Source organism: Anastrepha obliqua, chromosome 3, assembly GCF_027943255.1.
Source record: "Anastrepha obliqua isolate idAnaObli1 chromosome 3, idAnaObli1_1.0, whole genome shotgun sequence".
NCBI lineage: Eukaryota > Metazoa > Arthropoda > Insecta > Diptera > Tephritidae > Anastrepha > Anastrepha obliqua.
This window is the reverse complement of record NC_072894.1, coordinates 130092747-130164835: the sequence shown is the minus strand read 5'-3', so window position 1 is coordinate 130164835 and position 72089 is coordinate 130092747. Positions and strand designations below refer to the sequence as shown.

Here is a 72089-nt window from a genome sequence, read left to right as displayed (position 1 = left end):
ACCGCAGCCCTAAAAGTACAAAAGTTGCCAGCTCTACGGCTCGACGTTCGTGCGTGCCTCCCGAGAGATTTGGCGTACACAAAGCCACAGTTGGATCAGTCAATGAGGATTGTGAAAAGTCAAAAAGTCGCTGCGATCACCTACATATGAATGTATGCATGTACGTACTATACGTCACAGCTCCCATTTGCGAAAATTCTGCTCATCTTTTGCTTACCTGCTCACCGGTAGTCTGCTTGGTTGCGATTTCCAATTAACCGCCTCAAAATTCAGTTCCGATATGAGGATTTATGTCGTTTTTAATATTGTGTGAGTGTATTTTTTTTCAGTACTCTGCATGAGTATGCGTGCATATGTATATGTGTGTGTTATTCTTGAGCGATTTGTCAGCTCAGCTGGTAGTCTTGGTGTTGTGCCTTTCCTGGGTTTAATTTGGATTAGTTACTTCTTACTACTTTGTATGTGTGCGTGCGTGCGTGTGCGGTTGTATTTGTTATTTTATTTGAGTTCATGCGAAAAATGTTGATTAATTGCTTTTAATTGTTTTATTGTTCATTTGCATTCTATTTTGACACTAATCTGTATGGATCATCGGAAAGTCAAAAGATTTAACGTTTCTACTCGTACAATACTTGCAAAGAAATATGGAAATATCCCTGCAGGAAAAAGCCAACTAGTATGAAAACACTCTGGTTCAGATCCTGGTATTTAATAGAGGAAATCAAACTAGTTCGTTATTGACTAGAAAAATACCAGTAGTAAAATTATCAATTCGCCTGCAAATTAGTGAATGATTGAGAATATTGGTTTGGCACAAAAAAAAACGAATGTAATTAAGATGAATGAAAAAGGGATATGTTTCGCCATTCTATCTGTTCTATAAAAATATTAAAAACGTGTTTAGCAAAAGTAAAGAGTGATCAATTCAGAAGTATCAGATTTGAAATTTAAATAAAACAACGAAAATTCAAACTAATTCATGAAATTTATTTTTTAAAGATAATCCTATCAAATGTTGGCCGCAGCTGCGTCGTTATTCGGTCATCCGTAAGCACTAATTTTGAATGACTTGCAGGAAGACCTCGGTCGGTATGTCGTGAATAACTCTAGTAATGTTGGCTTCCAACGCCTCAAGCGAAGCTGGTTTATCCGCAAAGCAGTTAGACTTTACATATATATATATTAGGGCGGGTCGATTTAAAAATCGCTCATTGCTCTGTGAAAATCGTATTCTAAGGATCAAAATAAGAAACTTTGCCGTAGGAACCATACCTCTAAAACGAGTTCTGATGTCCCCCAATTTAAAAATATCACCATTTTTGGCCTTTGCATGAAAAAATCAGCTAAATGGCTATGTTTTTTCTTTATTTTTATTTATTTATAATAATATTTATTATTTATTTATAATAATGTCTATTTTTTCTCTTAAGAAATTTATTTAGTCAGAACATATCGTCCCCTTAGTATAACAATAGCCTATGAGCACATAGGCTATTATTTTTTTATTGAATTTTTGGATTCTCCATCGTCGATTTTATATGTGGTCAAAATTTTGTCAAATTCTAGTTCCACAAAGTAGGTCAAAACATCAGTCAAAAATAATAAATATTTACAGACATAAGGAGATTTGAGTGAGAGCTACTTTCGACAAAAAGTTTGAAATTCATTTTCTCAAAACATCAAAAAATTTATAAGCTATTTTAATACTAAGGGGACGATATGTAAATGAAAAAATTAATTTAAGTGAGCTATAGAAAAGAAACTAAAAAGTTCGACCCAAATTGGGGGACATCAGAACTCGTTTTAGAAGTATGGTTCCTTCGGCAAAGTTTCTTATTTTGATCCCTAGAATATGATTTTCATAGTGCAATGGGCGATTTTTTTTGGCTCCCCACAAATCGACCCGGCCTAATATATATATATAATTGGCGCGTACACCCTTTTTGGGTGTTTGGCCGAGCTCCTCCTCATATTTGTGATGTGCGCCTTGATGTTGTTACACAAATGGAGGGACCTACAGTTTCAAGCCGACTCCGAACGGCAGATATTTTTATGAGGAGCTATTAGAAAAATGTTTTTCTTAATTTTGGTGTTTTCACCGAGATTCGAACCGGCGTTCTCTCTGTGAATTCCGAATGGTAGTCGCGCACCAACCCATTCGGCTACGGCGGCTGCCTACATACCCCCTCAAATAAATGTCCAAAGATGTGATATCACATGGTCATGGTGGCGAAACCTGTGGTCCGAGACGAGAGATAAATTGCTGACCGAAACAACGACGTAGTAAATCCATTAATTCACGGGCTGTATGGTAAGTAGCGCCGTCTTGGTAGAACCAGGTAAGATTAACTTATAGTATAACTAATATACTTTTTTAATGTTTTTCTAGTTACTGTAGCTGAAAGTAGTTTAATTTAATTTTAAGGATTTACATTTCGTAGGACATCGTTGAAAAAAGATAGAACTCATACCGGTCGAGCTGAAAGGTGAAGTGTGGTATTGTAGTTCACAATTAGTATTTTTACCGACGGGGATGCTAAGAGAACTTCGGAGTTGCATACAACTTTTGCAAACTTGTCGTAAAGAAGAGATGAATGGCGTTTAACAACATACATATTTATATTACATACATAACAAAACAAATTGAATTTTTCAGAATTTAATTCTAATATGTAAATGTCTTGCATATCTTTAATTTATCTTCAGATCATAGCTTCTTCTTTAGCTCAAGTGGAATTGGTGTGTAGTCCAGCGTCTCAATGTATCGCGTTGCTTTCTCGCCCATTTAGCGGGTTGTCCTCCATGAGCTTTTCTGCAGTATCACCGTCTTTTTTGGCTTTATTTGAGTTTTCAGTGGTTCCATGTTGGCATGCAAGTAACCAAAGGTGGCATGGGGAAAATGAAATACACAAAGCGTTAAACTTCAAATTTTATAAACCAATTGTAAAGATTGAAGGAAAGATACAAATACTTTAGGCGATTCTCATTAGCGAGCCGCATCTTTCAAACTGTATGGAAATTTCTAAGGCCCATAGCTTCTCTCCAGTTAATTGAGGGTTTCAAGCGCATGTTTTGTGTATCAAATGTTTTTATGAGCCTGCTGGAAACTGCAGAAGCTGTTAAGCTAAAAATGTCGTAACTGTTATTCTTCAGCTATAACGCTGAACATTGCCTAGCCGCTTTCAAGGAGGAGAGGAGGATCAGAGTATGAAATAGTAGCATTAGGGCTTACACTTCACAGTCTTCAATATCACTTTTTTTTGATTTTTTTGTTCATGTTTTTTTTAATTTATAATTATAATTCATGTACTTATATTTACACAGGTTAGTGCAAGCATAGTTCCACAACGACCGCATTCACCAGATTGAGCTAAATGCAACTCCAGATTATTCAACAAAAACAAAAAAAACATTCCGAGAATGCCGTTCCCAGTCTATAGAAAATATTCAGCTCAAATTTCTGCACGAAATGAAGAACAAGATAAATTAAGAATTGTCCTTTGGAACTCTAACGGTCTAAGCCAACATGCACTGGAACTAAAAACATTCCTAAAAAACAATAACATAGACGCAGCTCTAATATCTGAAACACATTTCACAGATAGAAATTATTTAAACATTCCTAACTATACTATTTATCACACCAATCACCCTGCTGACAAGGCACATGGTGGAACGGCAGTAATTATAAACAAAGACATTAAATGCATTGATGTGAACCACTATAGACAGGACTACTTGCAAGCGACATCTATACAAATTGAGGACTTTAGTGGTAACTTAACCCTTTCTGCCATATACTGCCCCCCTAAACATAAAAATTCTAAGACACTATACTTTGACTTTCTTAAAACTCTTGAAGGATGTTTTATTGCAGGCGGAGATTTCAACGCAAAGAATACCTTATGGGGATCCAGAATAACAAACACGAAAGGAAAAAATCTTTACGATGCAATAATAGAAAATAAAAGTGACTTTTTAAGCTCTGGAGAACCAACTTACTGGCCAACTGATATGCGGAAGCGACCTGATTTAATTGACTTTTATATTACGAAAGATATTAAAAGTGCGCAACTGGAAATAAATCCAAGCTTTGACCTCTCATCTGACCATTCTCCAATATTCTTAAGCTATGAAACCAGTCCTATCCTAAACTACAAGACACATAAATTTTACAATAATTATACGAACTGGAACTATTTTCGTGAAATTATGGAGCAAAGCCTTAACATAAAAGTCCCCCTAAAGAGCGAAAAAGAAATAGACTCCGCAATTGCATACTTCAATGACAGTATAGTGTATGCAACAACAACTTCCACACCTATAATCAAGATGAGTAACAACAAACACAAATTACCCCATAAAATCTTGGAAAAAATCAGAGAAAAACGAAAACTAAGGCAACAATGGCAATCTACACGCTCACCAGATATCAAAAAAAGGCTGAATATAGCAGCAAAAGAAATTAAAGATATATTAAAAGTGGACAAGGACGAAAAATTTCAAAAATATATCGCATCACTGGGAGCTACTAGAGCTACAAACTATACACTATGGAAGGCCTGCAAAAAAATCTAAAACGCGGTTATGCACCAACCCCCTCTAAGGACAAGTACAAATTCTTGGGCGAAAACACCAAAAGAAAAAGCAAAAATACTCGCTGATCATTTTAAAAAAACATTTACAAATCAACATGACAACCAAGACATTGACAATTCTGAATTTCATGCCCACCTCACAAATAACATAAATATTCCAAACAAGAAAATAACTTCAAAAGAAATTCGTATAGCAATTGAGACAAAAATCGGCGTAAATAAATCCCCAGGATATGACGGAATTACAGGAAGGATTCTAAAGGAGTTACCTGACAAAGCAACTCTGTACTTAAGAAATGTATTTAACTCAGCATTACGAATGAAGTATTTTCCACTGCCTTGGAAGGTTGCTGAAATCATCGCAATACCCAAACCTAACAAAGATGCCTCTGAAGCTTCTTCATACAGACCAATTAGTTTATTACCATCATTATCTAAACTTTTTGAGAAGCTTATACTTGACCGCCTTGACCCCATACTACAGGCGCGAAACTTATTTCCCTCACACCAATTTGGATTTCGTAGAAAACACTCAACAATAGAACAGGTACATAGAGTAACAAATAAAATATTATCAGAAATTGACAAAAGAAATACATGTGTTGCTGTGTATCTTGATGTAGCGAAAGCTTTCGACAGCGTGTGGCACAAGGGTTTAATATTTAAACTTAAACAGTATCTTCCACTCGACTACTATTTGTTAACGAAAAGCTATTTAGCAAACAGATTCTTTTATGTGAAATATAGAGACAAATGCTCTAATATTCAGCTCATGGAAGCCGGTGTACCTCAGGGCAGTGTACTAGGGCCTGTACTATATGTGCTGTACACAGCTGATATTCCCCTGCCTGCAAGTATCGACATGATAGCAACTTTTGCAGATGACACCGTCCTATTGGCAACTCATAAAACCTTAGAAGCAGCAACAAACAAGTTACAACAAATTTTGAACAAAACACTAACATGGTTTAATGCTTGGGGTATACAAATCAATAGTGGCAAAACAATTCATGTAGTTTATTCCAACAAGAAAGTAAGACACAAGAATCTGACAATAAACCACTCACAAATCCCAATAGACACCAAAGCAAGATACCTTGGAATGACTATTGACTCCAAACTTCTCTGGAAAGAACATATTACGATGAAAAGAAATGAGGTAAAAAACAAATTCCGACAACTATATTGGCTACTTGGCAGGCGCTCGAAACTGTCATTGCTGAATAAAATACTTATATACAAAACTGTGATTGTGCCAATCTGGGCATACGGCATAGAAATCTGGGGTACTGCAAGCAAAAGTAACATTAACATTATTCAACGACTACAATCAAAAATACTCAGAACTATAACCAATGCACCTTGGTACATCCCAAACGAAGACATTCATCGCGATCTCAACATCGAAACAGTAGCAGAAATCATCCGCAAACGCAGCACAAATCATATTGTCCGTTTAATGAACCACTCCAATAATGACATGCGACAACTCCTAACAGCAGAAAGGGCAAACTCTAGGCGGCTCAATAAAGGAGGCAAAAAAAAAAAAAATTTAGCAAAAGGAGTGTTAAAACTGTTTCAAAAATTGAAGGGCGATGAATCTGAAGTAGACGAGGTAAGTTTGGAAGGCCAACCTTCCAATTAATATTAAATAAAGCTTGGCAAACATTTTTTATTATGTTTAGAAACTATTTTTACCATGAAATGGCAAACCGCCGAGTGTATTTCTGCCTTAACAAAGCTCCTCGTAAAACCCCTTCGCCGATCGGAGTCGGTTTAAAACTGTAAGTCACCTAACAGATAGCCAATTATTTATTATTATTTTTATATCGTTATTATAATCTTCTTTCGATCCTCAATCCCTTGTGGGACGTAGGGCATCAACCACGCCTGCGCGCCATCTTTTGCGACGCTTGGCAATGTACTAGAATTAACCCCAGCTCTTCCCGATGCTTCTAGCTTCTCTTTCGACTGTTCGCCTCCCACTTGCCCTTGGTCTACCAGGCTTGCAGGCAGCATTTGCAATAGGATTCCACTCAAGTTGCTTTTCGGGCGTACAGCGAGCGGGACATACAGTTGACAGATATAGACATATGTAGTTCTGCTTCTCATACGATGTGTTTGATGTATATCTATCAACTATAATCAGAAAAATTAAATAGTTTTCAAACTATATATAAACTCACTAAAGGTCACTAGACATTATTCCCACAGCTTTTTAGCATTAAATAATACATAGCAATTGGATATTCTCACATCAGAATTCGGTAGAGATGAATGTAAATTGGCAAATTTGTGAAATATCAAAATCAATGTGGAGCATAATCGATAATCCAAATAAAAACTACATTGAGAGCAGACACAAATATTTCCCTCACAAAGTGGCAAGAGCAGCAAACAAAGAAACTGAAACAGATTTCGTGCAATTGGGATGCAGGAATCGCCAGCTTCTTTCACTCTGAACCGCTGTACCATTGACGAAATTTGCTAAGGACGTAGATACTCGCAGTGTATTTGTGCAGTGAGTCTATTAGCATAGTCGATAGACTGTGTTGGAATAGGCCATTGTGCTTTGCACACCGCACCTCTAACGATTGGCGGAGTGAAGAGAAATTTACATCGTAAATTTCCAACGCTAACATTTACTACACTTTTGAAGCGATTGAGCTGAATTTATCTGACAATGACAAGCGATTTGCTGCATATGTTCATATGCATGAGTGTGAGTGTATAAGTGCCTATATACATACATATGGAGACACATATACGAATTGATGGCTAGTGCTATCAGGAAATTCCTCTCAAAATGAGCTAAGTTCACCAGAGGGATTCCTATACTTACTTGTCTAACAAGCCTTTCGTATCGTTGGTGAGCTGCTTACCATGCGACGACATTGACACCGACACCACTACACCTCGCAACGGGAGCAACCTCCGTTTGTCACTTCAACGCTGTCAGCATTGATGATATTCGCGCTGCCTATCAATACCACCACCAATAACAACAACCACACTCATCAACGGCAAATATTTGGAACGAGTGCCTCGAGTAAATATGTCCTTGCGAACATGAAGTTTTCCCAATAGGGAAACTAGGTAGGGGGTGTAGTAGGAGTGGAGTAGGGTAGGATTAGGGAGCGTTAGAGAAACTGCAAATTCGAAATCGATAAATGATAAAAATCAACAAAACTTCATGGTTGGTTGGCAGTTTGTGCGCGCGTTCATGAAGCGTTTTATAGTTTTCGACGCTGCGAATACAGCAACAGTAGCGGAATAGCAGGAGCAGCAAAAGTAGCAGCACACTTCATATACTCACAAAGCACTCTAGCACACCACACATACACAGACACATATGCTTGTATATGTATATGTGTGCATGCGAATGTATGGATAGATCCCCAATCGCCTTACTTACTGCTACAATTTATCTGCCTTTGAGGGCATAAGTGGTTGTGTACGCCCGTGTGTGTGTGTGAGTGTGTATGTCGTACTTCCATGGCGCATTTGACGCCATTTTCTGCTCTGAGCCAAATGTTCAAACAATAGATATCCAGCCGTTTGTTGTTGTAATAGCTTTTAGCTCCACTACACTGACTGCTACTGCTGCTGGTGCTGCTGCTTTTAACTCGTTCGGGGTGGATAAGTTTTGAAATATTGAGTATGGATGCCATTCATTCGGATAAAGCTGTGAAGATAGCCAAGTCCAAGTTCTTTTACTGCAAAGTGAATGGTCTGTCCTTTAGCTGGGCGCATGTAATGAACACACACACATACATACATACATATGTATGTAATATATGAACACAGATACATAGGTTGAGATGTTACTAGTTTTAAGTGAGCCTCCGACCATGATTAGGTTGTGTTTGCTCGAATGTATTGATGTGCATTGATACATACATTTGGGTGTATGTATGTGTGGATACGTTGACTCTATGATTACATTTTATGCAATGGGTTTTTTATGACATTTGATTTTATGTTTGTTTGTTATTGGAAATACTTATGCCTATATTTGTATATTTTGCTTAGCATTGACTGAAATTTTATTATCCTATCAGCGTTTTATTGCTTTTAAAAAGCATCATAAATCCTTTGTACTTCTAATGTAATACTGATGTAATATTTGTAATCACTTTTATGCGTTCATATTTTCATAGTCTGTAAGTTTTCAATTTAAACCTAAAATAATCTTTGGTACAACTGAAGATAATGAAAAAAGGTAGAGACTGAGAAAATATTTGAGTAAACGAGAGGTGGGTTTCTAGCACTTTTGAAAAAAATAATAATAATAACAATAATAGTAGCAATAATTAGCGTCAAATTATAATCCCAAACGTTAAATCTCGCTTTTTGTATTCATACACGGGTCACATAGCAAATGTATATTTCTTGTCCTTTGCGCTTTTCTAGCCATTTTCCTGGCAAATTCCAATTTCATGTCCCAAAACGATGCATCTTGAAAGACTATTCAAGAATATTCTGAGAGTGGTTAACTAAGTTCAGGAGCGCCAATGCCATTTCAACATTTCACACCCCAGACTGATGGAAGATGATGATTTAGCTTAATGATCTCGTGTTATTCGCCTACAAATTCCAAAGGCTCAACGATTTTAATATAACTTCGCAGTTTGGCACTAAGAGCATCAGTTCGACTAGAACGTAAAATTTAGATGAAAAACTTACTTCATTTTATTTTTCTTTACTAAGCGCACGATCATCTCGCTGCTATGTTAAAAATCACAATACTCGCCCCTGACGATAGAAAAACTCGCACGTGATTGTCGAGAAGTCACAGTTTGACTATTTTCAACGGTCAGCAATGAATAATGTGTATAAAATACCAACGATATTCGCCTTAAGGGTCTTGGAAAAGTGACTTGACTGGATACACTACTGCAGAATCAGTTGAAAGAACCACATAAATGAACTCGTATTCCATACACGAAAGTATTAATTAGATACTCGAATGCAAATAATAAAATATATTTACTATACAAATTGATTTTTACTTTAGTTTCTCAAAAAACGATCATCGCCATAATAGAGCCATATATTCACACGCACACAACTTTCCTTTGCACCATTCGCTCTTCATCCCATTTACTTTTGTGCATGTCTGTATGTATGCCCAACCTCCGCTTCTCCTGCGCCTTTACATCGAGACAAGTGGCATTAAAAGTGCTGACAATAAGTTCAAAATGACACACTCGAAAAAACCCAGCCACAGCGAGTCCATAACTACCAGCAACATCGCCGGCAGCCATGAACTGGTTGGAGTAACCAGAATACCATAAAATAATTCACCACACCATGGCATTGGACTGAGAAACCGCCGCGGGGAGTAAGCAAACTGAAGCAGACGTAGAGAATATATCCGACAACAATAAACTACGCGCCGCATACGAAAAATATTGCAACTGTTGAGTGGCTTAGCAATGGTTGAGTTAATGAGTGACGCGAGTGAATGAGTGGAGTTTGCGTGACCACGCCTTCGTGCCCTTCGCTATGATTTTGTATGGCCGCTCATGAAAGACCAAAAGCTGGTTAAAGAAAAAAATTTCATAAATAATCTGTTGGCTCTTTTAATGCGCAGGTCTCGGCAGTGTTTCATTACCACAATGTTCCTAGGGTCGCTTTTATAGCTTGAACAGGTACCAGAGAACTACTGCGCACGTACTGAATGTTGTAGGTGTATTTGTTGTAAATTGTTCTTACACAATTCATGTTGTTTCATTACTTTAATTTTTAATTGGAAGGGCAAGAGGAAGTGGTAGTGGAAGGCGAAACTGTTCGTGCATGAAAATGAGCATAAAATGTTCCCAACAACAAAAGCACCAGCACACTTCGTCGACGAGAGTGGCAGCAGTAGCAGCAACCACACACAGCAATAACAACAAAGAAGCCAACGTCAACGACAGCGACGATGGAGTCCATTTTGAGTTTATTGTTTGATGATTTGAACATTTTATATGTTTTCGTGTTGCTTGTAGTTGCTGTTATTGTTATTATTGTTATTTCGTGCTTGAATATTTTTTTAAGTTATTTGTTCTTGTTGCTGTTATATTTATTTCATGTATGTAGTTTTTAATAACTCTTTTGCCGTTATTATTTTTGTTTATTTTTTTCGTGGTATCTGTTTTGGTGGTGTTTGTACATACATACATACGTAAATATGTGTATACATACATATATCCCCGAAAATGCTTTAATGTGAAAGTAGTGTGTTTACGAGGGACGTTCGAAGAGGTTTGGTATAAGCTAGAAAATTAAATTAAGATGTGAGTTTAGCTAAACGATTATTCAACTACATAAAATACCTTTTTACTAACAATAAAGCTGGAGTAAGAAACCCCAGTTTCGGAGCGGCTCTTAGTATTGGGTTTTATCTACCTTGCTATAGAATCTCGTGCTGAGCTAGATTCTGCTTAAAACTAAAGGGCCTTTCGAAAGACGCGCCTAGATGTTTTTAAAATAAAACATGTAAAAATTTAGATTATTTCAGATAATTTCAGTCGCTTCATGAACGCCTAATTGTCGAGAACGTCCAGATATCGATGTTGAAGGTGGTTTGGCAACACTTTCCACTACGGCAGCAAAATTCTCAACAGAACGTCCAGTTTTTGGTCTGTCAGTTCTTTTTCTATCCTCGGCAGAACCAGTTTCTTCACATTTTTTCATCAATCTCTCAATTGTCGACTCATTCGGGCAATTATTTTCTCAAAACAAATTACGAATTTTGATATGTGCTTTTCTTAATGATCAACAATTTTCTTAATAAATTTCAATAATTTTAACGCGTTCTCCTATAGTGTAAAATTGATAAATGTCAAAGATGACAAAAAAAGATACCGTCCAGGAATTTTGCACTACTGACTTCTAGGAGCCACTTTTGAATAGCCAATCTATATGGGTCTCAGAAGGTGGTGGTGTGTCGGAAAACGAGAAAGACAAGTGGCCAAGATAAATGTCTGAGTGCGAACTTGAGGTATCGAGGTCTTTCGCGTTTTCTGTTTTCACAAGCTGGAAAGAGGGCCCCGACTTGGTGACGTGCAGCGCTGGCTGGCCTTTCAGCCAAAAAGTCTGCAAATTCTTGATATGGAGTAGCGCTATTAGAATATGACTAATCTAGACATCTGTAGGCGGCCGCCGTAGCCGAATGGGTTGGTGCGTGACTACCATTCGGAATTCACAGAGAGAACGCCGGTTCGGTCGCCCCTCGGCAGGCAAAAACCTCCGAGTGTATTTCTGCCATGAAAAAGCTCCTCATAAAAATATCTGCCGTTCGAAGTCGGCTTGAAACTGTAGGTCCCTCCATTTGTGGAACAACATCAAGACGCACACCACAAAGGAGGGAGCTCGGCCAAACACCCAAAAAGGGTGTACGCGCCAATTATATATATATATAATCTAGACATCTGTAGACCATCGAGTTCAATTTAGCCATCACTCGAGGAATTAAAAACTTGAGATCTTACCAGGAATTTCAGAATTAAAAATAAGTCTTCTACCAGTTATGGAGACCCGCATGGGGATATCGATGGAAGTTGCAGAGAGGCATTCTGAATTACCCGCTTTTCGAAGAAAGAGCTGCAGGATAGCTGAAGTGACTGATTGAATTTTAATAGAAAATATGGGAATGATTTAAAGATATTTTATGATGGTACAAAGGATCCTTTTTTTGCTTTTTAGTCTCTGCAGAAGCTCGCTATTGAACTCCTTTTAAGAGGAGTCCATCTAACCTAACTTCACCCTTTACCTTCTCTTGACTTTGCATTCTCTGGAGTTCAAGCTGTTAAACAAACATGCAATATATACATATGTGCATATGGATGTGTATACTTATACCATGCACTCTATATGGCCTTAAATAATATCTGAAAAGCAAACCGAGTGCAAACAAATGGAGCGTAAAACATTTTGCAAATCTTCTTTGTGCATAATTTCAATCATTGTCAAAAGCAATACCCATGCGTTCTTATGCGGCATTGGCATAACTCACACAAAAGTCACATACAGTCAGAAACATGTACATACGTACATACATTTAATATAAAATTTCGCATGGCCAGCCATATAAGCATAAAAATTCGAACATCTGCAATTAATCCGCATGCGAGCAGAGCGTCACAGTTTCCGAACAAACGAAAAAAAGCAACAGCAATTTACCAATAAGTGAAGCACAAATAATTTTCCCCTATTTAGTGTGGAAAAACAGGCAAAGTTAAGGAGAAGACAATAAAAAAGTGTCGCACAAATGAAAGTCAATTGAATTTTATGCATTCGTTTTTTCGCGCTATTTACCACGTATTTTTTGCTACGGGGTGCATTTTTTATCAATAATTTCGTTTGGTAAATTTGCAACAAAAAATATTATATGACGACGCGAAACAAGTGAAGAGAATGCAAAGGATGTTTGTGTGATGTTAAAGAAAGTTAGATGACAATAAATGGCGTCGCAAGCAAATTCAAATAATTTTCTCGAAAAACTTAGAATTATGCATCATAAATACTTATGCAATTGTACATACACATATACGCAAATACATACATACACCAATAAGTTCATGCTGACGTCTTTGCTTGCCAAATTTATGGCCACAGCGTAACTAATACAATGAACTGCCAGTTTGCCACCGTTAAGCCAACAAATCAGCAAACATTGAGACTCTCATGGTCGCAATTAAATGGAATATCACTACTGAACTAGCCACTTTCCTGCTCATCCATGTCCCACGTCCGATTGTCATTAACATCCTCCTCCTTTGTTCTGCACTTTTACGAGTTGGGCATTCAGTCAAAAATGCAATAATTTCACGAATTTGCCCATCACTTCTTTGTTATTGGCACTAGTGCACTTATATTTGTGCGTATGGATATATGTGCGTAGATATGTATAGTATGCCCAACCCAAACTTGAGTGAGCTCAACAACTCGGATACTCGACCAAAAAGTATCGCAGCCCAGCCCATTAAATTAAAAGTCCATAAAATAAATGGTTTTAATGGCCTGCAATGTTGTCTCCTTTATTTTTTCCCAAATATCTACTCGTATGCGTATATATATGTGCATATGTGTATGTAAGTATGAATGGTTGATGCAGCACACCATTTCAGGGATTATTTCAGAGCTGCATTGCGTACGTATTTGTCCATTACTACTTTCTGGAGACTTTAGCGCTAAACCTAAGTGGAATATGCCAGGAGCCACATAATAATTCAGTTATGCGTTCATGAAAGCTTAAAATGTATTTTGAGAACGAGAGAAGTTCAAGAAAATAGACTTTTTGCACTTTATTGCATCGCTTTATTAAGGGAATGAACACTAGATGAGTATAAAACTTGAATTTTGAAGATTGAGAAAGTATAGATTGGATATGAGAATAAGTGTGTGGCCCCTATTATGAGTTAGATTCGATCTTCGATATTCGTTGGTTGTCGAAGATCGAAAATCGAATGTCAATTTGGTATTATGAGCGGTGCAGCCCTGTCGAAATTTTCGTTGAATACCGAATTTAGAGTCGAATGCAATTTTGCTTTCGATTGTGTTGCGTATTGTGGGTAAACTTGTTAAAATGTAAGTTGTTTGCGATTATTTATGGTTTTATAGTAACCAAATAATAAATATATACTAATTTTGTTAATTTTATGCAGGTCGAAAGTCGTGAGTACCAAACAGCAATTAGAAAGGCTAGTTTCATTAATGGAAGAGAATCCATATTTCGCAAAAGGGATTTGCACCAAAGTTCAAGCAGCAAAAAAATGGGAGGAATTTACAACGGAGCTGAATTGCTTGGGACCACCAGTTAGACGGCAGCAAAATGGATTAAGGTTAATAATGGTTTTTTTTTTGTGATGTTTATAGAAATACATTTTTATTTTCCCTTGGCAGGTATGGGCTGAAATACGTAGAGGAACTGAAATACATATTTGACGAATAATTGAATAATGAAAATTTATAACAAAAATAAAACAGAAACTGTGGCGTAAAGGTTTCTATTTAATACTTTTTAGATTTTTCTATAATATTCTAAGAATTTCATTTCTTATGTTTTCTGCTTCTCCGTTATTTGGCTCCACTTCAATATCTTCAGCATCATCGTTGAGGGTCTCATCGGATAACTCTTCATCCGGAAGTTGAACATTATAAAACAAGCAAATGTTGTGCAAAGCTGCACACACATTAATAATTTGTGTTGCTTTTTTTGGAGAATAGTGAAGAGCTCTTGGCTCGGGTGCACTGCTGCAACTGGTTTTCTGTACTGGACGGTAGGTTCATAAACGCCTCTTTAAATGATCTAAAGTTCTTTAAAAATCTGTAACGAAATTTCTGTAATATTAAGTACATCAACACATTTTGAAAATTCTAAACGTACTCAGTGGAAGCCATTTCTAGGGGGTTGGATGCGCCCCTCAACTGTTTTCTACTTCTTGCTAGTTCCGCTAATCTTTCATCGTCCGATAAATCGTCGAACCACAACTCCGTTGTACTCATTTTCACAAAAAATACTTTTTTTAACTTTTAAAAATGTTGTTAGCAAAGAATTTCAAAACAATCGTTTTTTCTTTTATTTTGATTTGCTGTATCAGCTGAGAAAAAATTATCTATTGTAAATGCGTCGAGCGATCGAAATTCACAATAGTCCTATTCTTCAACGAATGAGCACCATAATACCAAATGAAAATTTGTTCGATCAGCACTTTCGACTACAGTCGAAGATCGAATGTTGCTCATAATAAGGGCCTGTATTTTCAGTTTTTCAGCTAAACCTTAAGTAAAAGGAGAAGTGGTTGAACTTCCTAAGTGAATAGCTCGAGATACTCGTGCAAAATCATCATCGAAATGATGCATGAAATGTGGAGATCGATGTTTCGAGTTTGCGTAACATAGTACCCGCCACAGTAATCACAATCTCGTCGATTTACAGGATAGTGATAGATAAAAGCCTTTCTTTCAAAGTACACTTCGAGAGAGGTGATGGAAGTAGACAGGCTTAGCTTGGTTTCAGATGACCACTTGAGGGTAGCGCACTACCACAACGCCTATGAAAAAAAAACATAATTAAACACCGTACGACGAAGAAAACCATGAACGAAGAAAGTCATAAACTTTTGGTCAAATCTTACCTAATATCAGGTGCCGAGGGGATTTCATTTGAGCTAAAAATGATTTATAATAGAAGCAACGACACAACACGAGTGAGCATCTCTCTCGGATGGAGAAAAGCTGACTCACGGTGAGTGTCCGCCCAAGAAAGGGCTTATAGAAAAAACTTTTCCTATCATTTTGGGGTTTTACGCACGAATATTCGAACCTACGCACTCCCCAATGGTTGTGACGCACCAACCTATTCGGCTACAGCGGCCCCTTATATGTGTAGTTGTGTGTAAACTTTAGTACACGTTTAAATTGAATTCCATCGAAAGGCTCCACTACAACTATCTCGTCCGAAGCTCCGTATTAATTGATTGTCATCTCGCGTTCAAAGTGGTGCCCCGAGTTCATGGTCGCCAGGCCAAAGCCAATGGCAAAATGCTCTCTATTACGGAATTCATGGACTAAATTCAATTACTGTAAGTGAACAAGCAGCTGCTGTAACAGAAAATTATAATCTGAAAGACAAACAAAAAGTTCATAATTCCTAGGATAATTAATCCGCAAAGTCAACAAACAGTTACTATCGAAATTGAAAGTCAGAAAAATATGTTTCCTCATCAACACTCACCCCAAAATCTACCAGTTCCAATTTATGTAGAAGAGATCCCAGCAAGAGATAAATAAAATATCAATTACTGAAATCATTTACGACAAAATTAATTGCATTAAAATCAGTATAATAATCGAGCAGCAATTGAAAGAGAGCAAAAGAGGGAAGATATAAAAGGACAAATTACTGGCCGTTTTGTAGCGCCGAATCATAAATAGTTAACGTCAAATGCTTTGCTTTTAAAAGCGCATTCATCACACGAAAACTCGCCATGCAGCAATTAAAGAGCGCAAGAAAGGAGCTCAAGTATCTGCTGCCTGCATTGGCACTGCCAGTCAGTTAGGCGCTCAAGGATAACACATCAGCCGATTGTCGACTAGCTGGCTCGATGTGTTTGTGTGTGTGTCATTTATTCACCCATTCATGAACAAAAAGTCATTGAGGTGCGAAATTAGCAGGGATAATGCCAATTAAAGGAAGCAGTAGCTGAGCAGGCGCAGGCGCAAGCGCAGAACCACTAAGGTCGCTATTCCGCACATGTATATGTGTGTATGTATGTATGTATGTAGGGATGTGAAGATGTCCTCTGCACTTCATTCATTCAATAAAATCCAATTGTTTGTCGGAATTTGTGAATTATGCGGAAATAAAAGACCAACTACGCAGCGAAGCGGGCAATCTGGTTCAATTGCCTGCACATGCGCTGAGAGATGGGGTACAATCGAATGCAAAATCACACGCGCAGTCGATGTAGTGGAAGAGGAGTGGAAAAGTGTGAGTACGAATGAGAAAGGAGAACCACTAAAGGTGCTACTGCGTCGAGGGCGCGGTCGGATTGCTTTGGCAAAACACGTACTCCAGTAGCGAATGATGGCAGTGGTAATGGCAGCGGCTGCGATTTTGATGGATCACCGTCAACTAATTAGGTTGCCTGTCGTCCTTGCTTACCTAGATCCTGTATGCAGGCTGCATGAAGTGAGTAACAGTTTGCGATGTGCTACTGTCCAAATCACACTGACAAGCTAATAGGTAGAAAGTGTGTCTGTGTGTGTAATGAAAATGCAGTTAATTCTATTTGGTGACAAAAATATGAAAACAGACAATTTTTGAGAATGCACGCTAAAAAATTATGTCACGTTGGCGCATAAGGAATTTGTTTTTTATATGGAAAATCTTACAACCGGTCAGTGTCTAGATGAAACTTATTTCCATAAAATTGTATCATAGGCGACCTACCTCCCTTCTGACTTAGAGCCTTTGCGAATATGTAAAATTATCACATTTAAGTGTGGGCCACTTGTCCACAACTATCGATGTGCCCCGAAAATTGCACGGTTTGTTATGGAAGGGAGCCTTATTTAAGCCTTCAATCAAATACAATTGGATCTTGAAAACCAATGAGTATAGAGAATAGAACACCTCTAAATTATTTTTTATTCCCAAGACAGCGGGATCTGGTCTGGAAGATATTTAAGTTCAAGAAGACGATTCAAACTGACGACCCGCGACACCATCGAGTTATCGAAGTATGTACAAGGAGTCCTTCAAAATCATGAATGTGACCTTGGGTAATTGTTATATACCATATGTATAGGTGTTTTGCCTACCTGTGGTGTGTGTCATGATGCTTTCCACAAATAGAAGGGCCTACAGTTGTATGCTGCCTCTGAGCGGAGGATAGTTTTTTATGAGTAGATTTTGCATTGCAGAAATACACTCGGAGGCTTGCTATTGTCCGCCGAGAAGCGATCGACATTAGAAACAACTTTTTATATCAGTTGGCATTTCAATCTCAAACCTGTACCACCGTTGGCCATCACCCTCCAGTCCAAAGCCTCTTCTTCTTTTTCTCTCCCCGTTTGGTTGTTTTCTGTATGACATCAGAATAGATGAATTTTGATTCCATGCCCAAGTGGACCCCTCGCGTGATTAGACATTTATCCTAACCTAACCTAACTTCCGAATGGTATTCATGCGCCAACCCATACAGCTACGGCGGTCGAAGCTAATTGATATGGAAACCAACATGTAGCGCCGCGTGTTTCTTTGAGAGCTCCGTAGTCAGGAAATCTTTCGGTCCTTTACCCATTTACAGCTCTCGTACGAAATTTTTCCCAGTGTACTCGTACTCCTGTTTCCCACCCCTTATTACTCATCACATTTAAATGCCATAAAATGTGTCTCCCTCTTTAAGCCATACTCGTATCATTCACCTCCCCTAATGACATTGCCAACAAAGCGAATTAGCTGGCACAAATTGCCTTTCATGCACTGTCAGTCCCTCATCAACAATGTCCACGTACATGCAATACATACATACATACATACTCACATACATGCACATACGCACAATCCATGCCATTCAATTGTGCGAAAACGAATATACTTTGGGTTAGAGGATTTTTTTATTGTTTTGTAAATTAATTTTCCCAATTGACTTCTGAAATCATATGCCTTGAAAGAGTACAATAACAAAAAACAAAAGCAGTGTAACAGAAAGTCAAGAAAGTATGAAACGCATGCGCAGTTCTTTACATTTCATTTTCGTGCATTATATTGTTGGTGTAATTTATTAATTTTTTTTAAGCGCTTTGCAAATGCAGATCATTTCATGTTCATCATTAACTGATCACAAGGATATCAAATGCAGAAATACAAAACAAGCGGAAATAAATATAATTAGGGGTTGTTTGGTTCACGAAAGCAGTCGGGTAAGTCGTAAGACGGGTGTCGCTTGGATTTTTAATAACCTAATCCCTGTCGTTCTGGGCAATAATTAATTTAATTCTGCCATCAACAGATGGTAATACGCAGAAGTCCTGGATATATTTAAATGTTCATCTTCCCTTTTGAGGTGGGGTGGGGTGGGCTGTTATGCGCTTTTGTGGTCGTTTTGACTTTTCGAAAGATAAAAAACTAAGCAGAAATCAGGTAAAAGATCAATCAAGGAGATAAGGAAATATTTGTTTTTTTTTTTTTTGTTTTGAATGAAAATTCATACAGATTATATAAAAATCCTTATAAAAAATTAAAAGAGGTTGTCTGTAAAGTCGGTTTACTGACGATAGTTTAACGTGATAACGTCATAAGAAAATACTGATTGAATGGTTGCATTTTTCAAAAGAAAATTTTAATTTTATTTGTTTGATAGATATTTTGTATGGATATAGAGAATGAGTTAACATTAACATAACATAATATACTTTAACATAACATGACATAACATAACATAGCATAACATAACATAACATAACATAACATAACATAACATAACATAACATAACATAACATAACATAACATAACATAACATAACATAACATAACATAACATAACATAACATAACATAACATAACATAACATAACATAACATAACATAACATAACATAACATAACATAACATAACATAACATAACATAACATAACATAACATAACATAACATAACATAACATAACATAACATAACATAACATAACATAACATATATTAACATAACATAACATAACATAACATAACATAACATAACATAACACAACATAACATAACATAACATAACATAACATAACATAACATAACATAACATAACATAACATAACATAACATAAAATAACATAACATAACATATATTAACATAACATAACATAACATAACATAACATAACATAACATATATTAACATAACATAACATAACATAACATAACATAACATAACATAACATAACATAACATAACATAACATAACATAACATAACATAACATAACATAACATAACATAACATAACATAACATAACATAACATAACATAACATAACATAACATAACATAACATAACATAACATAACATAACATAACATAACATAACATAACATAACATAACATAACATAACATAACATAACATAACATAACATAACATAACATAACATAACATAACATAACATAACATAACATAACATAACATAACATAACATAACATAACATAACATAACATAACATAACATAACATAACATAACATAACATAACATAACATAACATAACATAACATAACATAACATAACATAACATAACATAACATAACATAACATAACATAACATAACATAACATAACATAACATAACATAACATAACATAACATAACATAACATAACATAACATAACATAACATAACATAACATAACATAACATAACATAACATAACATAACATAACATAACATAACATGCTGTTCAAGCAAGGTAACGACGCATGAGCAAGATAACGACGCATTTTTTGGCGCGTGCAGCCAGCTACATAGAATTATAAGACGTTATCACGTCAAAAAATAATAATAACATTAAAACAACAGGTATTATTAACAAACTTGGTTTTATTTTAAATTCTTCAAGTAAATCAAATTAATAAAAATCAATAAGAAGGCATATGCAAATACAAATACATGAATTTATATATGTACATATGCGCATATACATACATACACATATACGCTCACTTAAGTAGGAGAGAGCAAGGTGTCGAACGTTGCCGTTCGTGTGCTTTGTTTGCTTTGTCGTTCGTTCCGCGCTTTCGCTTGCAGTTCATTCAAGGTAACGGCAATGAGTAAGGTAACACTAATGAGCAAGGTAACGACACATTTTTTCGTGCGTGCAGCCTGTTAAATCGAATTATAAGACGTTACCACGTCAAAAACCTTCTGTCATTCGGAGGCGTTTTAAAACTGTAGGCCCCTGCATTTGTGGCAAACTGTTAAGACGCATCCCACAAAGAGGAGGAGGAGCTCGTTCAAACACCCAACAAGGGCTACGAGCGCCAATTGATATTATTTTATTATGGCCTCCACTACTATGGAAGGTCCCTCCGTTTGTGGCAAAATATCAAGAAACACATCACAAGTAAAAATAGAAGGAAATGTGTTGGTTGTGATTAACAAGACTTTAGTGAATTATTCTATTTGGAATTACTACGTCAAGTGCTTCTGAACTTGAGTGAACTTTTTCAGCATCGAGTTCATTTAAGCCATCGATCTGAAATCACTTCCTTCATCATGATTATCGATGTATTCTCAAAATTAGCAAAGCAAAGATTTTTGGTTCCGTCGGTGGAAGAAATACTTTTTATTGAACACATTTGACCACCAGCTTGAAACATGAAAATGTATATTAATGGTCAACGAAACCCTCGCTGCTACTAGAAATACCGAAAAAATTTGCTTGCCAAAATCGATTTCTTTTTCCAGAATACCCCGGACGATCTCCAAGAACGATTCCTCTTAGGATGTCAGTATAAGTGGTTTGGGGAGATTCTACGTACACAAAACGCCTTCCATTCATTAACAGTTCCGGGCAGTACCAACAATTTTTGGTCATTGCTAAACTTACGCAGAATAGACTAGAAGCGGAAAATCCATTTTGTTGGCGTATGCAGTACCAGCAGAGAGCTCTCAGACAGCCTCACTCACAGCTGCTTGTGAAGTCCAGTTTACACTGAAATTTGCCTTGCCGCTTTAAATATCTCTGTCATTTGTTTTTGTTAATTTCGTGCCATTTTCGGCAAGACTTCGATTAGCTACTATTTAGACGCATCTTTGTTCAATTAGAAAATAAAATTTCCACCTACTTTCGTGTTATTTTAAAATATGGCACTGAAACTGTTTAAAGAAAATTGTAAAAATTTGTAAATATTTGCATTTTTTTCAATCGCGCCAATGATTCGCCATTTAGCTCCTGCCTGACGCAATTTTTCATTTCATTCGCTTTATATTCTTTTCCCCCGAATATCCGAATAGCAACTCATACATTTACAATTCAATTTTTCGTTTATGATTTATGTAACTTTCAATGTTTTTTCTCCACTTTGGCATATCCCCACCTTCAATGTGTTGCGTTGATTTCTTTGCTTTCTTACAGAATATTTCGAATGCCTTGGCATTTCATAAGGAAATTTACATACTGTTGTTCCATCGAATATGCTTATCTATAAAAGCTGTGCGTCCCAGTGAACGTCTGCTGCGTCCAAACGAAGTTGTTGGTGGGCTGGTCGCTATGGCACAACTACCAAACCACCAGCGTCAATCTCAATAGTGAAACGGGTGAGGTAAAGGAGGTGGCGATGGCAAATTGAATTCTTTGCATATGAATTTGAATTGTGAAATGGTGGATAGTGCTTGGTGATTGGTGTATGGAGAGCTGCCCCACGTTGAGCAGCCTTGCGCTGGAGGCCTGGGTAGTTATCAGTCGGCACAGTCGACGTATGGCAGCAGCTCGAATAAATCATACAAAACGATGATGAAATCATGCGATACCAGTAATCATACGAGAGGGGAGTGGTGGGGCACGGAGGTGGTGGTACTGGTCGGTTACAATTTGGTTACTTATACGACGATGTGATTACTCATGTGTACGGGGCCTGTGGGGATTCAGCCTGCGTAAGAGGCAATTTTGTAAATAAAATAATACATGCACACCTACACGCATACATATTTATATTCTTTACATATAAATTTTATAAATATATTAATTCTATACATGCATATAAATAATATATAAATAAAAAGGAAAAAATGTAAACTATTTTTTGGCACGCGGCGGGTCCGTTGCTTAGTCTAAAGAGTTCAGCCCAATAAAATTTGTATATAACTTTCTAGCAGAGTCGAGGAAAAATTTTTAGTTGCGATTTTTTTTTATTAAATTATTATGATTTCTTTTTAAGTAAAATTATTAATTTATACTTTGTGTTGTTCCTAGTAAAGTGGAACCAAAGCATGAAAATACCGCAATACCGCTCGAATTGTGTCTGCAATGCAAATACCTACGGTACGCTTGCACTTACAAATCCTTCCTTAACCCTCGCTCACATCAACGTGTGATTTGAGTCCTATGAGAAAAACGTGTGCCTATAACTCATGCATTGCTTTCGCGAATCTGGCGATTTCGCCTGGCCACCACCACAATCACTTGCCTGTCGGCTGATTTATAGCGCTATTTAGATTGCGTTCGAAATTCAGCGTACAACAACAACAAAAAAACCATTTCAGGGGTTCTGTGATGGGTATAAATCGAAACTAAAATGATTTATAAAAAACACCACATAAAAATAAAAAAGTATGCCAGCGAAAAACTACAAGTTACCGTTAAGGTCCAATAACTTCGACCTCTTTGCTGAATTATTACAGTTTTTGGCTATGGAAAAAACAGAAAATTCATTTTCGTATACAAAACTAACTGCTTTTTAGTGCACTTTCGCACAGTTGCAAACATGCAAAGCCTTGATGATATCCTTCCAACTATGGCAAGCGTTCGCTTACTGTATAAGTAAATCCGCGAAATTCGCCAACTGCCGCATCATCCACCCATGCAATCGAGCAAAATACAGAGCTATTAAAAAATTCGTCGCACTTTTATGCGAATTCAAAATTAAAAGTTATTTTATCTATTTCAAATGTTTACAAATTCATACATACATGCAAATCAGTATGTCACCGAACGCAGTGAACGCTGTCATATTTGCCGTGAAATTGCAATTGCCCGCACAGTGCGCGGCAAATGCCATTAAATGCGCCAATTTGCATGCAACCATTCCAAGCTCAATTTCGCCTCCGCCCTACACTTAGACACTCCCGCCCACTTAAGTACGATTCTAATGCTTGATTGACTTCTGCGCTGTCGGCAGTATCCTTTCGCATGTCCTTTGCATATCTGCACCACCTGCAATTGACAGCCGAGCATAATGGCGCTAAGCTTCACGGCTTAGTGCTGTTGTCTGCACTCGACGTCTCCTCAACTGGCAATTGCTTGCCTATAACTACTCCAGTTATGTGCAATTGGCTTCCTGACATTTCTTAGCTCATTTCCATCTCGATTGCTCTATCGATTGCGATTTGCGCATCTGTGGCGTAACGTTTTTAAATATGTAATTCATAATGTTTATCGCTGTTCCATTTGCATTGATTTCAACTGTTCGACATAGATTTATGCAGATCGCTTTTTGTGCATGTATTTGTGTGCATGTATGCATTAGTATGTGTGCATTAGAGGGGAGGGTGGAAGTGCTTCTCGTCGTCTTCATCTCGTTGTGCGGGCAATTGAATTAACGAATTGATATCTGCGCTTTATTTTCATTACTCCTCCATTGAACATTTCTATTGAATGTGTTCTTGTGTGCATGTATGCATATATGTAGCTGGACTGTGAATACTGCTTTATTGTCCACCTTCAACGTTAATTGCATGTCCGACAAACTCATATTTCATAGCTTATAGTCCATATTTCCACTTAATTTTATCCATTTCCAGAATGGAGTAGGGAGATGTGTTAATATTAATTAATTCGCATAAATTTGCGATATCCATTAAAAAAAAAATAACCTTTTAATGTATGAATCTAAGTAGCTGCGTATTCAGAGTTCATTTGTCTTCTTTCCTGAGTAGTTTCAGCACGAAAGACACGAATATGAAAGCAAGCTTGAGATGACTGATTTAGTTTAAGTGCCAGCTAAGAAGCCAGCTAACAGGCATCATTTACATTGTTGATGTCAAATTCTACTATATACGTTTTTTAAGCTATAAAACAATTAAAAACTATGTAGATATGACTGTCAAATACATATAGGGGGACCAATTTAGAGGCATCGAATTTTAAATTGAAATAAAACAATGAACATGCAAAGCGATTGGGCAATATTTATTATTTTTGTGTAGAACCATTCATAACAGATGCTTTCCATTTCAATTCATCCGGGCTATTCGGGTCATGTTCTTCGATTTCGATTTAACTGAAATATGTTGCTCTCTGGTCAAAATAATGAGACTCGTATTTTTTTGTTCGCCCGAAAAAAATTTTTTTTAAGAGTTATCGGCAATTTTGTTTTTCGGCTCAAACTCGCTTTTTTTTTAATTATATAAGAAAATTTTTTTTTTAAATGCTCATAACTCAGTCAAAAATGAACCGATTTTAATAATTCTGGATTCAAAATGATCGTAATTACTTACACGAGCGACTTCATGTAGAAACAATTGCAAAAAAGTAGTTAAAAATTTTTTATTTAGCAAAAAAGAAAAAAAATTGAATTTTTTTCGAAATTCAATATTTCAAAAAGTGTATTTTTTTTTTTGTTTATAACTTTTTCCAAATCAAAAGGACATCTCAAACTTTAATTGAGCTGAATGCCTAGTAGCTAAAATGCGTTGTTTTTGAGTAATGAATTTTTGAGTAAAAACCCTGTTTCGCACTTTTTTTTTTTTTGCAAAATAAAACATTTTGAACTTCTGTTTTGCAATTGTTTCTACATGAAGTCGCTTGTGTAAGTAATTACGATTATTTTGAGCCCAGAATCATTCAAATCGGCTTATTTTTGACTAAGTTATGAGTAATTAAAAAAAATTTTTTCGGGCGAACAAAAAAATACGTGCCTCATTATTTTGACCAGAGAGCAACATATTTCAGTTAAATCGAAATCGAAGAACATGACCCGAATAGCCTGGTTGAATTGAAATGGAAAGCATCAACATTTACTTTTTGAAGATAGTCCCTTTCAAATGATACGCCGTAATCTTCGGTTATCCGTAAACACCAATTTTGAATGGCTCGGTGTAGGACATCGGTCAGTAGCTCGTGCATAACTTTAGTAATGTTGGCCTGCAACGTTAAGGCTTGGCCAATCCACAGGTCCGAGACGAGAGATTAATTGCTCACCGAAACCACGACGCAGTAAATCCTCTGTTTCTTTGTGTGGTAAGTAGCATAGTCTTCTTGGAACCAAATGTTGTGGGGCAAGGGCTTCAATTTCCGACATCTAAAAGTCGTTTCCCACGGCGCGATAGTACTCGCCATTCACTGTGGCATAGGCACCAGCCTCGTTTTTGAAGAAATGTAGGCCGATGAATCCTCCAGCCCATAAGCCGCATCAAGCGGTTGTTTTCAGTGGATTGAATAGCTTCGGGTGGCTCTTCGACCCAAATACGGCAATTTAGCTTATTAACGTAGCCATTAAGCCAAAAATGGGATTTACGCCATAAGTTGGTCTGAGCGCACGATTAACACTTTTCACAGAGCGTAGATTTTCGTAATAGAATTGTACGATTTGTAAATGTTGTTGAGGCGGAAGTCTTTCCATGATGAAATGTCAATGCGTACTAAGAAAATGATGTATTTAGTTTGGCAGTAGTCACGCGTGATCTGTCAAAAAACTCTATGGGAAAAATACCTCCAATCTGATCATTCTTTATATTTTCATAAAAAAAATATTAGAATTAAATGAGAAACCATTAAATTGTCAAAACTTCTTAATATAGGCAATATAGTAAAAAAAATAGGGAAAAAGGAGAAGAAAAGTTGAAATCGTAAAATTAAAGTTCACCCACCACACTTCATTCCGTATACTTTCAATCAAGTTATTACAGAAAATTCACTTCAATCTATTATTTTTAATTTTCATAAGTTTTCCCTCAAGCTGCTAAGTAGCGCACATTTGTACATTTCCTTTGTCACGATTCTACACTTTCGCTTACATAGTCAATAATTAATTTTGGTTACAATAAATTCAGTTTTCTGCTGATATTACAAATAATATTTAATCAAGTACAGCAACACAAATGCGCAGCATATCATAAACCATTCGATCACAGCCATTGAAACCAATATACTCGCAGTCAATGTACAAGTCTAAGCTCACACATATACAAGTGGGTATTCACACATACACATAGTTTCATTTGTCATTTTAGCTGATACATCCAATATTAACACAAACGTGATATCATGAAATGGCGTTGCCTCTAATAATATTGCCACGAATTTGCTAATCGGCTCAATCTTTATTGATATCGCCAAAGTTGTTGTACACGCAACCCATACAAGCACTTAAATAATAACGCACATGCGTACATATTCAAATGGGCACATATTTATTCGCATTAGAACTTGTATAAGCAGATTAATTATGCGACTTTTGCGCCAATCGCCTCGCCTCTGAGTTTAATTGGCTTTTGGGGGAAAGTGGATTGCGCAAATTCTGGTTGTTTGTATTCGGGGAAGTTAGTCGAGCGCGGCGAGGGAGGAAATGAACCCGATTAGGTGTATGGTCTGCTAGATGAGCATTAATATTTTTATTACCACCATGGAAGTGCTATACTTGAGCTCTGATTGCTGTTGTGATTATGGCATTTGTGTATGTGTTTGTATAGCGAGGATGTACTTAGATATACTTAGCATGTACACATACACACGTACGCTCATGAGTGAGTGTGTGCCTGATTACATATGCACATTTATAAAATATGCGTAATGTTCATTACATGTAAATATGGGCCGTGTGCACGGGTGTCTAATTATACCATAAAACATTAGTCGCTAAATGAACCAAGCGTGGTCCTTTGTGGACTCTGCTCAATTACTACCTCGTACATAAATGTTTATACGCATACATATACATATATGGAATGCGTCTGCTTATTTATGTGTGGGCGCCGAGCTTGGCTGAGGGGCTTACTATTACCTTGGTTGAGCATAATTTAAATGAAAAATATCAGATATGTATACCCTAGCGCAGAGATGATAAGTATGTGTTTATCAGCATATGTATATGTATCAGCATATATACCCATTCATATATTATAGGCTATACTTCGATACTCAAATATCAAATGATAGAAAAAGTTTTTTCTAATAACGATCGCTCCTCGGCAAGCAATGGCAAACCTCCGAGTGTATTACGGCCATGAAAAAGCATCTTATAAAAAATCAGCCGATTGGAGTCGGCTTAAAACTATAGGCCTCTCCATTTGGGTAACAACATCACGACGCACGCCACAAATAGAAGGAGGAGCTCGGCCAAATACCCAGCAAAGAAAGTTTTCCTTGAAAGTAGTGAGGGTTAGGATAGGTTAGCCAGGTTGCTTGTCTAAGACAAGACACTCGTTATCCCTAAGGCTCTTTGTGACATTTGCATTTAGTTTCCATCCCCTAGTCCCTCCAATGAGACATTTTGCAAATTTCCCTGTTCTTCAAAGAAATAATCACCAATATAAAGGGTGTTTTTTTAGAGGTTAGGTTTTCAAGTTGGCACTACTTTTTTCGTAGATGGTCTTTTTGACAGCTGTCACTTGGTTTATGCTCAGTTTGGTTTGCCATTTCATAATGAATAGACTTACGCCTGAACAACGTTTGCAAATCGTGCAAATTTATTACGAAAATAATGGTTCGGTTCCCGCGACGCATCGAAGAAAATTTTGTTCAGCGATGAAGCTCACTTTTGGTTGAATGGGTATGTCAATAAGCAAAATTGTCGCATTTGGAGTGAACATAATCCACAAGCCATTGCTGAGACGCCGTTACATCCTCAAAAAGTCACTGTTTGGTGTGCCCTATGGGCAGAGGGAATCATTGGTCCATATTTCTTTAAAAATGAAGCCGGCCATAATGTTACAGTCAATGGAGAGCGCTATAGAGCTATGATTAACGACTTTTTCGTGCCTGAATTGGACGATGTTGATGTGGACGACCTTTGGTTCCAACAAGACGGCGCTACATGCCATACAGCCAACGCAACAATCGATTTATTGAAGGAAACTTTTGGTGAGCGCATTATCTCGCGCCGTGGACCTGTGGCGTGGCCTCCAAGATCGTGCGATATAACACCGCTGGACTATTTCTTGTGGGGCTATGTGAAGTCACTTGTCTACGCAGATAAGCCCGAGACGATTGACGTCTTGGAAGTGAATATTCGGCGCGTTATTGCTGACATACGGCCCCAATTGCTGCAAAAAGTGGTCGAAAATTGGGCCTCTCGGCTGGAATTTATTCGAGCCAGCCGCGGCGGCCACTTGCCCGAAATCATTTTTAAAACATAATGGCAAACCCTTATCTTTATAATAAAGCTAAATTCTTGGCCATACCATTAAATTATATACGTTTTATTTCATCTTGAAAACCTAACCTCTAAAAAAAACACCCTTTATTTGGCACGGCTTCTTTGGAGTGCAGGATATTCACAGAGAAATTCACAGTAGCAACTCAATTTCTTCACTTCTTCAACTTCACAACTCCTGCAGAAACCATTGTGAGGTACATCCATTCTACTGGCTAGAGTGCCAATAGTGCAATGACCCGTTATAACATCTGTGAGAGCGCTGGTAGTTGATCTGTTGAATTCAAGCAGGCATTTTAGTCAGAGCGCTCGGGCGGCCCTGCAGTTAGTAGTCAGAGACCACCTTCTAATGGTTTCAGCGATTACCCTCAAGTCAATCGTAGTATACAGTTCGCTTAGAGGAATGTTTACGTTTTCTACCACTCGCTGAAGATCAAGCTCAGAGACTTCCCTTGCACACTCATCCGATCTTTCATTTTCCCTTCACTCCAAAGGTGCCGGAGACACAGAACAAAATGTGTTGCTGTATTGTTGCGCGCTGAGGCCAGTGCCTTGATTGCTGTTTGACTATCAACAAAAATGGTAAGACTCCGGCAAACCTAGTCCATTAGTCTTATCTTTTTTGCTGTTTTGTCTATAACGTCAAGATCCAAGGCGCAAGACGCTACACCGGTCTGGGAATCTAAAGGAGCAATTCAAGGATAATTGTTCCGAATACACTCCCGATCCAGTACCATTGTCCATCTTTGAGCCATCAGTATAAATATCAACTGATTTCACTCTGGTATACCAATCCTTTCTGTCGGGCATTCTTATTTTATAGTCTTTCCTTTTCATATTCTTTACGCATATCGAATATGCAAGTAAACTTATCTAAGTCAGCTGTAATGATTTTTCGGAGAGGCGGTAGAATAGTAGAAAAAGAAAAATGGTTTTTTCACGCCGAAGTTATAGGGGAGAATGGGGAGTTGTGAGACGGGTTTTGTTTTTGGACCCGTATTACTCAAAATCTTAATATTCTGCATATGTCAACGATGGAATCTTTAGTCAATGAATACTGGAAGCTATTGGTATGGCCTATTTAACAAAACTACAGTTTTCCTTAAAATTAAAATTGTATATAATAATATAAAATATAATACAAAATACAAAAATGTGGGGAGTTGTGAAACACCATGGTTTAAATCAATAAAAATGATTTCTTTTAGTTGTTAGTTCTTTATTAAGATGAAAAATAAAAAAGAAAAGACAATTGTTATAAAAAAGTGTATAAAAAATGCAATGCCATCAATCTGATGATTCGCAGTGAGAACATGTATAATAACCAATTCGTAAATTGGTACTCTTTAGGTGCACAGCTCGATCGCATACATTGCAATGAATGGAGTTGTTTCTGCTTAATTTTTTCGGCATTGCACCTTTGCAGATGATGCAAAAATGATATATATACAAACAATGCATGAATATTGCGAGGGACTTATGAAAGATGCGTTAAAATGTCGAAAAAAACGGTGTCTCACAACTCTCCACATTTGTTGTCTTACAACTCCCCAAATCTTTTTTTTATAAATGGCCGCGTAGTCATAAACACGTCGAACGTTCATGCCCAAATGAATGTGTAAATTCAAAGCTAATAGGACAATTAATAATTTGTATATATTAACATTTGCAATTTGCTTCAACAACTGATCGAATGTATCGCAAAACAAATGATGAAAAAAACTTACCGAGAAATTCCAAAACACAGTAACTGGAAAGACGCGTCAAATGCGTGTAAATATGACCAATGCTAGCTGAAAAGTGAGATCGCATCGAGAACACTTGTTGACACTTAAAATCGAATGTAAACAAATGAATAATGCCGAAAGGTAACAATGTCTCACAACTCCCTGTGTCTCACAACTCCCCATTTTCCCCTACCAATAACGAAAGAATATAATTACTTGGGTGTAAAGCTAACATCAAAACTCAGTTTCAAGCAACATATAGAAAATAGAAATGTTCTAGCGAAAAATAGCATAAATGCAACTTGGCGCACATTTCTTAGTAAAAATAAAATTAAGTTGTCGGCAAAATGGAAACTGTTTTAGCGGTGACTAGAGAAACTCATTGTTTGAAGAAGTAGACAAAATTCAACTTTATTTTTTAAAAAGGGTACTTCATCTCCCGAGTAATACGCCATCTTATTGCATTCTCTTGGATACAAATGCTCCAAGTTTTCATTTGTATACACTGCACCTTCATTTAAAGATTTTAGAAAAACAGATATTTTGGGTTGAAGAAATTAGTAATCTGGCACAAAAGTTATATATAATATATATAACATGTAACTTGGGCACTTCAAATAAAAGAGAGTGGAATAGAAATATAATTTCAATACTAGAAAATCTTCATGATTCGAATATTCGAACTTAATGCGAAAGGGCACACCAAAGCACTCGATTATATAAGGAATTAGACCATAACAACGCCAGAAGCTATTTAAACGATAATACTGGAATCTATAAAATTATGTGGACTATGAAAGCGAGATGTGATTTAATATACTTGGGAAGCCAAAGGGATTTAAATTGCACTTTATGTAACTTAAATGAATTAGAAGACATCACACATTTCTTAAGAAAATGCCCGATACTTAAAAGAATTCGTCAAAGATTTTTTGGTAAATAAAATTTAAACCGAGATGAAATCATAGAAATTTTAAATGGTATTGGCCCTTCTGGATATAATAACTTATTTAAGTTCATCACTGGTGCTATAGAATATAGAAAATTAATTTTAAACGAATTCAATACATAGTACCATAGTAACATATGTAAAATGTAAGATTTATTTTTTTTTTTTTTTGGGTCCGAAAAACGACCTAGTGTCACTGTCGTACGTTCTAATGTTAATGATTAAAAATTAAATGTAATGTGTATTTAAAAAAAAAGTCGAATAATAAATAATAATAATAAATAAATAATAATAAATAGTCTTTCCTTTCATTTGTAGTCAACTAAGCGAACTTTTTCTCCAATTCGTTCACCGATTTGAATTTTAGGTACGAAATATGATTTTCTTGCAGGAAACATATTTATTATCGGTAAAAGGATGCATTTATCACACTCCAAATTAATTGAAAGAAGGCAAATGTTGCCAACTTTGACCACAAAAATATTTTTACAAATTCGCATTCATTAACCCATTCTTTAGGTAATTCAATATAACTTAGCAAAAATAATTTGTTTGTTTACTGTACATTTCAGTTCGTGACACGAGCACACACAAACACGTTAGTTCACAACTTTTTAGTGCCTGAGTAGTTTGAGAGCTTTGGCTGGCGAGTGGGGCAATTAATTAGCATAAGACATCCACTGTATATGAAAAGGGCTGCCCAACACACTCACACCAACTTTAATTTCCACATATGTAATTAGTAAAGTGTCGTAAAACTTCAATTTGCCCATTCGGAAAGGCTAAAGCTGTTTTTATTGCATTGGTGTGGTAAAGGGATGTTTGCGCCAAGTGAATACTCACCAACTTACCACTTTGGCAACACTTTGACTGTCGCCGCTACACCAAATCGTAAGCAAATTCAGTAAATTACCTACAAATGCAAATGTAAAATTAACCCAACCGCTGCGCTCCCCACACCCAGCTACTCCACTAGCACAAACATCCTCTAACTCACACATCAACCACATTTTACTTTGCACAACTCTAAAAGCTCACATATTCCAATAAATGTACATACAATAATGTAAATATATATGTACAAATGTATGTATGTATGTGTATAACTACATATGAAATTGGCAATTCATTCCTTTAGAAATAATTAAGATGTATGAGTATGAAAGTGGTAAGTATTTCGAACGCATGTTGGATTTGTTAAAAGGATAATATTTCTTAGTTGCTACCATGTGTGTGTATGTGTGTGTGTGGGAAACTGTTCTCCGCAGCATGTAAGGCCAGTCATTGGCATGAAGCGACGCCATTGCACTCTTCTCTTTGTTCTAGTGTTGTTGCCATTCTAATTCAATTACCACACACATACATACATACTGCATGCATACGTTTGTATGTGTTCACATGGCATTAAATGGCACTAAAAGCCTTGTCAACAGCAAGCCCAACCAGTCACACACGAAACTCGTAAAAGCTGCTTCAGCTCTAACGCATATGCGCCAAAAAAGGAGAAAAAAGTCCAAGTGCGAATTAGTTCGAGTCGCGGTGGGTGTTCGCATGTATGTGAGCTGCTCGGCTTCAACTCTAGCAAGAGTTTTCTTAATTCTACCCATTTCGGCTTCGAGCTGCAGAATTTTTGCCCAATTTTACTGTTATGTATGTTTGTATGAATGTTGGTTTGTATAAAGGAATATGAGAAATTCCTTAGTTTTAGGTAGTGAGGCCAAGAAGAAGCTCTTACAATATACTCAGATGGAAAGTTTGTTTCAGTAGATTGTATTTGTTTTTTAAACCCAAACTATAAATTTAAATAAATGAGCCTAGCTGAAGTTTGCTTTAAGTGGAATAACAACAAACTATATGTACGAGAAATGCTGCTGGAGTGACACTCCCTTTCCGTATATACCTATATCGGGGTCGTTCAGGTAACATAGAACTGACTGTCGTGGGAACGCCGATCTGCCACCTCTTCAGCATAGTACTAATCTCGCGTTTCGCATGAAATGGGTGTCAAAATCCATACAAATTTTATAGCTGTGAAATATAGGTCAAATTTCATATGTATCTCAAGGTAATGTATATTAGTACTCAGTGGATTGCTCAGATCTACTCGCCCAAATAAGTTTGAATGTTCCTAATAGAGTACTTCGCTCTTATAATCCATTTTATGTTCTAACTATCTCCGTTTTGCCCCTCTTGGGGTCGTGATCTTGATTTTATTCTATTCTATTCTATTATTTCTCAAATAAACTATATATTTAATTTTAGATCGCACCCCTCGGCAGGAAATGTCAAACGTCGAAGTGTATTTCTGCCATGAAAAAGCTCTTCATGAAAAATATCTGCCGTTCGGAGTGGGCTTAAAACTGTTGGTCCCTCCAACATCAAGACGCACACTACAAATAGGAGGAGGAGCTCGGCCAAACACCTAACGGAAGTGTACGCGCCAATTATTTATTTTTTTAATCTACTCAATACTTTAACGTGGGCCAATACTTTCAAGTGGACTCCGTTCTGCTGCAGCTAAGCAAATGAAATTTGGGTACACAATTTTCCATGCCTGATCCAGATAACATTTAAAAACCTGTCGTCGCGTGCACCAGGCACAAAAAGTTCAGTTATAACTGAATTTAGATTTCCTGGCTTATTTTTGGTAGTTTCATTCACTCCACATTCTAATTACTAATTCACAGCTCACACGCAAAATTGTCAAAATTCAAATACCGCAAAGTGTAAGTAAAACAAAAAGGGTAATAAAGATGCTGGTAGTAAAATATTTCGCACACAATGAAGATACAAATATCTCCCAAAACACTAAAAGCGATTGGCACACACACATCTCTACGCATTCTACATACTAAGTAAGCATCTCCCCTCTCACATTTCACCTTCATTGCTTCTCTGTGTACTGTCAGTTGGTATATTGCAGTCGCTGCCAATTTCAAGATGATTTAGTTAATTTGTTTACAGTGTGGTGTCGTAATTTTGTCGCTGACTGTTGACATATGAAAATTACGATTTAGGAATTACCAAAGACAATTAGAGAGTGGGGTAAATTGTTGGGAGCTGCAGCAAGAGCAGCAAGGTGGAACGAGAAAGACTTCATTTTTGTGTGTACGTAGAAATTGTTAGTTTGGTTTCGAAAATATAGTGTTGGCAAACAACTCTTGGACATTTGTGGTTAACGCCTAAATTGAATTTAAAATCTTTTTTGGCAACTGAGTAAGAGGGGAAGAAGAAGAAATATGTTTGATATGCTTAAAATAGCAGTAATTTAAAACATGTAGATTTAGACTCGCACAAAAATAATTTTAGGTGGATAAAAAGGCTTGGCCGGCAACTCATTTGAAAATGTTTAATTTACATTAGGACAAAATTTAATATTGTATTTATATATTTTAACTAGCGGACCCAACAGGCTTCGGTCTGTCAAATAGATTTTGAATGTGTCAGTTTATATTTCGACTTTAAGACGTTTTTACTCTGCTGACCCTCACACACCGCCCTATCATCATGGTGACGGTTCTGTTCAGGAGAATTAAAGAAACGTGTCAGCTCGGGTGACCTAAGTATCTTCGCTTCCATGAGCTTTGGCCACCCCTTGGGGACCCACTAAAAACCCCGACTGGGATGTTTGCTAGAGGGCTTCAAACTAAGAGGGGAACTTACGGTTCAAACCTGATTGAAAAATAATCTAAAGGGATAGTGGGAACCTAACGGTGACAAATACTTATAAAGTGGGTGCTTCAATGACAAAACGTAGAGATAATTAATAATATTATTTTTATTAACATAGGGCTAATAACCGATATAATAAAGAATAATGGAATAAAACGTATATAAGTATTTTCAGTAATCTTCTTCTTCTTCTTAATTGGCGCTATAACCGCTTACGCGGTTTTGGCCGAGTTTAAGAAAGCGCGCCAGTCGTTTCTTTCTCGTGCTAACCGGCGCCAGTTGCACGCAGCAAGTGAGGCCAAGTCCTTCTCCACCTGATCTTTCCAACGCAGAGGAGGCCTTCCTCTTCCTCTGCTACCACCAGCTGGTACCGCATCGAATACTTTCAGAGCCGGAGCGTTTGTATCCATTCGGACGACATGCTGTGAACACTTTCTTGGAAAAGTTCGAAAATTTCTGTTTAATGCACATTTGGTAGGTTAGGTTAGGTTAAAGTTTAATAAAACTAAATGTTTCGTGGCAAGTCAGTAAAGCTTATATTTGTTATGCCGTGTTTATGTTTTGTTATCTCTTTTGTTCGTTGCGTTCTGGAGGTTTTCAGTTGTAAAGGAACTTTATAATTTTCACTGAAAATACGAAATACAAACGAGGTAGTTTATATCGAAAAATCATTAAAATAAATCACTTCGTTTACAGAGAATTCACCTTGTAAATTAAGCTCAGTTTAAAAAATAGACCAATATATTCTATTTTTTTTGCTCGCACTTATTATTTTATAGTACTTTCTTAACTTTCTAGCATCGGCAGATCCACTTAATGAGAGCAGTGGATAGGAACAGAGCGGAAGCGTTACCTGAGCTTCAGGAGCTCTTAACGACCTTTTTTCAAACTTATTGGGTATTTTTGTTGAAATGTCGCACTTATGGATTGTTGTATGCACATCCCGATGTTTGTTGTAGCTGTAGTTTGAACCACAGTTTGGATTAACTACTTCGTAGCAGCAATATCAACAAAAACATTGCTCTGCTCCCGGCACTACAATACCTGCAATCTACATTACATTATTTTTCGGCTCAATCATTAGCAATGGGAGTAGTAGCAGAGCAAAAGAAGCGAAACTGCGCTCGCTTTAGCGGTAACTGGAGCTCCGGCCGACTCCAAGTTTTTTGCTACTACTCTAACTACAGAGAGCACTTAAATTTCTTTGATTATTACTCTGAGCTACTAGCAGTCACAAAATGTAGTTTGAAACGGAATAAAACAGTTGATTCCGCGTTTTGCGCTACCTCCTCTACTACTAATCTATGCAAGTTTAGAGCAGTAGAGAGGTCAAAAATTAAAACCAGCAAATAGCGAAGCAATTTCAATCCCAAATATGAACAACCTGGTGTTTATTGTAGTTGTACTTTCTATTTTACCTTTTCGTAAGTCATACAGAGGGAGAATATTAAGCATAAGCTACCTCCCTTCGTGTCCATTATATATATAAAGGGAGATTTTTTAAGAGCTATAGGAAAGTTTTCAAAAACACATGCGTAAAATTCAGAAAAATCCATGAAATGTTTATTTAAATCGATAGTAGAGTCTATATAATATAATTTAATGTTTGAAGATTATTTCATGCAAATGTTGACCGCGACTGCGCTTCAAATGGTCCATCCGCTTAGTCCAATTTTGGCAGACTCTTTCCAATGTTTCGGCCGGTATCTCACATATAAATGCTTTACTGTTGTCTTCCAATGCGTTAATTGAAGCAGGCTTGTCTGAATAGACATGAACTTTAACAGAGCCTCACAAAAAATAATCTAAAGGCGTTATATCGCACGATCTGGGTGGCCAATTGACAGGTCCCCAACGTGAAATAAAATGTTCACCGAACTCGCCTCTCAACAAGTCATGCAAGTCAAGCTCTTGCATTTTGGGCAAAAAAAAGTTGTATATCATTTCACGGTAACGCTCACCATTCACTAACTGTGAATTGTGTTACGATTAGCAGCATCTTTGAAGAAGTACGGCCCAATGATACCTCCAGCCCATAAACCGCACAAAACTGTGACCTTTTCTGGACACATTGGCAGCTCTTGCAATTCTTCTGGCTGATCTTCACTCCAAAATCGACAATTCTCCTTATTTACGTACCCATTGATCCAAAAATGAGCTTCGTCGCTGAACACACTTTTTTGATAAAAAATTCAATGATTTGCAAGCGTTGTTCGTTTGTAAGACGATTCACGGTTAAATTATAGACTAAACTGAAGATGTTTGGCAATGAAACAAAACACGAAACGTGCGTCAGCTGTTTAAACCAACTAATTAAAAAGATAATAGCTAAAAAATCACCCTTTACTATATATAATTGGCGCGTACACCCTTTTTGGGTCTTTGGCCGAGCTCCTCCTCCTATTTGTGGTGTGTGTCTTGATGTTGTTCCACAAATGGAGGGACCTACAATTTTAAGCCGACTCCGAACGGCAGCTATTTTTATGAGGAGCTTTTTCATGGCAGAAATACACTCGGAGGTTTGCCATTGCCTACCGAGGGGCGACCGCTATTAGAAAAATGTTTTTCTTAATTTTAGTGTTTCACCGAGATTCGAACCTACGTCCTCTCTGTGAATTCCGAATGGTAGTCACGCACCAACCCATTCGGCTACGGCGGCCGCCATTGGAGGCCTTTAAAAAAGCGAATATATTTTTTTTATTCCAGAAATAGTATAAAACATGTAGTTTATATAAAAAAAAAAAATTTGGTTTTGTACTACAATCATATATTTTAATTTCTTATCCTACTAAACCGATTTATTTTAGCTAGTCACGAGGCATTCTAATTAATTTGTGACTGTCGGGATCATTAACAGTAACTGTAAGTTCCGATAAAATGTCATAGCCTAAGTTAATTTCTTTATTTATGTGAAAGTAAGGACCCGATTCAGCTGAAATGAAAGTGAAAATAAAAAAATAAATAAATTTTTTTTTAAATATCAAGCGGGTTACGTTATACTAGATGGTAAAATAGAGGCAAAAAACAATTATACGTTTCAAACAAGAAATAAAGAAAGTACATGTTTCGGCTGGCAGAAAAAGAATTTAAAAAATCAAGGCGTTTCACACTTACACTCCATTATAACGGGTGATCAATCATGAGGTGCTTTTTTCAATAGTTAAAAAAAAAAACAAAAATGTAAATTATGTTCAAAACCTTTATTTATCATTTGAAAGGACATTCTTTGACATTTACTTTTTGAATATGACTTCATTCAAATGTTGGCCGCAACTACGCTTAAGGTGGTCCATTCTGAAGGTCCAATTTTCAATCACTCGTTCGAGCATTTCGACTGGTATGTCGTGAATAACACGCGTAATGTTGGCTTCCAGAGCTTCAATCGTAGCTGGTTTATCAGCATAGACCTTGGACTTCACGAATCCCCAAAGAAAAAAGTCCAAAGGTGTGATATCACAAGATCTTGGTGGCCAACTCACAGATCCTAAACGTGAAATCAGCTGCTCTCCGAAATGACTTCTCAATAAAGTCATTGTTTCACGAGCTGTATGGCAAGTGGCTCCGTCTTGTTGAAACCAAATGTCGTAGAGATCATTAGATTCAATTGCAGGTAGCAAAAAGTCCGACATCATGGTACGGTAGCGAGCACCATTCACAGTTACGTTGCGGCCATCATCATTTTTGAAAAAATATGGACCGATGATTCCACCAGCCCATAAACCACACCAGACCGTTGTTTTCTCTGGGTGTAAAGGTAGCTCTTGAACCTGTTCTGGTTGCTCTTCATCCCAAAGACGGCAATTTTGCTTATTGACGTAACCATTGAGACAGAAATGCGCCTCATCGCTGAACAAAATTTTGCTCGAAAACAGCGGATCTTCTTCAATCTTTTCAAGAGCCCAATCAGCAAAACGGTGACGTGCAGGAAGGTCATTTGGCTTTAGTTCTTGTACGAGCTGTATTTTGTATGCTTTTAAATGAAGATCCTTCCGTAAAATTGACCAAGTTGTCCATACGACAGTCCAAGTTGCTGAGAACGGTGCCGAATCGATTCATCGCGGTTTTCACGTACACTCTCTGCTACTGCCGCTATATTCTCAATGCTTCTTGCTGGACGTGGTCTATTCGGTCGAGAATTATCTACCAATGAATATTCGGATTCAAATTTGTTGATGGTATGTCGAATAGTGTTTAAGGCAGGCCGATTATGTTGAGCATAATGCGGTCTAAACGCACGAAAAACATTTGTCACAGAACGCTGATTTTCATAATACAGTTGAACAATTTGTAGACGTTGTTGCGGTGTGAGTCTTTCCATGGTAAAATGCCAAACGCTGTTCAACAAATCCACGATGACAGTTTGCCACAACTCGCGCGCGATCTGTAAAAAAAACGCAAATGAAAAAAACTCCTCTTAATTGATCACCCGTTACTACCAATTGAGTTTGGTTATAATCCTGCACAGCCAAAATTTTTTTTTAATTTCGATTAAAATGCTTGAATTTGTGATGAAAATTTGCTACTTATAAGGACTTTAGAAGCATTTTGGAGCAGATATTCAGAATTGAATTACATTTTTAAGCACTTAAAATTAGCTTTTTAGAACATATTTCAGGTGGTCCTGCTTATCATAAATGAAATCTCGTCGAAAATTTCTAACTTCTATAACTCCTGCTGCCCTTTTGTCTTTCAATGTACTGATATGTGATAATTTGGAGAAAAAGAAATCCATTATTTTTATTTTTTAATTTACGACTACGAACATGTCGGACAACTTCGATTGTTTCTGTAATTTTAACGACTTTTTCGACATCTTTCATCATTTTCGGTGCATCTTTAACATCAAAAATGCTTCAACGAAATCGTCGAAACCAAAATTCCACATAATTATCTGTTACAATTGCGACACCATAAACACCATTCACGATTTCAGCGACCTGGCTTACATTTTCATCTTAACCAAAGAAAAACTGTAAAATGTACTGAATTTTCTCTTTGTTGACTTCCATTGTTAACACCCATTAACTCAGAACAGAATGGAGCAAACAAAAAATAAGATATACATTTTTTTAGTGTAAAATGCCACCTTGACAAACAGCATAAACCTTAAGAGGTACTACTAGGCACCTACCGGGAAAATAATGGATTTCTTTGTCCCTTATATTATTGTAAATGAAAGGAAATATTATATGTTCAAATAATATATATAAATTAAAACAAAAAAAAAACACTATTCTCTCTCTACTCTGATCATAGTTACTAGCATATCTTACGTACTTTCCATTGGTTTAATGTTCAGCACTGGCTGATCTTCAGCCCTCGGTACACCATACACCGCGAAGGAGTACCACAAATCCACCATTTTCTTTGCAATTTGTGTATCATTCGCATTCAAGCGGTGTGTGGCGAACAAATAGATATTATCATTCGAATGATGTATGCCGCCCTCAAAGGGATACTGCGAATTGCCGAACTCATAGCCGAAGCGCGTGTGCTCGCCTGCGTAATCAAAGGTATACGCGTAAAAAGGGGTCGCACTTATTCGCTGCAAGCCGTTCACATAGGCTATCACCGGAGATTTTATAGCTATATTATTGGCAATCTAAAATAAATAAGTCAAGGTGAAGGTACATAAATATATGTGTGTGTGCGTACATACGTCAAAGTATGCCGGCCACGCGGCGGTGTGATTGTTCGTATCCAGCAATTCCCGCTCAAAGAGCGTGTGTAGGAGCAAATTGTTAGACAGACCAGTGCTGTCTTTGCCTAAATCGATCAGCGTATTTGCGAATTGGCGCACAGTTAATTTAGAAATACTGCCATATAGCGCCACAAGACTGTCGTAGAGTGCTTAGAAGTTAGACAAATTTGATTTATTATAGATATTTGTATTTCCAATTCCAATTTGATGGACACCTACTTGCCAGCACAAATGAGCCATCATGCTTGGTGAAGCCAGCCATTAGCGGCACGGTGCGATTGAGATTGTCTAGCAGCGTTTTCGGTTCCGCTGGAAGCACACCAAGTACATCGTTGATCACTGGGCTAAAGCTTTCCTTAAATTCAAGTGTATATATTTTATTACACTTATTGTCAGATATAATTTTTATGTAGATATAATTTTTTCCAAGTTCAGCCCTCAACTCACCTCCGTTGTGACTCGCAATAAGTCCAATACATTTGCTTTCCTCAAACATGTATGTTGCTTCAGCAGATTGTTACATAGACTGCATTTGAGTGCTTCGCAGATGCGTTTTGCCTGTTCCAATGGTGTTGGATTGATAGCCCAAGGTGCTAGAATAGAACCTGATTGCACGATTGATCTTTTAAAATGCCCCTCAGGTGTTTTGGGACTCAGCAACAAGGCGCCAGACATAACCGCACCTGCACTTTGTCCAACTATCATCACCTGTGCGGGATCGCCGCCAAACACATGAATATACTCTTGCACCCAGCTCAAGGCAAACAAGAGATCCATTACTGGTGCATTGCCGGGCATTTGTTGGGTGAGCGTGGTCAGCCAACCGAGTGCGCCAATGCGATACTGTGGTACCACTAATACAATGTCCTTTTCCAGCAAGTGGTGTGGTGGGTGATCGGAGGCGGAGCCATTGTAAAAGCCACCGCCGTAAATATAGAACATCACAGGTAGCTTGGCCTCTAACTATGAATGAAGTAATATTTGAAGATAAAATATGTGAACTAGAGTTCGTAAGCATGTATCGGGTGTTCTTTTATATATTAAAAAAATAAATGCCATGAATTTATCTACCAGATTATAATAAAAAAAAACTAATTTCAACAATATTTCTATTTCCATTTATCATTTTAGGCGGACAGATACCTGTAAAATTTCGAAAAAAAATTTGTTTTCCATAAAACGTTAATATAATCCTTTAATATGTCAAAAAAAATTAGAACGTAAATTTAGGTATTTCTTATATTATAGATCGTCAACCGTGACGCCTCTATTCTTTGCGTTCGAGCGCTGGGAGAGGTTTAATTACGTTGCCGTTGTTTTTCCATTTTTTTTAATTCATATAGAAATTATGACATTAATAAACAAAAAAATGTTAGCTTTTTGTATTCAGGTCACTGACGCCGATGCTACAATGCCCGCCGATTGAGAAGCCCCGCTGCGACCTTCCTGGAAGAATTGAGTGTACATCCGCCATTTTAAACTATTAAAATTTAAAAAAAAATTGATATTATTTAATGTATAAATAAATTGCATGCCAATTTTGATAAAAATACATTGACTTCTTCATTTTAAATCCTTTTAATGAAAATCAGGGAAAATATGGGCGTTTACAGATATCTGTCCCCTTAAGTTCTCAAGCTCATAAAAAACACCCGATATATAATATGTATGTGTTGTATTTACGCTTTTGGTGTACACGCTTAGGTTTAAGCAATCTTCCAGGTCCTCCTTCAGTTTTGTAGTATTAAGTTTTGAAACAGTTGTTATGACCGGGCAGCGTTTGCCAAAGTTACGGGCATCGAAAGTTTTTTGCCAAGCCGTGCGTTTTGTTGGTGGCTGTGGGAAAATAATTAAAAATTTTATTAATTCCAAAATATATTTTATGGTTTTCTATTCAAGAACTTTTTTCTAGTTTATTATGGTTTTCTTATTTACTGTTTCTAATTCAATTTACGGCGGCCGCCGTAGCCGAATGGGTTGGTGCGTGACTACCATTCGGAATTCACAGAGAGAACGTCGGTTCCAATCTCGGTGAAAAAAAACACCAAAATTAAGAAAAACATTTTTCTTATAGCGGTCGCCTCTCGCCCGGCAATGGCAAACCTCCGTGTATATTTCTGCCATGACAAAGCTCCTCACAAAAATATCTGCCGCTCGGAGTCGTCTTGAAACTGTAGGTCCCTCCATTTGCGAAACAACATCAAGACGCATGCCACAAATAGGAGAAGAAGCTCGGCTCAACACCCAAAGAAGCGTGTACGTGCCAATTATATTATATGTATATATATACATATATAATTCAATATATATAATTCATATATATATACATATATTTAATTCAATTTGGTTGACTGCAATTTTTTAATTGAATTTTTATTTTATGGTGGATAAGCCATTCACTTCCAAGATATGGCTTGTCTTCATTTCCTGACTTGTAATCTAGAACTCGGCATGGGTTTTCAAGGGGCAAAAATTCTCTTTCAAATGAAAATATTTTTACTGATATTGAAACCACCACGAACTTAGCCCATTTACAGTGCTTGATTCAGTTACTAATAAGCAAAGTATATGACCGTGACTCAGCCATTGCTAGTTGTTGACGGATTGTAGAAAAAAGAACGCCAGGTATGAGGATGTTCCGCCCAAATGAGTAATATTTAATTCTACCGAAACAGAAGTCTGTTTTGTGTACCAACACAGTTAGGCCTGACTTGCATTTCCGCGCTAGATTTTAAGTATTATAAAAAGTCTTTCTTCCAATGCAGCGTCCCTTTTAGTGTTTGAGAGAAAGATTCTGAATCTTTGCACGTTGGCGACGGCGAATATCGCAGACGATGAAATGGTAAGCTGTATAAGCTTTACAACGACATAGACATAGTGCAACGAATAATGATTCAGCAGCTACGTTGGATGCGTGACGTCGTCCGAATGGATACCCTTGCTACGGCTCTGAAAGCATTCGATGCGGTATCAGCTGCTGATAGCAGAGGAAGAGGAAGGCCTCCTTTGCGCTGGAAAGATCAGGTGGAGAAGGACTTAGCTTCGCTTGGTGTTTCCAACTGTCGCCAGTTAGCACGAGAAAGAAGCGACTGGTGCGATTTGTTGAACTCGGCCAAAATCGCGTAAGCGGTTATATCGCCAATCAAGAAGAAGAAGACAGGATCTTTCAAAGTGACCCTAGATGTCAGCAGTGAATAATTTCTAGACGAAACCTTTTTTATGTCATCTTTGGCATTTGGCAAGAAGACAGATGCATGATTTTACACGAAAATTGTAATTTTTTTTTTTCGTTTATTTATTGTTATGTACTAAACTAAACAATAGTTTTAAGTATACAATATGATTATACAATGACTCTAGACGAGTTCTCAAGTACATGTCGAGGGTTGTTCAATAGGTGCGCTTCAACTTTTTTCCGATAGGGAGGGCGAACGACGCAATATTTTTTATTTTTCGCTTGTCATTTGTAAACTTCATTAGTATACATTTCATCATGGAACGCTACACATTTAACAAGCCGTCCCGTTTTGGGGTTATGTGAAGTCATTGGTCTACAGTAACAAGCCGGCGACGATTTGTGAGCTCAGAGCCAATATTGAACGCGAAATTGCTGGAATTTCGGCCGATTTATGCAAAAGAGTGGTCGAAAATTGGGTTCAACGATTGTACTTCGTAAAACGTGCACGCGGTGGTCATGCAAAAGAAATCGAATTTCATACTTAAATGTATATGTTCAAACTCGATAATAAAAAAAAAAATTAGTTAAAAAAGTCAAACCGTTTGTGTTTTATAGTATTCAAAAAAGTTCAAAAGTTGAAGCGCTCTTACTGAAAAACCCTATAGATATATATAGTAACATTTTATTAATTTCTGGTATTTTGAAAATTGTAATAGAAATGGTCGAAACTCGTGATTTTTTTCTTAGAAATAATAATCCGAATGAGTCGATAATTCAGAGGAGGGCAAAAAAAATTTGAAAAAACTGATTCCGTGAAGGATAGAAACAGGATTGGCAGACCAAAAATTGGACGTACTGTTTAATGTTCTGTAAATATTGTTACTGTAGCACAATGTAGCTGAACAATCTTCATCATCGATATCACGACGTTCTCAGCAATTAGGCGTTCATAAATCGACTTTATCGTGAATTTTACCTGCAAATGGAAATATTGAAACCTGAAAAAATCAATTTTGTATGTTTTATTTTAAAACATCATTTAGGTGCGTCCATTGAAAGACCCTTTACAAGTACTTACAGATAAAAGGCAAATACGTAAATGCCTGCCGTCAGAATTGCATATACAGTGAATCAAAAAAGTATTGGCACTTGCGAAAAATCAAAGTTCTCAGTACTATAACTTTTCTTCTAATGAAAGTATAAAAAATAGAAAACGATATTTCCTAAATGTATTTATTTATTACGTATCTGAACAAAAACAAAATAAATTGCGACTTAGGTTTACAAGCTCAACCTTGAAACCTAAAATAAGGCGCAAAAACACACCTTGGACTTCAATTTTCTTTAAGAATGTCGCGCAACACATGCTTATCCATCGCTTTATCTATGAACACAAGCTTTCCGGCACCAGATGCCGCGAAACACCCCCAAACCATCACATTTCCTCCACCGTTTTTAACTGTTTTGAGCGGGTTGTTCTCTTGAAGCTCTTTGTTTGACTTTTGCCAAAACCTTTTGTGCTCCATCTGACCCAAGTAAATTGAATTTTGATTCATCACCAAATATGGTGGTGTTCCAAAAAGCGTCGGGCTTATTTAAATGCTGTTTCGCAAATTCTAGCCTCTTTTTCTTATTTACCTTCGAAATGAAGGGTTTGCGTCGAGGAACCCGGCCATGATACCCAGGCGTATATAGGGTATTCCGAACAGTTTGGAAGTTGAAATTGGTTTCAAATGAATTTTGCAGGGTCTTGCACAATTTGACAGACGAAGTTTTTGGATTTTGTGCCACCGTGGACACCACAATTCGCTCCTGTCTTTCGGCTAATTTTTTTGGGGGGCCAGATCTGCTCTCCCGAGCTATTTTGCTAGTATTGCAGAATGCATAACGATGTTTCGAACGCTGGACGATGATTTAGCAACTAGTTTGCCAATTTCGCGACAGGATATTTTTTCTAAATACAGTTTTATCATTAATTGAGGTAGTTCTCAGAAGTTTCAACTCCACGGCCCACTTTGGTCTATGTCCGTTGAAATCGCGATCAAAAGTGATTGCAACCATATGCAAATGTGAAACGTAAGAATAAGTAAAAAGCAAGAGTGAAAATAACGGGAGTTTACCGTTACGATGTCAAAAGCATACGCTAATATAAAGAATGCCCCAATACTTTTTTGATGTGAATTTGTGCCTTATTTTACCTTTCACGGTTGAGCTTGTAAACCTAAGTTTTTTTGTTTGTTCAGATACCTTAGAAATAAATCTGCTTCTTCTTAATTGGCGCGATAACCACTTACGCGATTTTGGCCGAGTTTAACAAAGCGCGCCAGTCGTTTCTTTCTCATGCTAACCGGCGCCAATTGGGCACACCAAGTGAAGCCAAGTCCTTCTATACCTGATCTTTCCAACGCAGACGAGGCCGCCCTCTTCCTCTGCTACCAACAGCGGGTACCGCATCAAATACTTTCAAAGCGGGAGCCTTTTTATCCATTCGGACGACATGACCCAGCCAACGTAGCCGCTGGATCTTTATTCGCTGCGCTATGTCTACGTCGTCGTAAAGCTCATACAGCTCATCGTTCCAGGCCTGCGATATTCGCCGTTGCCAACGTGCAAAAGTCCAAAAATCTTACGCAGAATCTTTCTCTCGAACACTCCAAGCGTCGCTTAATCGGATGTTGTCATCGTCCAAGCTTCTGCGCCATACGTTAGGACGGGCATGATGAGAGTCTTGTAGAGTGTTAGTTTTGTTCTTCGGGAGAGAACTTTACTGCTCAGTTGCCTACTTAGTCCAAAGTAGCACTTGTTGGCAAGAGAGATTCTACGTTGGATTTCAAGGCTGACATTGTTATCGGTGTTAATGCTGGTTTCTAAATAAACGAAGTCTTTTACAACCTCGAAATTATAACTGTCTACAGTGACGTGGGTGTCTATACGCGAGTGCGCCGACTGTTTGTTTGAAGACAGGAGGTACTTCGTTTTGTCCTCGTTCACCGCCAGACCCATACGTTTTGCCTCTTTATCCAGTTTGGAGAAGGCAGAACTAACAGCGCGGTTGTTAAGGCCGATGAGATCGATATCATCGGCATACACCAACAATTGTACGCTCTTATAAAATATTGTGCCCGAGCGATTAAGTTCTGCGGCTCGTACGATGCTCTCCAACATCAGGTTAAAGAAGTCACACGACAGCGAGTCACCCTGTCTGAAACCTCGTTTGGTATCAAACGGCTCGGAGAGGTCCTTCCCAATTCTGACGGCGCTGCTGGTGTTGAGCAACGTCATCTTGCAAACGCGTATTAGTTTTGTGGGGATACCAAATTCAGACATCGCGGCATACAAGTAACTCCTTTCCGTACTGTCGAATGCAGCTTTGAAATCGACGAAAAGATGGTGTGTGTGAATTCTCCTTTCGTGGGTCTTTTCCAAGATTTGGCGTATTGTAAATATTTGAATTTAGAAGACTAATCCCGCGATAATTGGCACAGATTGCAGGATCGCCCTTCTTATGGATTGAGCAGAGCACACTTAAATCCCAATCGGCAGGCATGCTTTCATCCGACCATATTTTGCATAGAAGCTGATGCCTGCACAAAATTTCTTCTGCCTTTTGTCTCGCTTGAAACAGCTCAAAGATGTGGAATGGCAAGCCATAATAAACTGGTCGTTGCTAAACCAAAAAGTGTTCTTTGGACTTTTAAGTGGCATGCATAAGTGCTTAATTAACTAAAATGTATTGTTTTATGAGCTACTTGTGTTACCGGGAATGGAGCGCGTCAAATGCTCAAGCACGTGTGCCTATGTACATACGTATAGTACAGTTATAGTAGGCAACACGTCTCTTTTCCCTCCTTGTTTCTTGCACCTCTTAAGTTGTTATCAATTCAATGAAAAATCAGGCGAGTAATTAACTGCATGTGAATAAACAAATATATATATTACGGTGTGCCGTACGGTAGTATTAGATAACAATAGCTGAGAACGAGGTATAGTCAAAAGTTTGTAGAATGGAGAGGGGAAGTGGGTTTTTTGTGTGTTACAGTCAAATGGGTTCATTCTTCTTTGAGACACTGCCACTGAAACGGATTATTACTAGAGGTTTATCAGTGGGTCGAAGCAAAAATCTATGCAGTGACACAAGAAGTAGATTATGGATGTGGATCATTTGTAGAGAGAAAGGAGTTAATATTACGGGAAAATACTAAGCTGCACTTAAAAAAAAATAAAATAAATGAAAAAACATACAAAAATTATCTCAAATCGTGGTTCACCAAACATTTAACCGGCCTCCCTGTGGTCTACTATGCAGTCCGGCCATTCTGATCAATATTATTTTTGCTTATAATTGTTGCGCAAAGGGTTTAAAACTATTTTATGGTCGATGCTACGTCTACTAACTAGCCGGTCACCTTCGATTATTGCTGTGATTTTAACGACATTTTCGAGATAATCGACATTTTTTTTAACATAAAAATTGCCTGAACGGAATCGACGAAACGAAAATTGTACTTAATTAACTGTTACAATATCGGCACCATTCACAATTTCAGCGGACTGGCTTGCATTTTCGCCTTTATCAAAGAAAAACTGTACAATGTACCGAATTTTCTCGTTGTTGACTTCCATTGTTAACACCCTGTAACTCACATTTGAATGGAGCAAACAAAAAATAGGACAGACATTTTTTTAGTGTGAAATGTCACCTTGGCAACCACCATAAACCTGAGATTGTTTGTTCAATACTTTACGATATATCGATCACTACATCCATATACCGAGAAAATAATGGATTTCTTTTTCCCCAAACTAATATTATGAGAAAATGCTAAGCTGCGCTTAAAACAAACTAAAACTTTACTTTGAGGAAAAACAGACGAAAATGACGGGGTTCACCAAAGCGGTTCGATACACCTAACCTCCCTGTCTGTGGTTTAGAATTAGTCCATTGTAATTAATATTTATTTCCAAAACTGTAGAAGAAGAAAGGTATTGCTTACGAAATGTTAAATCGCCTTTTTCTGTTACTTTTAAAAATAAAAAGGTCCTAAAATTTTGCCTTAGTTTTTTTATAAGCCATTGTAACCGACCCTCCCTAATATGCAAGGCCGCAAATCTGCAAACAAATAAATGAAATATCTGCAATGACTTTGTAGCTACAATCGCAGTTAAATTACGGCAATAAAACAATTGTTTTCTATTTACTTCAATGAACTGTCAAACCTTTCTGTTATTTTTTTCTTCTACAATTGAATAAATTAGAAGGCCCACATATATACCAAACGAAAGGTTGTTTATGTGAGAATCGTTTTCTTGATACCCGGAGATTTACCAGAGAACGCAAAACAATGCTAATCCAAGACCTACAACCGGTATGCCACATACAAGCGTATGCGCCCAGGTCGGGGGTCTCCAGAAATCAAAACAAATTTACACAAATTTCACTGCACTTAATCATTTCACCGTACCTTCACACAATTCATCTACTCACAATTATTTAGCACTATCACCACTTTTCTACTTGAAAGCTAACCTGGAAGCGTAGCTTTCCACTCGGGGACTCCGCATATGGTATGCCGCGGAATGACAGAAACTTCTGCTTTGTCCACAATGTTTCGTCATGGCTGCCGAGCACTGCACCTTGGCCGGGTAAATTCACTTCGATAGAATTTGATTTTATGGCTTTTGATGTCGTCGTCAAAACGACGATAATAACAAATACGACTAAGGCCAATATGCCCAGCACCAGTTTCATTGTGTAGACGTGAGGCGCTTCGATCGATAACTGAGCGCAATAAATCTGCTGACATCTTTTTAAATGAAAAGCAAATGGAGCGAAGCATTGATCAAATGCTCTCAACTAAATGTAGCAGTGATAATAAAATAGTTCTGAGAGAGGGCTTTTGATTCCACTAAGTGATAGTTCTGATTTTTAAGTTTGGAGAGCAACAGCTTTTAAAAGGTAAACACATAAAAGTGGGATACTTAACGAAGCGAGTAACCTGTACTTGCTTGTTAGCTGGGGCACTCTCTTTGCAACGGAATATTCATATGCGGTCATAGCTGATAAGCTGGCGCTTTGAGTTAACTACGAAGCAATTAATATGCAAATGAAAACCTCTGGGCTAGAAATATAACGGCAAATACTTTTCGATGCATTTAGCAATTTGCGGATTTGTTTGAATTTCTAATTTTTGAATTTTTACTCCAAAGACTTTTTAACTCACTTGCAAAAAAAAGTAAATAAAAAAACATTTGCTTGTGAACCTCTTTTTCTACCCACCCCGATCAATCCCAGAACGAAGGCATTTTAAAAGCCCATGTAAACGTCATTAAGAAGGGTAGTTAAGTAATTTTAAAATCAAACTATGGGAGAGTCGCCTTGTCAGGAATGGTTGGCATTCTTATCGAGCAATCGATTTAAAATTTGCTCATAATTTATACCACAAAACATCGACGGCGGGCGGTGGTGGTAAGAAAAAAAGAGATAAAGTCCAAATAGGAAGTTTAAACACATGGGAAAATTACGAAGAGGTGTCGCGAAAAGCATTCGCATGAGGCCCCTTGGCGGCTGAATGAATGATGAGCCGGCAGACACGCGTCATTCAACCACAAACACCAACACCGACATCGACATCGACATCGACATCAACACCACCACCACCAACACAAACAACAACTGCAGCGTCCTCACTAAAAGTGAGTGCCGAACCAACGCAACGGCAGCGGCAACAACAATGCTCTCAAAGGATCCCAAGGACATTATGCAACAACAAACCGGTTTGGTCGATTGCCGGCGGTTATTGATGCCAGTACAGGCGCATGTAGCTGTAAGCCCAACTTGCCGACACGCAACTATTAATGCTTAATGACAATTTTATAACTATTGTTGTTTGTGTTGTTGTAATTGATATTGTTAGCTTTCATAATTTGTTGGGGTATTGTTGTTGTTCTTGTAGATGATTACATGCATTTTACACGCTCTCACGCGCACAAATCGCAACCAAACCAATTGAGTATGAAATCAGGAACAAAACAAAAAAAAAATACAGTGTTTTCAGAAAATTAAAAGCGACTAAAAAAATTAAGGTTAGCTGAAAGTTTAAGTTTTTGTAAAATTTATTTAGCTACCTAAGTTAGCTGTTTACTAACACCTTGAATATACCTCGGAAAATTATGGGAATCGTAATGAATATTTGCACGGATTACTGAGCATAATTTTAACTATTAATAAAAACAATATCGGAGATGGCCTTTTTCAAAAGCGACAAAAAAAATGTTCCCAATAATTCTTAACAAAACAATATAATTTTCTTGAAAACAAATTTTTTACACTAAAAAAAACTTAAAAACAAAACCTTATTAAAATGTTAAAAAACCCCAAAGATATTTGACTAAAAACTCTCTAATTTGATTAAAAACTCAAAATTATTACTTTTTTTCAAATTGTCATACAAAAGCCTGCAAAATAGTCAACTTTTACAAAAATTGATGACAATGTCTAAAATACTTGAATCACTTGATATGAAAGCGCACATTTGATGTAGAAACACACGCCATGGTAAAAATTTGTAAAACTGATGAAAATTATGCAAGTAGATTTTTTGTTGGATTACTAGAGGGCTGCCGTTCAGTTTTAAGTGACCAGTAAGATAGCTTAATGAGAAGCTCGGTATGTTAATTAAAATGTTAATTAAAGGTCTCTCAATAAAGGCGATGTAAGATGTCTAGTTTTCATCATGTGTGGACCATCTTGAGCTACTTAATAAATCCGTAAAGATGGTAATCTTGGAAAAAATACTTTTTATTTCATAGTAAATTCTAAAGGAAAAGTACTCAAAAGCATGGAAATGAAAAGTTTTGCTAAAAGAGTTAGCAAGCAATACGAGTACAATTTTTGTTATGCCACAAAAGAGGAAAAGAAGGCGTAAGTTTGTTCATGTCCCAAAATGAAAAGAAAAGAGTGTGTAAAATCATGTGGCGAAAACTTTGGGAGTATTACTTTTCGTTGAAGGATTTCGAGATTGGGTTAAATCAGAAGAGAGGGACGATGTCTAGTGATGCTCTTCCGACACCTATTAAAATTTTGCATTGCAGAAAGGGGCCCGAGACGGTCCACCCTTGAGTTGACGCTTTAACGCAAACATAAAGTGTGGTAAAAAGTGTACTTTTACTTATTTAGTGATTCACGTAGAAAAGGAATTGGCCCATCTTAAGTAACAACTTGTGAAATTGGATAAATTCAAATCCAATGCCAGTGAAATACACTCTGAAGGGCAAATTAAAAAGTTGGACGAACAAACAAAAGGAAAATAATTCATTGGACTTAAGTCGATTGGCACAGGCAATATCCAAAATTCGTACGTAGATTTACATAGACCTTCTGAGAATGGAAAAAAATATCTTTTGTGTGGGAGACTTATAGTTTTTAAGATATGGGTTGTCAAAGCTTTTGTGAAACGTGCATTGTCATAATATGTCAATTTAGAAGACGCGGATTTTAAATTGAAATAAAGCAACGAAAATTCAACGTACTTCGGCCATCCGTAAACACCAATTTTGAATGACTTGCTGGAGGACTTTGGTCGGTATCTCTTCAATAACATTAGTAATGATGGCTTCCAAAGCCTCAATCGAAATTGGTTTATCCACAAAGCATTACCACTGGTGCGAGACGAGAGATAAATTTCTCACCGCAACGACGTCGCAGAAAATCCATTGTTTCACGGGCTGGGCTGTATGGCATATGTAAGTTTGTTTTCAGTGGATGTAATGGCTCCTCTTAAATGGCTTCAGCTAAATACGGCAGTTTGTGGGGCCTAAGCGCACGATGAACACTTTTCGCAGAGCCTCGATTTTCGTAATAGAATTGTGCGATTTGTAAACGTTGCTTAGGCGTAAGTCATCCGATGATGAAATGTTTATGAATACTGAAAAAAATTATGTATTTAGTTTGACAGTAGTCACGAGTGATCTATCAAAAAAACACTATTGCAAAAAGTACCTCCAATCTAATCACTCTTTACAAGCAGCGTTGGATTTTTATCAATAAGCCGGTTGAATATTGCAAACGTAGGTGCTTGGCGAATGAAATAAAAAACACATAGTGCAGCTCCCTTAAACTTACTTCTAAATCAAAAACAATCCATTTTTTCTTTTAATTTGCAATATTTCTCATAAACGTTCCGAAGAAGTCGTGTTAGTGGGAATGGCTGGAGGTGCCGGGTCGTTCGAGCAACGCAAAACCCGATTATAGTGAAATGAAGCACCACCTATTCTGATTCTTGCCAAGGATACGATTAGTAGTATAGAACAAAGTTTGGATCAACTAAATCAGCGACAAAGTTTGAGCTATGAGTTTGAGTTTGAGTTTATATTCCTTCCTCCTAAGACACAGTGCACGTCTCAACTCCCCTGCTTTCGGCATGTTAACAATATGCAGGATCAACTTGATGCGGTCAATTTGTCCATACTTTTCCAAAGCGATATGTTGCCGAATAGGATAACACGCTGCGCATTAGAGTGGCAGCAGGAAGGGAACAATCGGCAGTGTGAGAACGACGCCCGGACACGTGGCGGAAATACAACAAACTTACAATGGCGATGAAAACAAAAATTAAAACAGTAGCCACAACACGCTTAAGTCTACACAACAAAAATAGGAGGAGTATAGACTGTGTGTTTTTGTTTTTGAATGAGAATCAAAATTGCAACACGCGCCACGAGCACCAAAGCAAATCTCCCCGCATCTCAACCTATCGAGCCCAGCATATTTCATGTAATTGAGGGTAAATAATGAAATATTATAATTTTGCATGTTAAAATCATATCATTATGTCACTACAACAATGCCACGGATTTATTATAACAACAATAATGCTGATTAAAAGTGAACAACGGCTCTATTCGTAGTAATTAAATGCGATTACAGCAGCAATGATGTAAAATAAGTCACTCAGACCTCACCCGACAACCTGTCTGAGGAATTAATTTTCGTGCAGAATCCCACGCCCGTATTCCGCACCCAATCTGGCTATCCACTGCATATCATTTTGAATGCGCATCACTTCAGCTGTTCGCATCAACCGCCACGTAGGTTGGCCGTGTGACATGTAGACAGCGCCGAAGATTGCGTCTCTCATGTAATCTGCTTGGCGGCTGATGTGCTGCTGTGATTTAAATAAACGTCGCCGGGCACAATCATAACAAGGACAACAGTATCAACCCCTTCCTGCGACAGGTCATCATTATGTGCCCAGGTCGTTGGCTTGCTTGGCCACCATCTCGCCAGAATCATCATTGGTCTCGGTGGGTGTCAGTGTAGTCACCGCATAGCTGTCATGTTGTGCCGCAAACAAATTACTTTTAAGCTCACAGGCGACGTTCCCCCACCTCCCCCTCTCTTCTCGTTCTCTTAGTTTACTGTTGTTCGGCAAGAGTTTTGTTAGGCCTCTGTCCCAGCGGGAATTGCGCACAATTTCATCACTTGAGCCGCTAATGTCACGCTATGGTGGGCGCTGTCAGACTACCAGCGGTGTACAAGAAGCGATGTATCAGACAACCAGTACACCAGCATTCATCTTGAGTGCCAGTGTCGCATACCACTTTCAAATATTGTTTCAATTTGTTTAATTTTGCCGTAAGTATAGTTGGAAAGAGTTTTTATTCGCCCCCACTCTACTTTTTCTGCACACGCACTGGCTGGCTTAAGTATATTGCGTTCACCCTCGCAATTCGGGCAGCAGACAGCGGTAAGTTTGTTGCTGTTTTGGCTTTGTGCACGTACCTGACACATCACGAACTTATTTAATTTGTTTATGATAATTTACGGATTATTTAGACCGCCTGTCAGTTGGTTTCTCAGAAAAATTATACTACGAAGTAAAATGGATTTAAATTCCTTTTGTGTCACAGATATCCCTTAGGCATGAGTGGTACATTGGGCTGTAAGGAGGCTAAGAACCAAAGGCTAGCACTAGCAGCTCATCTTCTTCGAAATATTAGAGTTCCCGTGCCTCGAGTTGCGCAGTTCGACAACTCCAAACATGTGAGATCAAAAATTCGGGAAGTTGTCTACTACTACTACTACGAAGGTTGCATGGGCAATCAAATCGTTTTCATCTTTTAAATCTCCAGATGTTACAGGAAACTTTTGATAATATTCTGCCATGGCTAATGGAAATTTTCAAAGCGTGTCTAAACCTAGGTTATATTCCAAAAAGCTGGAAACCTGTTAGAGTCAACTTCATACCAAAGGTGGGCAGAAGGGGGCATGAAACAGCGGAGGACTTTAGGCCAATTAGTCTGTCGTCCTAAAAACATTTGAACGGTTTTTAGACATACACATTAGAAGCTCGCTGGAGAGCTCCAGTATATCAATTGGACAATATGCTTACCTCAAAGGCAAATCGACGGAGACAGCGCTTCACGAGGTAATCCGAACAATAGAGGGTCTCTAGCAAGCAAACAGTACACTATGACAGCTTTTCTTGACATAGAAGGCGCATTTAATAACGTTAGCACTGATGCTATCCAACGGGCGTTAATAGACTTAGGGGTGGAAAATTGTATCAGCAATTGGATCATCTCTATGCTAGAAACCAGGATAATTAGAGCTAATATGGGCAATATCAACATAACAAAAAGAGTCCACAGAGGCACTCCACAGGGGGGAGTATTATCTCCACTCCTCTGTGTTATTAGTAAAATCTTAATAAAACTTAATGGAGGAGGGGTAAAAGTGGTTGCGTACGCTGATGATGTGGTGTTAATGGCATCAGGACTGTGTCCCAATACGATCAGTGGGATCATTCAAAGGGCGCTAAGCGAGTTTAACTCTTGGGCTACAGGCTGTGACCTAAGTTTAAACGCGCGTAAAACAGAACTCATGCTATTTACGACCAGATATAAGGTACCAATTTTTACTCTACCAAGCATTAACGGACAAACTCTCTCACTTTCACCCAGTGCAAAGTACTTAGGGGTAATTCTGGACTCCAAACTTAGCTGGAAATTAAACATTGAAGAACGGGTAAAGAAAGCAGAAATCGCTTTATATGCCTGTAAACATATGCTGCATAGTATGTATAAGGCGGTTATACGACTAATTTTAAAGTATGGCTCTGTAGTTTGGTGGAAAGCTCTAGAGAGAGAATACAACATCAAATTACTTAGCAGAATACAAAGATCAGTCTGTGCAGTAACAGTCGGTGCGATCAGACCATGTCCTAAGGAGTCCCTGAACGCGCTGACAGACGTTATTCCGGTAGAGCTACATATCAAGAAGATGGCAACAATGAGTGCATTTAGGTTAAATGAAGCGGGTCGCTGGAAGGAAAAAGCTCATGGCCATGCTAGTCTATTACAGCGACAAACCCAGTATACCTCGAAGAGGACTGACTACATCGTCCCGACGGTGACATTCAGCCGAAATTTTGTCAATCTCTTTCCATTTCGGAAAAAATGAAATAAGGGATTCTCACGAAACAAGTTCGACACTACAGTCTATACAGATGGCAGTAAAATGGATTGTGGTATTGGAGCTGGTATATATTCCCATAGACTTAAAATTGAAAGATCTGTGCGTCTCCCTAATGCTTGCAGTGTCTTTCAGGCGGAAGTACTGGCAATTGGGGGAGCTTGTAGGCTACTAATCGCAGATCCCTCTTTTAAGGGCAGTATCGCTATTCTTTCGGATAGCAATCCAGGCACTGGGTTCAGCCACAACAACCTCTAAAGTGGTGGAGCAAAGCAGCAATAACCTCACCACCTTGAGCGAAAACCATAAAGTTACCTTAATCTGGGTCCCGGGACATCGCAGCATCGAGGGTAATGAAAAATCGGATGAACTGGCAAGAAGAGGATCTGCCATGAATAACGCTCTTGCAGAATGAGTATTCACACCCCTAGGTGCAGTCAGTGCAATTTCCCTAAAATACCTTCGAATCGCAGATTGTAGATGGAGAGACCAGACAAAATGCAAAATTAGCGGAACGTTATGGCCCACCTACAACCTTCAGCAATCGTCAACATTGATCAACATGAAACGACGGGACGCCTGGAGACTAACGGCAGTCATAACTGGCTTTTGGTCTGTGGGATAACAAGCAGCCAAAATGGGCATCCCTCACAACACATACTGTCACAGTAGTAAACAACCGGAGAAAAAGGAAACAATCTTCCATTTCCTCTGCGAATGCCCTGCCCTATGGAAGGACAGAATGTTAACCCTGGATAAACCGTTGTTCGAGAGCCTGGAACAGCTGTCTGGCTTAGATGTCAACAACCCAATAAGGTTGCTGAACCGCACAGACTGGATATAGTCATGCTGTAAATAACTGGTAAACAAGTTGGTAACGAGGATGTGGCAACAAAATGGTGCGGAAGCGCTAGTTGGATTCTGGAAGAATCACCACTTAAACCAACCAACTACTACTACTGGTCATTCTAAGTAATGGAATTGGGAAAAAACCTCGACCCAATCTAATAGAAAGCTTTTCTTCGCGCGCCAGTCGTTCCTTTCTCGTGGTCATCCAAGTGAAGCCAAGTCTTCTCCACCTGATCTTTCCAACGCAGATGGGGCCTTCCTCTTCCTCTGCTACCACCAACTGGTACCGCTTCGAATTCTTTCAGCATGACCCAGCCAACGAAGCCGCTGGATCTATGTCGCCGTAAAGCTCATACAGCATAAAAAGCTTTTGCGCTAAAAAATATAACCCTTTCACTTCATACATACATACGTACATACCTGCGAGAGATCAATATCGGAATAAAAACCCTCTATTGGTGAGCTAAAAGCTGTGAAGAAACCTTTTCTGTACAACGAAGCTGCAGGAGTTGGCAGCCGCCTACCGATTTTTAAGACATACCATATCTTTTATTGAATAGTATTCAGTATGGAAAAGTGGAGAAGGTAAGGCCAACCAAAAAATCTAGTGAAATATGGAAAAAAATTATCGAATGTTAGGCATGTAAACACATTTTAAGCTAGGCCATGGAGTAGATCACAATTTGTCATAGGAAGATCTGCTGCTAGAATTGAATAACAGGCAAGATAACTCCCAACAGCAAGAGAGCTAAAGTATTACCAAAAATCACATGCCAGATGTCATTTAAACCTTAACAGCGCATGTTAAAATATGTTCTTTAAAACGCAATTAAAAATATAAGTAAGATTACTGTGCGCTTATAATTATGCAACAAGGTGTATACGAGTAAAAATAAATAATTGGCGCATACACTTCTGTTAGGTGTTTGGCCGAGCTCCTCCTCCTATTTGTGGTGTGCGTCTTGGTGTTGTTCCACAAATGGAGGGACCTACAATTTCAAGCCGACTCCGAACGGCAGATATTTTTATGAGGAGCTTTTTCATAGCAGAAATACACTCGGAGGTTTGCCATTGCCTGCCGAGGGGCGACCGCTATTAGAAAAATGTTTTTATTAATTTTCCTTTCACCGAGATTCGTATACGAGTACACAGACTTAAATTAGAATTTTACACTGTCGTTTCATAACTCAACATACCAGACACCTTTTTGAATTGGTTCTTTATATTTACAATTTATTTTTAAATTACTAACATAAACCCACTTAAGACGAAGATGAACTTAAGTCTCAAATCAGAATTTTAACTAAATCGTATCTTTTTTCTAAGCCTTTGCAAATTTGACATGATCTAATGACATAATCCCAAATCTCACAACGAAATAAGAATAAAAATAAAGAAATCGTAAAAGTTCATGTAAATCTGTTTTACAACAATAAACCTTTTCTTACATAATATGCCACCGATGCATCTATGGATGTATGTACATCTCTGTCGTCGCATCGGCACATGCAGGAATTATAAAAATAATTTTTTATATCTGAACTGCTACAAAACTGCGCTTACTGAATACGATTTTAAAATATAAAAAATCAAAAATTGTTGATTATGCAGAAAACACCTTTATGAGGGCGCACGAGATTACCGACCGCACATACATACATACACTTAGCCATAAAAGCAGACTCGGTACCTCAACACTTACGCGCCTGCATGAAGCGCAGAAAAAAGCCTCTCGTTGATTTTATAGGCCAAGCAACTGGCGCTACACACATATGGATGTTCGTACGAATGTATGAGCGCATATGAATGGGTACCCTATACAGGTATGTGTGTGTGTGGATTGAAATCACATTCTTCTTCACCTTTGGTGGTCATTACCATGGTGAAATGTTCTTGTATTGTTTTGTTACTATTTTGTAGCGAACACAAAGCAACAACTACAACGGCGACGGTAGTAATGTCAATAATATTGGCGCAATATTTGGAATGGATTTTTATGCCTAATATGACATTTTTCGTCCTTTATGCGATTTTATATGTGGCAAACAGGTTGTGCCAGTCACTTTTGACTTCTGCACACACCATTCCTGCAGCAACTGAATGTTTACATGTGTATGTGTATATGTAAGTATATGTGTGTGCATTTGTGCTACGCCTGATACGAAGTAGCCAACCGCAAGGATATTAAACTCACTTGGAATGATATCAATAAACTTAAATATTCAAAGATTTCCATTCGATTTTGTATTCGCTTACGATTTTATTTTACGATCGAACGGCCGCTTTATTGCTTGTTAGGTGCGTTTGTTGCGCATGTATCGGAGCAATGTGGCATCCCTGCAGGAAAAAACTGAACTAATGAAACAAAATTCTAGTTCAGATCTAATAGACGGCGCAAATAATGATCGCCGGCATCACCCAATTTTGTTTTGAATAACTTTTTTACTAAATAAAAAAATTATTTTGAGTGATGGAAATATCTTCTTGCCCTTTACGCGCTCCAATGCTTGCCTGTTTGTATACTGCAGCTGCCCAGCTCCGACACCATTTGCTAAAATTATAAATTTGTTGATAGGGTTATAAATTTTGCGCCACCTTGCACTACAATTACGCCTATTGTGAACCACTTTGCTAAACATACGGCCTGTGGATTCATACTTCCTTAAAATGCAGCCTTGCCAAAGTCAAAAATTTAACGTAACAATCGTCAAAAGCCCCTCTTATGACAGTGACCTTGTATGATGAGAGAGACAATAAAATATAATAAAAATTGAAATTGTTCTTGCCAAAGCTCTCGTCGACTATTATGGGAGCGATGGCAGATCGGTCTATGTTGGAGGTTTGTCTTCTCAAGCATTGTAAGCATTTCAATGTTTTTTTATATGAGTTTGGCAACTACTGTTCTAGCAGTGTGCAGTGGATTTTCCTGCAGGGTTGCGTAATCACATATATGTGTGCGTGGGTGGGTTTGCATGCGTATTTAGAACTGTTGCAGCAGTTTGTCGATTCTTATGACACTTTGCGTGTATTTCTGCTCTAAATACACACATTCAATGGCAATTCGCCGCGGATTCTACTCTTACACCCGCCCTTCATCACTCCACTCTTTTGTGCGTAAGAACTCAATTTTGTTATGTTGCCTTTGCTTTTATGGCTCCGCATACACAAATGATGATTACAAATTTCCAGCTTTTATAGTTTTACAATATGTCGGGTGACTTTGGTTTTTGGCCTATTAAACTTTGATTTGGAATTGAGTTATTTCTGCGCAAGCAGTTGGAAATGGATGGGAGGGGAATTGGCGAAATATTTTATTTGTGACTTATACCAACAAATTTGTCAATACTTTCGTTTTCAAAGTGTATCTATTTCTTCTGAAGAAAATTATCTACTCCTACAGCGATTGGCTGCTTCTTCAAAGTTGTTTGGTTTAGGTTAAGCAAATGTCTGTATGTATAATGAGGTAAATTCTTTCTCGAAACTATATTACCCAAATAGAGCAGTCTCTCAAATGGCGTATGAAATAGTAAATTCAAAGCACACCGAACGACTCAACAAATTTTTAGACTTTGAAATCCAAATTTCCAAATAGCTATGATGTGCGGGCACAGTCCATTTAAAGTTTTGGCTATGATATGATGAGAAAGTAATGAAGAAGGTGTCAGAGTGATGGTCTTCGGCACGCAAGGAAAACTGGTTCAGAGGTAACAAAGGTTACCAAAATTTACACATCTTCCATTTGAGGAAGTGCTACCCTATATAATTCCTGCCTATAATTTTTGCCCATAAGAAATGGAAGTTAGGTTAGGTTAATGTTTTGGCCAAATTTATTTTTGTGGCCCAATGAGCTATTGCATGCAGAAATAAGCGGCGGTAAAGATACAAATTTCCTCGAAAACACTTAGATCATTTTCATTTCGGTTTGACTAATATTTGGTTTGAACACTAATATTTGACGCATCTTTGCTACGGACAGAGTCCATTGGTTTTACGAACAGGTAAAAGAAGAAATATAAGAATTATATTTTATGCAGCTAAGGAGCATTCTGAAGTCGATTTCTGCAAGTGCAATGTATTGTACCGAGCTGTATTCGCCACCAAGAAAACATGACTTAGGCTTCCTTAGGTCCAAGTCTTTTAAACCAGTAGGCTTAGATAATGAAGAGCAAAGGGTGAAAGGTGTTAAGTGATTGAGTTTAAGTAATCATGCGAAGTTCCTTCACCATATGTCAGTGCGTATATGTTGAGTGCGTATGTTGCTTTAAAGCAAGTCTTTCTGGGTAGCTGAAGCTTTTACAATAGTTTGCGACGTGTGGTAATTGGTCTCTGCTAACGGTGTTCAAGGTGCTAGAGTATTGAAAATGGTAAGAGTTTCTTGGTGATGTCGCCTATTAATATTCCATAGGGTCTAGTGAATATTTGTTGTAGACTCCGATTTCGTCACTGAGTTGACATCTATGACTTTTGGCGTACCTGAGAGGCGGCTCGGCTTGCAGCGGTTACTCCTACGATGTTTATCAACGAAGTTTGTTACTCATTAACAAGACTCTCGGATGAATGAAATGACCATAACTGAGCTTCCTTTGAGCATATATTTTTTATCCTATATAATACCTACACGGTACGCATCCGTCGGGGCAATGCAATCTACTGGGCATACAGTAGGAAACAACATACGATGTGACTTCAGATGTAGTTTAATTGAGCTGATTGATTGGTTGCTGTGGACTGTATTCTCCGGATCCTACAGTTGTTGAAGGCTTTCTGTTTTGTCATAGAAAATATTTGATGATAATCTTTAACTATTAAAGCTCCGGCCAGTCGTTTTGCCGGTTAATACACAAAGAGGCCGATTGGTTGTAGGCCGTGAGTTGGCGGTAATGAAACATGGAATTCCTAAAACCGTATGTTGTTTTTTTTTTATTTTTATGATCGTTGAATTAGTCTCTTTAGTGCAAAAAATTCATATTTTGCTTCCATTTCAGCATCTTGCGAAACATTTTTCAATAAAGCTTTTGCGCATTTCAATAGAGCTATAAATTCCAAAAAACAAAAAACGCTTCGTATTAACGATTTCATGTGCGCGACATGTCTCAAGATTGACTGCATCAATTTGTCATCGCAAAATCTCGCGCAATTTCCACCTTCGACCTCCGCCCAGCACCTCATCTTTTTACGCGCTCTACGCTCACTTTGCACAGCATTTGCCTCAAACTACAACAAATAAAAAGTAAAAGTAATTGAATTACAAATGTCAACGCGTCAGTGCACTAAACGAGGCGGCCGACGCAGCCAATCATATCACGCGCCCACAACAAGAAGCAAGGCACACTCACTGCTATTTGCAAGTGAAATGACTGTAAACAACACCGCCAAAGCCGGAACAAAAATATGGAAAAGCGCCACTTGCTAAAGATAGGCCGCTCGCTCGGGAATGAGGTGGCAAATAAATTGCGCTTAAATGATTCAATTACGCATCAGGTTAACATACACGTCTCTAACAAGCTCACAAGCTAAACCGCTCGGCTTCTTTCCAAACACTGGCAGGCATTTGCGGCGATGACTGGCTGGCATTTGAAATTGATGACAACAAACACAAGCGAACGCGACGATGGCGATGATGACGAGACTGTGAACGCCAATGACTTTGCGTTGCGACAATGAGTGTACGACCGGAGACAGCTGCTGCGCTTTTACGCCTAAAAATATGCCACTCAGTCACTTAGCCAGGTGCACATAGTGGAGAGCGCGAGAGTTGGAGGATGTGTGTGTGTGTGTGTGACTTGAGCCATTTATGCTGCGTAAGGAAGTAATGATGTGTTGGAATGAGTTGCGACAGTTGCAGTGGGAATTGCGAAAATTTACGCACGTTACAAATTTTGTAAAATGATTGCCGACGCACGCACCCCAACCGCTGTAATCTTCTAGCAGCGCTGGCTACAAATGCTGCCGGAGCATTTATTATCGACGTTAAAATGTCACACAGCTGAGTTCACCTCGAACCACACAATGCCCACTTCTACTTATGATTTGGCATTGCAGCGAGCTATGCGAGGCACTTCGACGCGCAATCGTTTCGCTGATGGTAATAAGCGTATTTAGGGCGCCGCGTAATAACAATTTAATTGGCCACTTTACAATGTGCGATGTGATTTTAATTTAATTTTATTTTTATTTGCCACGCGTTAATAGCAGAGGGCTCCATAAGACGCTTCAGGCGGCTGTCGTGCACCACAGCAGTCTCCAGCGCACAAATTTAATTGAAGTGCGAAATTATTTGAGACAGGTATTTAGATTGTTAGGAAGAAGAGGCAAGAGGGCGGTAATGAGAAAATAAGCGGAGTAGAGAGCCTTGCGGCGCTGGAGAAAGTAGGTCTAAGCGCGTAAGTGATTGCATATGAAATAAATCAACCGAAATTTGTAGCTAACGTAATATGGAATTGTGTAAGTATGTATGTGAATATGTGCTTGTGTAAAACAGATTGTCGCAGCGCATAAATCCTAAAGTTGTTTTTCAAATTGCAGGCAGGTAATTGGCCCATTGTTCCCAATTTTCCAGGTTATGAAAGGCGTTGATAAGGGGGGATATTTGGTAGATGTGCAGCGATAACGCTCCGAAAATCTATAACGTAAACGAAGTTTTTATAAAAAAAAGTTAAATAAAATTTGTAAATTAATATTTTATATAAATTTTTAACTGATGCAGAAATACTTTAGTAGCTGTTGTGGCCGATCGTCGCCTCCAATTTGTGGCGAACGTCTTGATATTATCCCACAAGCCTTTATCTTTTCATAAAAAGTCAGAAAGTTTGAAACTGTAGGTCCCTCCATTTGTGGAACAACATCAAGACGCACACCACAAATAGGAGGAGGAGCTCGGCCAAACACCTAACAGAAGTGTACGCGCCAATTATTTTTTTTTTTTTTATATAAATATTAGTTTGGGGTAGATTCCTGTAGTGATCGATAACTCGTAAAGTATCAATCAAACAATTTAAAGTATGTGCTCGTTGTCAATGTGAGATTTCACACTAAAACAATGCGTTTGCTTTTATTTTGTTCGATCGATGTCAACAAAGACAAAATTCAGTAGTTTTACTGTTTTTCTTTGATAACAGCGAAAATACAAGCCAGTCCACTGAAATTATGAATGGTGTTTATGGGGCCTCTTGACATACCTTTGCACGTAGGGGTCTTCGAAGCCAATGTTTGTACTATATTTTATAATGAGTGCAATGAAATAAAAAGCTGAATGAGAGAAAGAGGTCGTGTTTTCCCAGAATTGCAACGAAAATAAGGATAAAAATTTCAGAGGAATGCTTTTACTAGCTTTATGAAAGTTTAGTGTAAACAGAAAGCATTTTTAAATTTCATATTATCCTTCCTTTCCAATTTACACTCAGAAGCAACAAAAGCAACATAATTTGTATTAGGCAAGAAGAGAGTAGGCAAATATAACTGTTGAAAATTGTAAACGCACTTTGGGTATTTTTTATTTAATTCCATTTGCTCTCCCTAAGAATGTGCGGTATTTTCATTCCTTTCAATAACGTCAAAGATCCGGTTCAGCATTGAAGCAAATAACTTTTGCGTGCTAAGGGAGTCCCATGAATGAAGAAAGGCATACTTCAACTCTTCCTTTGTAGGGCACGTCTTATTTCCCCATAAACTGCTCGATCGGAGAGCTGATACTGAGATCCGGAAAAATCGATGACCACCCAAGAAAGGGGCACATTGTTCATCAAACCAATTCCAAGTGCGATGAGATGAATAATATGCTGCATTATCTTACTGCAAAACAAGTTTTTCGCCAGGATTCACATTGAGAAATGGCGGTAATTCATCCGAAAGTGGAATTCATGCTCGTTGATGGGAAGTGGAGTTTGATTTTTCCAAGTGCACTCAAAGCTCCCTACAACATAAGAGGTCGATCGCCAAAAATTCTTTTTGCAAATCTTGGCTGTAAACGCAAATCTTTCCAATACTTACTAAATCCATCTGGCCTATTTAAGTTCAATTTTTTTCATCACAAAAGATATTATTAAAAAAGTAGGTAAATTTTGGAAAACTTAAAAAGCTGTTTTCTGTCCCATTTTGAGGTCAGCGGTAAGTTTTGGAGGTGGCTTCAATTTAGAGAACTTAATACTCCTCCAACTCTTTAAAATTCGACTTAACGTAGCCCGAGAAACATTGAAACTTTTCGCACTTCACGGGTGTTTAGAATTTGTTTTCATCCACACTGATTATTTGTTGCTACGTAATTTTTTTCTTTTTTTTTTTGTAATTTGCATGACACAATCACTTCTTCCTTTTAGGCGGTCCACTTCCTGAAATGCCTTTTTTCCGGAAGCAAAAGTTAAAATTGTACCTTTTCTATTTCTGTAGGTGCCACGTGGCATTTTGTTATTAAAATGTCAAAGCACCTTCAAATTTCTACATTTCGTAATTTCTTCTAAGCTTTTATAATTTTGTAACTGTTATATTTGTCTACTCTCTTCTCGCCTAATACAAATGATGTTGTTTTTGTTGCTTGTAATGCGAAATTGTTTCTCTTAACACAAAAATATTTTCTCCAAAAAATAAAAAAAATATAAGAAAAATTATTGTGCGCCTATAATTATGCAAAGTGGTGTAAACAATAATGTTTGGAATACTGTGTCCTGAGTTCGTTAAACTTTGGGGCCCTTATAAAAACTAACCTGACTTGCTGATGAATAACTAAAACCGCAAGAGGTTATTGCTATATAGCCCGTTATACCCATGTGTTTGAGAAAAAAGTGAAGTATTGTCGCACAGTGTAATAAGAGCATATCCACACACCTCACCAAAGCCAATATTTGGCTGCCAACAAAGCAAATACAAAACGAAAATAATTTCGCCCACTCATCTCCGAACCATCTCATTGATTTTATTTGAATTTATTTATATTTGATCGTCCAGCCAACTCATCCTTTTCCCTTTAATAGATATCATTTCTCATTTCCACACCCACACTCACGCACCATAATTAAAATCAAAATCAAAAACAAACTAACAACAACGGCAAGTTCCTGCAACATACGAACAGCGCAAATGCGCAAACAGTCACAGTTACACAGTTACAGGCTCCCCCAGCCACTTGTTATTGACAATTTACCTCCTCACTTGCTCGAATGTCTATATTTCATTATTTCTATTTACTCGCCGCTCGCTAACTTTCCTACTCCCCTCTCGTACTCACACCATTTGGCTTTGTATTTGCCTTTGCCATTGCCATTGCCATTGCCGTTATTGTCATTATCCTGCAGCTCCGTTCCGCTTGGTTGCACGCTTAAGTGAGCGTATTGAAAGTGGAGTCAAACACTCAGCGGGTATCCTTTTGTGCTGCTGCTTTCTCATCCTCTTCTTCTTTTCACTTTAATTTAGTAAATACGATTGTTTTATTGCTTGTCGTTGTTGCTGCACTTTTATTTATTTAATTTACGCTGGTGTCATCATTCCATCGATGTTGGATGTCGGATGTTGGCCTGCGGACTAAGTGGAAAATCAGTGCATTGCCTCATCGGTGTTTATCATTTGTAATGAAAGGCCGACCATAAATAACTCTTTCCTCCCGGCCAGATTCACGCAATTGTCTGCCCGCTGCTAGATGCATTTATTTATTTGCCATTAAGCGAATTAGCGTGTCTAATGTGTTTAATGTTGCCTAGCGTAGTGGAAAGGGTTAAGGGTTTAAAAAATTATAAGCTGGGGAAGTTTTTTGAGAGTGGATGCCTTTGAAATGAAATTTCCCTCCTGGACATACGTATGTACATGTGTATGTCTACCAATTTCATCATTACTTTTAAATATTTCCAAGAGTTGACTCTTCTGAAATTATTTTTCATCGACATCAAAGTGCCATTTTACATGTTTTGCCGAAATATTATTGCGCCGAAACCTGTTTTAGTCCATTTATTTCATAAGTTTTCAAATTTGTGCACACATCGAACAACAAATAATGTCATTTTACAGGCAGGCACATGAGGTACATATGAATATTGACTTCATAAAAATAATGCAGGTTATTTTGCACTGCAAAAAATTGAGTACGTCATCTGTGTAAAAGAAATATTCTCACTAGTTAACAATGCCATGATTCTTTGAGCTGGGTCGCCTCACTACTCCTTCATTCTATATCAATTTTTACTAGTCCAGTAACAATCATAAAATAGCTTCGTATGAAACTAGTTTCATCTCAATGCATATTGTAAGCGAATTGTCCCGACTTTGTGCCAACCAGAAATACACAAAAGGCACTACTGCTCGCAAAAAACCGAATGCCCAAATTAACCCTTAACTGGTATCGTGGGGGCCGCGCAGCCCCCACGCGTTTTATTTTTTTTGAATTATGATTATTATAAATTTTATTTTATTGAAGTATATGATTAAAAACTTATTAATTTCATAAAACAAGCTTGTTATTTGTCCTATCAAAATAATTCTTGAAAAAAATTGTAGACATTTGTATCCTAGAATCTAATTTTAATAGTTCACTAGTTTCGTTAGTCAAATTTACGATACCAGTTAAGGGTTAAGATGCCAGCTGAGTTGAGTGCGCACAGCGACGAAGCCGAGAAGCAAAAGTAACGGAGTATTGGTGCTAAATGCAGCGGATGTGGATGATTTAGAGAAGTGTACGACGGGGCGGTGTAGCAGTTGGATGGTTTCTGCGTTGCGCATTTATAGTTTTACACACAATGAAAATAATATTGAAGTTTTTTTGTTGTTGGTCTACAATTACATGCATATGCCAAGTATTATTTGGTGTACATATTTGTAGTTGTAGTCAGTGTTGTTACAATTGTTGTCAAACAAAGCGGCAGACCACCCTCTATGGAAGGGGGTGAAAACAGTGATCAAGTGGGTGATTGCGGCGTTTAGCTCATCCAGTTGTTCAATGCCTTGTTTTGGGCGGTTTGTATACACGCAAGGCAAAATCAGTTCCGTTTCGCTTTCCGGCCCTTAACCGCGTTGTGGAAAGCAAAGTGTGTGTGTGGGGCGGCAAGTGCGAGTTGACTTCCAGAGGGTGCCACATTGTGGATTTTTGGACTTTTTTGTCGGTAATGCGCCGTACTTCTTGACGCAAACATAAACTGTCAGTATGTAACTGTTTTGCAAGCGTTTAGTCATTTATCCATGCCTTGTTGCTATTGCCCTCGATGCGTGCGAGTTGGAGCGCTGCGCTACCACAATAACCCAACGTCAAGGGTAATAATGAAATAAATGTTTCGCTAAATGATTTCGTATTTTACAATTTTCGCCCTTCTTGTGACTTTTTTTGCTTTCGGATTTTTAAGCACCCCTTTGCCTTGCTGTGCGTTGTGTTGTTGTAAGTGCCTTTGTTTTGTTGGCAGCTTGGGATTATCTCATCAGGATGCATGATTTTCAATTAGTTTGATGCACTTTTGTGGTGTACATGAATGAATGTGCACGTAGATACATTAGGGTGGGCCAATTTGAAGGGGGGAAATGTAAGCTCTCGTAGTTTTTTATAGAAAAAGGAATTTAAAATGAGCAAAAATGTATAAGCAATAATTATGAGCAAAAATTTGCATAAAAGTAAAGGTTAACAAATGTGTTAAATGCGAACTAACAAACTTTGAAAATATCTAAAAGTCGAAGTCACCGCCGTTGGTTTTGCGTTTTGTGTATTAAGAGATTTTTTATATTTTGATTTAGCACTCATTTCTTTGGTTGTTGATATTAGTACAAACATACTCTCCCATGCGATTGAGTGGTCGCAAAATCAGCTCACCCTAATGCACACACAGACGCACCTAATTTTTTGCTTAGATTCCGCCGACTTTTGGTGTTTCATTGTGCTTTAATTTAAGGGCGGTTAAACTAAGCTTTATCCGTACTTATTTGTATTGCTTTTCATTTTGCGGGTGAAAAGTTAGTTTTTTTTTCATACTACACTTTTGGCACACAAATTCGTTGGAAATTTAGATTTATTGCCCTTTTAGCTAAGAATGTAATTTCATAAAGTAATTTTTGAGTTTTCGATTTCAAATTACCTTCTTAAAATAAAGAGCGGGCATTCAGTCAAAGGGGAACATAATAAAAAAGTTATAAATTAACACAAAGCTGAAACACTTTTTGACAAAAAGGCAGCTTATTAATGGGTTGGTACGTGACTACCAATCGGGAGTGCGTAGGTTCGAATCTCCGGTCGCCCCTCGGCAGGCAATGGCAAGCCTTCGAGTATATTTCTGTCATGTAAAAGTTCTTCATAAAAAATATCTGCCGTTGGAGTCGGCTTGAAACTGTAGGTCCCTCCATTTGTGGAACAACATCAAGAGGCCCACCACAAATAGGAGGAGGAGCTCGTCACTTAACAGAAGTGTACGCGCCAATTATTTATCTATTTTATACTAAATGAGTCTTCAAAATTTAGTACAAAGATAACTGAAATAAGTTTTAAAAAATTAAAAAAATTATACCCATGATTGGCTTCACCAATCAATTTTTAATTTATCAGACTCTTAAAATTTAAAATAGCGAAGTTTCGTATTGGGACTTAAAAAATACTTACAAATTTTGCATATAAATTCTATTATTAATTGTCATATCTGTCCTCTGTTTTTAATATCAATTTAGCGAATCATTGCATACATACATACATACATATAATACGTATAATTATTTTCTATTAAATGCGAATGCGTTGACGAATTTACATTCCCATTCTCTCCTTAGAAAAATTTAAGAAATCTTCTCTTTCTCTCAATGTGCGATTCCCACCCACCCGGAATTTCACTTTCCCCGCCCCAAAGTCAAGATTTCCAAACAACACCTGTGCGGCGTGGAATTCATAAGCGACTCCTAATGAAACCCTATTAAGGGAGAGACAGAATAAAGCTTAACAAAATGAAATCGAAAGAATGGAAAAACTCGTAAATTTTGAAGCAATTCGCAGCCATAAATCAAGCGCCAATAAAAACTAAGTGAATGAGTGCGAAAAAAAATTAGAAAGAAAATAATTTTCACAATCAACGAAAGCCAAGCAAAAGTGCGGAAAAATCGCAAATGAAACAACACGTCAAATGTCAGCAACATGCGGTAGCAACATTGAGTAATTTTCAAGTAAATGCGCCATGGCGAACAATTCTCGTACGCTGAAATAGAAAATAGAGCAAAAGCGCTAAAAGCAACTAAAATTCAAAGATTTTCAAGAAAGTTGCCGGCTGAGGCTGACTGCCTGCCTCGCCTTGACAACCTACAGTTGAACTGTGAGAAGTTTGCGAGCTGGAAAGAATATTTCCAACAACAAATGAAAGAAATCGCTGTGTAGAAAAAGAATTTAATTGAGGTGACATTTTCGCGACATCGACAGCGACAACAGCAGCAGCTGCCGCCAACTGCAATCAGCCGGTGGTGCATGCCGCATACCTACAACATCAGTATAAACAAGAAATAATCAGCAGTGCGTATACGCCCCGTTGGCAGCAGCACAGCAACGAAAATTAAAGGCGACAAAAGCAAAGATTTTTTAATTGAAAACATTTTCAATGCATTTTTTCTTACTTTATTTTACCTCTGTATGTCGCCAATGTCCAATGTCACAACCGTGTCCAATTTTTAATAAAGCGTGAGGTGGTGAAGTAGAAAATTTTTAATTACTCAACTGAAGGAAATATTAATTTCGTATTTGGTGGTGAGTTCTGGGGGATGCAGCCCAGCGCCACATGCGTACGAAATTTTTACATTTTTATTATCAAATTTTGCTTTATTTGCACTACCGCATGTGCACGCCATTCATTTGCCACTTCCGTGCCATGCGATTTTATCTCTTTTAACCCCAAAACTGGTTCATAACTTTTGCCGCATTGAGATGCTGCAGGCGCACGTGTGCCGTCGTAATTTTATTTTACGCATAATTTTTAGCTAAAATGTCTGGTTTATCACTTAAAATTTGTTATCCTTTCCGGAATTAATTATCTATTATTATTTTTGCTTAGAAAAGGGTTAAAATCATGCCGCCTTTATTAGTCGCGTTATGGATGTGGTGTATTCGCCTATCAAATTTTTAAGATCACGATAAAAGACTTGTCCCTGGCGGTGTGATAAACTTCACGTCCTCATTACTAAATTAATCGACTCATGTTTTAGTGAGCTCTTACAAGGCCGGCGCTTAATTCTTTAATTTAAGCAGATATATTACGTAACTTTGATTCCAAAAGGCCCAACTCGATTTCTGCAGTCATACAAAAGAAATATAACCTCGAAAGTTGTGCAAAAAAATTTAAATATTGCTCAAAGTGATCGCCTAAGCACAATATGAATGTGAACAGCTCAAAGAAGCACAAATGCAATTATGAAGTCAAGTCCTGGTCAACAAATAAAGACAGACGCTACCAGC

At 37.8% G+C, this 72089-nt stretch overlaps 1 protein-coding gene across 1 annotated transcript; it reads right to left on the bottom strand.

The window, feature by feature from the left end:
- Positions 1-38303: 38303 nt before the first annotated feature.
- LOC129240833 (glutactin) lies at positions 38304-50151 on the bottom strand. Its single transcript, XM_054876851.1, has 7 exons — positions 49913-50151; positions 42891-43043; positions 41655-42170; positions 41427-41562; positions 41166-41356; positions 40784-41108; positions 38304-38438 (listed from the first exon to the last, which is right to left on the bottom strand). The coding sequence occupies exons 1-7, from the start codon at positions 50132-50134 to the stop codon at positions 38314-38316; spliced, it is 1668 nt and encodes a 555-aa protein (XP_054732826.1). The 5' UTR covers positions 50135-50151; the 3' UTR covers positions 38304-38313.
- Between the last annotated feature and the right edge of the window lie 21938 nt (positions 50152-72089).

What these genes read in the sequence shown, in the direction of transcription:
- LOC129240833 (XM_054876851.1), bottom strand. Translation starts at nt 50,134, where the DNA reads ATGAAACTGGTGCTGGGCATATTGGCCTTAGTCGTATTTGTTATTATC. An exon ending in TATTGCGAGTCACAACGGAG is followed by an intron (nt 41,563 to 41,654) that starts GTGAGTTGAGGG and finishes CTTGAATTTAAG; the next exon opens with GAAAGCTTTAGCCCAGTGAT. An exon ending in CGTGGCCGGCATACTTTGAC is followed by an intron (nt 41,109 to 41,165) that starts GTATGTACGCAC and finishes TATTTATTTTAG; the next exon opens with ATTGCCAATAATATAGCTAT.